We start from the raw sequence: 72089 nt of genomic DNA, 5'->3' as shown, positions 1-72089 counted from the left end.
ACCCGCATGCAATCAGACATGCTCTTCTCTGGGTCCAAAGCGGCTGACCCTGACTGCAGTGCTTAGCCTCGCATCCTGAGCGTATCATTTTAGCTTTTTATGGTATCCAACCATCCTTGGGGAGAATGTCCTGCTTCAATGGCTGTAAAGGCCTGAATGATCAAGGCTGCATCACACTGTTGTGAGACTCTAATCTTGCATATATACCACAGGCAAACCAAGGAGACCAACACCAGAAGGCCTGCTAACACTCCCATGCCCGCCCATTCCTTCAGATGATTCATGGCTGCAGCAATCCATGTTGATAATCCTGTGGCTAGTCCTGCGTCCACTCTGATAGAATTTACTGTGACAATGGCCACTCTCAGCTGCTCCATTGTAGTATCGAATTCTCCAGTCCAATTAACTAAAATATAGCTCGACAATTGTTTAGACAGATTTGCAGCACAGAAAAAATTCTCATGTTGTATGTTAGTGACACAAAGTCCAGCATACTTTCATTGACAGCCAGGTTGAGCGATTTGCCATAGGGTATCAATTTGCTCCTGCAAGAGGTCAATCCTCTGATTGAACACCATCAAGCTTCCTTTTAGTTGAGCATTAATTCCTTTATGTACAACTAAGGCATGAGCTACATTGGCTAAATGATTATTCAGGGTCTGAGCAGTCTGCCCAGTATGACTCATGGCTAATGCCCTGGTGGTAGCTCCAACAGCCGCCAATGAGATGGTAGTAACAATGGTGGCTGTAGTTCCAAGATCCCTTTTCTGTCTGAAGAGAGTCATAGCGTGAGGGGCATCAATGGGCACAGGCACCCAGTGAGGCATGCGAGTAACCAGGGCATACCTAATTTTACTAGCATTCCAGCATTGGGCAAAAAAGCAAGTATCATTACCACAATTACTTGGCTCTATCTGGCTAATAATGAATAAAAATGGGGGATATAGACAAACAGGTGTGGGCTTACAGGAAATATTATGAGAAGCCTTAACCCCTCGTTGGAACATCCTGAGTCAGTTCTAGAACTAGCAGTGGTGGTGTCCGAGGTCTGAGTAGGTTCAGTAGACCATTGCCCCCAGGGGCGAGACGTGCTCCATGCCAATTGACTAACTCCATGTTTTCCTCCAATTTTGAAAGTCATTTAAAGTTCTTAAATTATTTTTCCCTTTTTTCTTAAATTTTTCATCAATTACACTTTATTCATTCTGCATCCCCCCTTAAGCCCCTCCCTCCTCTCCTCCCAATCCCACCCTCCCTCCTCCCTCTGCTTGCATGCCACTCCCCAAGTCCACTAATAGGGGAGGTTCTCCTCTCCTTTCTGATCTTAGTCTGTCAGTTCATATCAAAAGTGACTGTATTGTCCTCTACTGTGGCCTGGTAAGGCTGCTCCCCCCCCCCCCCAGAGGGAGGTGATCAAAGAGCAGGCCAATCAGATTATGTCAGAGGCAGTCCCTCTTCACATTACTATGTAACCCAATTGGACTCTGAACTGCCCTGGGCTACATCTGTGCAGGGGTTCTAGGTTATCTCCATGAATAGTCCTTGGTTGGAGTATGAGTCTCTGGGAAGTTCCCTATGTTCAAATTTTCTTGTTCTGTTGCTCTCCTTGTGGAGACCCTGTCCTCTCCAGCTCTTACTATTTCCCAGTTCTTACCTAAAATTCCGTTCACCTGCCCAACAGTTGCCCATCCGGCTCAGCATCTGCTTTGATAGTCTGAAGGGCAGAGGCTTTCAGAGGCCCTCTGTGGTAGGTTCCTAGGTTGTTTCCTGTTTTCTTCTTCTTCGGATGTCCATCCTCTTTGCCTTTCTGGATGGGGATTGGACGTTTTAGTTAGGGTCCTCTCTCTTGCTTAGTTTCTTTAGATGCACAGGTTTTAGTGGGTTTGTCCTATGTTGTATGTCTATATGAGTGAGTATATACCATGTGTGTCTTTTTGCTTCTGAGACAACTCACTCAGGATGATCCTTTCCAGATCCCACCATATACCTGCAAATTTCATGATTTCCTTATTTTTCATTGCTGAGTAATATTCCATTGTGTAGATGTACCACAATTTCTGCATCCATTCTTCAGTTGAGGGGCATCTGGGTTGTTTCCAGCTTCTGGCTATTACAAATAAAGCTGCTACAAACATGGTTGAGCAAATGTCTTTTTTGTGTACTTGAGCCTCTTTTGGATATATGCCCAGTAGTGGTATGGCTGGGTCTTGAGGAAGCGCTATTCCTAGTTGTCTGAGAAAGCACCAGATTGATTTCCAGAGTGGTTGTACAAGTTTACATTCCCACCAGCAGTGGAGAAGGGTTCCCCTTTCTCCACAACCTCTCCAGCATGTGTTGTCACTTGAGTTTTTGATCTTGGCCATTCTGATGGGTGTAAGGTGAAATCTCAGGGTTGTTTTGATTTGCATTTCCCTAATGGCTAGTGAGGTTGAGCATTTCTTTAAGTACTTCTCTGCCATTCGGTATTCGTCTACAGAGAATTCTCTGTTTAGCTCTGTTCCCCATTTTTTAAGTGTCTTACTTGGTTTGCTGCTTTTCTGCTTCTTTAGTTCTTTATATATACTGGATATGAGTCCTCTGTCAGATAAAGGGTTGGTGAAGATTCTTTCCCAATCTGTAGGTGGTCGCTTTGTTTTGGTGACGGTGTCCTTTGCTTTACAGAAGCTTTTCAGTTTCATGAGGTCCCATTTATTGGTTGTTGCTCTTAGAGCCTGTGCTGTTGGTGTTCTGTTCAGGAAGTTTCCCCCTGTTCCAATGAGTTCTAGGGTATTTCCCACTTTTTTTTCAAGCCGATTTAATGTGTCTGGTTTTATGTTGAGGTCTTTGATCCACTTGGACTTCAGTTTTGTGCAGGGTGACAAGTATGGATCTATTTTCATTTTTCTACATGTAGACATCCAGTTAGACCAGCACCATTTGTTGAAGATGCTATCTTTTTCCCATTGTATGGTTTTGGCGTCTTTGTCAAAGATCAGGTGTCCATAAGTGTGTGGGTTTATTTCTGGGTCCTCTGTTCGGTTCCATTGATCCACCATTCTCTTTCTATGCCAGTACCATGCAGTTTTTAAAACTGTTGCTCTATAGTACAACTTAAAATCAGGGATGGAGATACCTCCAGAAGATCTTTTATTGTAGAGGATTGTTTTAGCAATTCTGGGTTTCTTGTTATTCCATATGAAGTTGAGAATTTTCCTTTCCAGGTCTGTAAAGAATTATGTTGGCAATTTGATGGGAATTGCATTGAATCTGTAGATTGCTTTTGGTAAGATGGCCATTTTTACTATGTTAATCCTACCAAGCCATGAGCATGGGAGATCTTTCCATCTTCTCATATCTTCTTCTAATTCTTTCTTCAGAGATTTGAAAATTTTTTCATACAAGTCTTTGACTTCCTTGGTTAGGGTTACTCCGAGGTACCTTATGTCATTTGTGGCTATTGTGAAGGGTGTTGTTTCCCTAATTTCTTTCTCAGCCCTTTTGTCTTTTGTATACAGGAGGGCTACTGATTTTTTTGAGTTAATTTTGTATCCTGCCACTTTGCTGAAGGTGTTTATCAGCTGTAGGAGTTCCCTGGTAGAGTTTTTGGGGTCACTCAGGTATACTATCATATCATCTGCAAATAGTGATAATTTGACTTCTTCCTTTCCAATTTGTATCCCCTTGATCTCCTTCAACTGTCTTATTGCTCTAGCAAGGACTTCCAACACTATGTTGAAGAGTTATGGAGAGAGTGGGCAGCCTTGTCTTGTCCCTGATTTCAGTGGGATTGCTTTAAGTTTCTCTCCATTCAGTTTGATGTTGGCTATAGGCTTGCTGTATATCGCCTTTACTATGTTTAGATATGTGCCTTGTATCCCTGATCTCTCCAATACTTTGAACATGAATGGATGTTGGATTTTGTCAAAGGCTTTTTCAGCATCTAGGGAGTTTATCATGTGGTTTTTTTCTTTCAATTTGTTAATATGGTGGATCACATTGATGGATTTCCGTATATTGAACCACCCCTGCATACCTGGGATGAAGCCTACTTGGTCATAGTGGATAATATCTTTGATGTGTTCTTGGATTCGGTTTGCAAGTATTTTATTAAGTATTTTTGCATCAATGTTCATAAGGGAGATTGGCCGGAAATTCTCTTTCTTTGTTGAGTCTTTGTGAGGTTTAGGTACCAAGGTGACTGTGGCTTCATAGAATGAATTTGGTAATATTCCTTCTGTTTCTATTTTGTGGAATAGTTTGAAGAGAATTGGTGTTAGCTCTTCTTTGAAGGTCTGGTAGAATTCTGCGCTGAAGCCATCTGGTCCTGGGCTTTTTTTGGACGGGAGACTTTTGATGACCGCTTCTATTTCTTTGGGGGATATAGGTCTATTTAGTTGATTTACCTGGTCCTGGTTCAGCTTTGGTAAGTCAAATCGATCAAGAAAATTGTTCATTTCATTTAGATTTTCAAATTTTGTGGCATATAGACTTTTGAAGTAAGTCCTAATGATGGTTTGGATTTCCTCAGTGTCTGTAGTTATATCCCCCTTTTCATTTCTGATTTTGTTGATTTGGGTGGTGTCTCTCTGCCTTTTAGTTAGCCTGGCTAAGGGTTTGTCAATCTTGTTGATTTTCTCAAAGAACCAGCTCTTGGTTTCATTGATTCTTTGAATTGTTTGTTTTATTTGTTTCCAATTGATTGATTTCAGCCCTGAGTTTGATTATTTCCAGCCGTCTACTCCTTCTTGGTGTGTCTGCTTCTTCTTTTTCTAGGGTTTTTAAGTGAGCCATTAGGGTGCTTGAATGAGCTGTCTCGAATTTCTTCTTGAAGGCACTTATTGCTATGAACTTTCCTCTTAGCACTGCTTTCATTGTGTCCCACAAGTTCGGGTACGTTGTGTCTTCATTTTCATTCATTTCTAGAAAGACTTTAATTTCTTTCTTTATTTCTTCCCTGACCCAGCTGTCATTTAGTAACAAGTTGTTCAGTTTCCATGTGTGTGTAGGCTTTTTGTTATTTCTGTTATTGTTGAGGTCCAGCTTTATTCCATGGTGATCAGACAAGATACATGGGATTATTTCAATCTTCTTGTATCTGTTGAGGCTTGCTTTGTGACCCACTATGTGGTCTATTTTGGAGAAGGTTCCATGAGGTGCTGAGAAGAAGGTAAATTCTTTTGTGTTTGGGTGTAAAGTTCTGTAAATGTCTGTTAGGTCCATTTGATTCATGACCTCTGTCAGAGACATTGTTTCTTTGTTTAATTTCTGTTTGGTTGACCTTTCCTTTGTTGAGAGTGGGGTGTTGAAGTCTCCCACTATTAATGTATGTGGATCTATATGTGTTTTAAATTTTATCAATGTTTCTTTCACAAATGTGGGTGCCCTTGTATTTGGGGCATATATGTTCAGGATTGTGATGTCTTCCTGGTGGAATTTTCCCTTGATGAGTATGAAGTGTCCTTCCCCATCACTTTTGATTAATTTTGGTTGAAAGTCTATTTTATCAGATATTAGAATGGCTACTCCTGCTTGCTTCTTGGGTCCGTTTGCTTGGAAAGTCGTCTTCCAACCCTTTACCCTCAGGGAATGTCTATCTTTGTGTCTTAGGTGTGTTTCTTGTATGCAACAGATTGCTGGGTTTTGTTTACGTATCCATTCTGTTAATCTGTGTCTTTTTATTGGAGAGTTGAGTCCATTGATGTTGAGAGAGATTAATGACCAGTGGCTGTTAGATCTCTTGATTTTGATATTGGCTGTGGTCATCAGGTTGTGTGCTTGGTTGCTTTTTGTTTTACTGAAGTGAGGTTATTTATTTCCTGTGTTTTCTTGAATGTAGCTAGCTTTCTTGGGTTGTATTTTCCCTTCCAGTGTCTTCTGTAATGCTGGATTTGTTTGTAGGTATTGTTGAAATTTGTTTTTGTCATTGAATATCTTGTTTTCTCCATCTATGAGGACTGAGAGTTTTGCTGGGTATAGTAGCCTGGGCTGACATCTGTGTTCTCTTAGGGTCTGCATGATATCCGTCCAGGCCCTTCTGGCTTTCATAGTCTCTGTTGAAAAGTCAGGTGTGATTCTAATGGGTTTGCCATTATATGTTACTTGGCCTTTTTCCCTTGCAGCTTTTAGTATTTTTTCTTTGTTCTGTATACTTACTGTTTTGATTATTATGTGGCGGGAGGATTTTCTTTTCTGGTCAAATTTGTTGGGTGTTCTGTAGGCCTCATGTATTCTTTTTGGCCTCTCCTTTAGCTTGGGGAAATTTTCTTCAATGATTTTGTTGAAAATATGTTCTGGGCCTTGGAGAAGGGAGTCTTCTTTTTCCTCTATACCTATTATTCTTAGGTTTTGTCTTTTCATATTGTCTTGCATTTCTTGGACGGTCTGTGTCAGGAATTTTTCGGATTTAACATTTTCTTTGACAGATACATCGATTTCTTCCATTGTATCTTCTACACCTGAGATTCTTTCTTCCATCTCTTTTAGTCTGTTGGTTATGCTTACCTCTGTAGTTCCTGTTTTCTTCCCTAGATTCTTCCTTTCCATTATTTCTTCCATTTGTGTTTTCTTTAATTTTTCCAATTCTATCTTCAGGTCTTGAGTTGTTTTGTTTACTTCCTTCACCTGTCTGATTGTACTTTCCTGTTCTTCTTTTAGTTCCTTCAACTCTGTTTCTATCATTTCATTCAGTGTTTTAAGCATTTCCTTTCTAAAGGCCATAAACTGTTTGGCTGCAGCTTCCTCTATTTCTTTACGGATGGCAATATTCTGTTTGAGTTTATCTTCCTCTATGTCTTTACGAATCTTATTTGCTTCCTCTGTTATCATCTTCATGAGCATACTTGTTAGGTCATCTTCTTGGATTTCAGTTATGGTGGGGTGTCCAGGGCTACTTGCCCCTGGGTAACTGGGTTCTGGAGATGCCATATTGCTCTGTCATTTGTTGCTTGAGCTTTTACGCTGGCCTCTACCCATTGTGTTATCTTAGGAGTTTGGGGTTATTTTCTGGTGGTTCCTGGGGATCCTGTGGTGGAGAGAATCCCCTTTGCAGAAAGCTGGATTTTCCTGAAGGATGTCTTCTCAGCTTTTTGGGTATAGTCCCTGGATGGCTGGTGTTTTTTCAGGAGTTGCTCACCTCAGGGATATAGACCTGAGTGGTAACTGTGGTCTTTGTTAGTCGAGAGGGTTCTCCTCTCACCCAGGGAAGTCCTAAGGGCAGCTGCCCTGTTTCTGGGTTTCTTGTTGCAAATTTAATGATCAGCTGCTGTGACCCAGTTGGACATCAGGCGCGCCTCAACTGTTTGTGCTTGTGTCTGGAGCACAGCTGAGTGCTGGCGCCTCGGCCCCACTAGACTGCTAGACTTTTTCTAGGGAGGATTGGGTGATTTAGATCAGTACAGTTTCCTTCCTTCCCCGTGGATTCTCTGGAGACACGGACTCCTAGTGTCTTTTTTTGCCCTGGTGCACACTGCTCAGTGTCCGCCAGCTGGCTGGCCACAGAAATTTGCCTGTGCCTGGAGCACAGCTGTGTGATGGCGGCTCAGTCTCTGCCAGCTGTCTGGTGCGCAGAAACTGCCTGTGTCTGCCTTTGCGGCTTTTGGGAGTCTGAGTGGCTCCCTGAGCTGGGTAATTTTCCGGGGACCTTTTCAGGTTGGGGGTGAGCTGAGTGCTCTGAGATCAGACCCGCCGTTTCTATCTCCGGAGGCGAATCAGGCGCGCAGGCAGGCAGGGCTCTGTGCCGGAACCTGGGTCCCCGGCTCTGGCTCTGGGCTGGCTCCTGGGGTGCCCGTGGAACCCGCCCGAGTCTTTTCCAGGGGATGTCTGGGTGACCTAAGGCCGGTCCCAATCGTTTCCTGTACCCTGGGGTTATCTCTCGACTGAAAATTCCAGTCTCTGATAGTGTGGTGCCCAAGGTTCAGTCTGGGACCGTGACCAGAGACACTGGCTTGTGGCTCTGGGCTGGGGCTGGGGCTGGCGGCTGGCAGCCAAGCGTCTGGCGGAACCGGGATCTCTCCCGCGGTTTAGCCGGGTGAGTTAAAAGCTGATTGAATCCCCCACCGTGGGGTATCCTCTCACCTGGGAAACACGATGACTGTGTTTTATGGCCGAGAGTTCTGATTGCTGTTCACTGTGCTGATCCTGCTGTGCTGCTGCTCAGAATGAGAGTCCTCCCGGCGCCGCCATCTTGCCCCTCCCCCCAGAGTATGTTTTGAAGGCATCATTTAACCTGTAATGGGTCACCAAAGTTAATGGTGGACTAATAGAGAACTAAGATTTTCAAGACTTTCCTCATTAATCTCTTGCAACAGTCAAGTGTGAATTCACAGAATAATGGAGTACTTTCTGTCAAGAGTCAGAGCTCATGGGGATTGCTGCCCCCTAAATTAGAAGGTGTTCTTGAACTAGACTTTACAATATACACCACAAGGATATTTCCACCATATTTAGGTCACCAAAACATAACCTAACTTGGAAATGGAAGATAGAACATTTTGTTACTAGCTGAAAAGTTAGAACCACTGTGGGAAGTTATGGAGTTGGTAGAGTGAAGGGAGCTAGGCAACAGCAGCTATGAGGATAGGTCATAATTTTCTCAGAATGTCTGTTTTTGTTTGTTTGTTTCATTAGCTACTTACTTTCTACTATATTTAGGTCTTCAAAACAGAACCTAACTTGGAAATGGTATACTTTTGTCAGGCCTGAGGGTGACACTAGGATGTAATGTCTACATTACCATTCAGTTTGTGCAAAAGTAGCTCCAAGAAGGGTGTCCTTGCTGATTGTTTACATTTCTCATTCCTTATGTGTAGAAGTACATACTGACATTTGTCACTGGCACCATCTGCTGGAAATTTCCCTAGCCTGACACCATGACTCTTGTGTCTTTTGGCATGTGGTAGCATGCTTTTATTGGCTTATATTGTGTTAACCTAAAAACATTATAATTTAAAAAGTCCCTGGTTCTTGGGGACCCAACATGACCCAAGATTAAGGACTTAAAAGAATTTCCAGGGGCAAAAAATGAGAATGTGTATATTGAAATATATACCATGTATTTCTAAGTTATCAGAATCTGTCCTCAATAGCCACTAATATCTGTCTAATAGCCACTACTATCTGTCTGTCTGTCTCTCTGTGTGTGTATGTGTGTCTGTATCTCTGTGTGTTTTTGTTCTATGTTTTTTTTTATCAATTAAAGAAAATAAATTATTATATGGCAGTCTCTGTCCCAGCAACATGATATTCCACTATTTTGGTACTAAAATAAACAATATTTAAAAATACTCTGGCTTTGACTTATAAGCATTGGACTAACAGGAACTAAGTGCCAATGCTGTGGTCTAGGTAGTAGTGCCCTCCATTAATGGCAACATGTTTTTCTGGTTCATACAACATATAAAAAGTGATGCTGTACTGATGCCTGCTTATTAGCAGGTGTGGGGTAGAGAGGAGTAGGTGAGAGTAATCTGCCACCTTCCATAGAGTAAATACTCCCACCATGACCATTTTTGAGCAATCAACATTTGTTACTGTAGGCAGAGCTGAAACAGTGCTAAACAGCACTCTACAGTGTAGTGTTCCTACCACAGTGACACAAGAGTTAGAAGCCACACATTGCCCCAAGACACAGTAATATGTATGCAAATAAGTAACAATCATGTATTTTGAGTATATTTTGCCTTTTCCCTTTTTTTCTTTACATTTTTTAAGTCTTTTTTTTTTTTTCAATGCAGTTTATTCAGGAACCTTGAACAATCATCTGACCCTGGGGAAAGCCAGCCCACAGCTTAAATAGCCTCTGGGTAGCCAACCCCAGCGTGCCTCCTGGGCAATGCAGATAGGTCCACATACACGGAAGCAAGCCAGATCCTCAGCCTTAGCCAAATGTGGAGTTGTTCGTGACAGAGAGTACTCACCATCAGGAAGGTGGAAGGCGGAAACCAGCTCCATCTTTAAGGCGCAGCATTACACAGCTCTCTACAGTTCCCCCTTTTTGTTTTAGACGCATCAGGCAAGAGTAGAGGTCTGATCTCTGATATTAGAAATAAATTGGGACTTTGTACTGATGTTCATTTAGGTGTCATCCACCCAAAGAGCATCAGACCCGACCGATACCTTTTTCTCAGAGGTGGGGCCTTTTCTTTTAATATAACTTATTTAATTATAAGATTATATAAAGTGAGTTTTTAATAATATGTGATTGACAATTCATATAATTCTTGAAGATTTAACAATAGTTTTCGAAGTTGATAAGAGCTGGCTTTCAGTACACTAGTGTGCATACACTTCTCAAACTGGCCCCTGAGTTTTCACTGTACACCTCATCATAGAGTTTTTCAGGGAGCTCCATTCAAAGGTCCCTCTCCTAACATAGCAGACAGGAAGCACTGAGATTCATTCCTGACCATATAGCACAAAATGGGCAAGGGTATAGACAGAGTTTTATACTCTCACATCCGCATCTTGTAAATCATTGGCTTTATATGTTTCACTCCTCCATAAATTGTGAATAGTCCTAAAATGACTGGCAATTATTTTCTATATCTTCCATGAAAATTATGTTATAAATAATATGTATACTGTAACTAAATCACCCCAGCAGGGGAAAATGATACAGAATGCAATTTTGATGGTTGAAACATGAATTGTGATTTCATGGATCAAACATCCTGTCTTTTTTTTTGGTGGAAAACAGTGTGATCCAAGTTCCAGATATTCTGTCTTCTATTATGTTGGTCAAAGCTGGTCAGGGAACATCAGAACAAAACAAGTCCTTAAAAGCAAATGCTCTACTCAGGAGGCAGTGGCAGAACCATGGAAAGTCGAAGGCCAGAGTAATTTAGAAAGACCCTGCCTCTTAATAAAATCTGAAAACAGAAATATGAATGTCATTCATTAGTGCCTAGCATTCACACAAAGCTCTAGTTTAATACCCAGAATTGGGGGAAGAAAAGCACAAGCAAAAAAAAAAAAAAAAAAAAAAAGATAAAGAAAGAAAGAAACAAGGTATCCTTGTTGTATATTTAGATGCATATAATTGCTGTGTCATGCTCTGGTGAGTTTGTGAACACAGGTTTGTGTGTTTGTGTGTGTGTGTAAAGAGTGCTGCTAAAATTTCTTTGTTCCACAAAGCAATGGTATCAAGAAATAATTAGCAGAGGAGAATTAAGGCTCACAAAGATTTTTTTCAAGTTTTCCAACATATTTAATTAAGAACAAAAATAGAAAACACCAGAAAACCATATAACAATACGAAAACCTGCAGGTGAATATCCTTTCTTGAATAAACAGCTCTTTGGCCAGTTCTTTACTTGGGGAGGGACATGCGTGAAGAAGGGGGAGGGAGGGTGGGACCATGAGGGGAGGAGAGATGGGTGTATGGGGGGATACAAAGCGAATAAAGTGTAATTAATAAAATAAAATAAAATAAAATAAAATAAAGAATATCAAAAGGGGACTTTTAGAAAGAATTGAGTGAGGTCAGGATTCTACTTTTCATGTTCACAAAGATATTTTAAATTAAATTTGTATTTTTTACACTAATTGCATTTTATTCACTTTGCATCCCAGCTGTAACTCCCACCCTCATTCCCTCCCAATACCACCCACCCTCCCTCATCTCCTCCCATGCTCCTCAGATATTTTTAATCTCAGATATGCTGGAGCTGCCTCTACCCAGAACAAAAACTGTTTAGCAAATCTTCATAGGCCCTGCAACTTACAAGTCAAGTTCACAGAGACACTTTTTCTCACTTCAGTGAGAAATAAACACTAAATGTTCCACAGTGCTGTTCTAAATTTGTCAAGGAGACAAAAGACTTAACAGGCACATTAGATGCCCAGTCATCTGAACACAACAGACAGCAAGAAACCAGTCTCCTAGAGGGGAGTCTTTTCTGAGACTGATGCTCCAAACAAGGACCATGCATGGACATAACTTAAAACAAGGACCATTCATGGAGATAACTTAGAACTCCTGCACAGAAGTAGCCCATTGCAGCTCAGTGTCCAAGAGAGTTCCCCAGTAATAGGAACAGAGACCACCTCTGACATGAACTCAGGGGCTGGCTCTTTGATCATCTCCCCCTGAGGGGGGAGCAGCCTTACCAGTCCACAGAGGAAGACAAAGAAGCCAGTCCTGATGAGACCTTATAGACTAGGGTTAGACAGAAGGGGAGGAGGACCTCCCCTAGCAGTGGACTTGGAGAGGGGCATGGAAAAAGATAAGGGAGGGAGGGTGAGATTGGGAGGGGATAGGAGAGGGGTCTACAGCTGTGATACAAAGTAAATAAACTGCAATTAGTAAAAATAAAAATAATCATTGTAAAACAAATATTGATAAGTTGTAAAAGCAAACTGAGTAAAGAGAAAATGGATAATATATTTTAGGCTGCAAGCAAGCTAGCAAAACAAGACAAGTAAGGAACTACAAAGGACTTAGAAAATAATTATAATGGCAGTGAGAAGTAACTGGAACCTAGCAAAGAACTGGACTATAGTGTACTCGGAATGTACAATAAAGAAAGTGTGCTGTAGGCTTACATCTTTCCACAAACCTACTTTATTTAGGCTTCTTAAACACTTCTACCTTCCTTCCACCCACTGACCAGAGGTAGAGGAGAAAGAAGGCTATTAGGTAAAGGGGGTTGTAGACCTAATTAGAAGTAGTTCTTTGGAATGAGCCAACTCGTCATTGTCCTGATATCAACAGTCCAGGCCAAAGGCCAACACCAAGCAGCAACATGAATCAACACAATTCAGAAGATCTGAACAAGTCAGCAAAATCTGCAGGACTCAGTTGGATTACCCCAAGAAGTTCTCTTGAATGTTTCTCTCTGCAAAGTCAAGTGTCAAAGCATGAAGATCAGCACATTGATATCCATCCAAAATGTGATGTCTTGATCTCTGTGGGATTCTATATATCTCCTCTCCTCAAAGTCCACCAACATATGTTCTCATTTGACCGAAGTCATACCCTTCACACAGGACAGCTTCTAGCAAAACATTGCATGACTCAACTCAGTCCTCAAAGAAACTGGAAACTTCCACTCCATATCCTCTTTTTGTTAAAAAAAAAAAAGAACTAGTCTTTCTTTATCATTAACAATCTACATACAATAAGAATAATTATGAGAACCATAAAGATAGAACTTTACATTATATTTTTAATGAGCTGTTTATGTACAATAATAAAATAATAGTCAAAATAACCTTAAATTTCAATCAATATACAACAGTTACACAAAACAATCTTAAATTTTTACACAAAATAAACTTAAATTTTAACAATATGAAATAAAAAATAACTTATAATTTATATCATACTCAATAATTACATAAAATAACCTTAAATTCCTATCAACATATAACACAAAATAACTTAAATTGACAAAAAATAAACTTAAATTTCCACCAATATACAATATCGAATAACTTAAATTTACCCAAAATAACTTTAAATTTCTATCAATACACAATACATAATAACTTAAATTTCTATCAATATACAATAATTACACAAAAAACTTAAATTCATATCAGTGTACATTAATCCATACTAAAGTAAAATAATATATAAACAAAAGCAAAAACATCCTTCCCACCTTTTGGGAATGGGGGAGTCATATAGACAACGATATCTTTTGGGTGACCTATAAACAACCCAGATGTCCATCAACGGATGAATGGATACAGAAATTGTGGTACTTTTACACAATGGAACACTATTCAGCAATTAAAAGCAAGGAAATCATGAATTTTGCAGGCAAATGGTGGGATCTAGAAAAGATCATCCTCAACGAGTTATCCCAGGACTAGAAAGACACACACGGTATATACTCACTTATAAGTGGGTATTAGACCTATAAGATAGGATAAACATACTAAAATCTGTACATGTAAAGAGGACCAGGGTTAAGATGATCAATCCTCACCTACAAAGACAAAGGGGATCAACATTGGAAGTAGGAGAAAACAAGTAAGAGGACAGGAGTCTACCGCAAAGGGCCTCTGAAAGACTCTACCTGGCAGTGCATCAAAGCAGATGCTGAGACTCATAACCAAACCTTCGGCAGCGTGCAGGGAATCATATGAATGAAGGGGGAGTTAGTATGACCTAGAGGGGACAGGAGCCCCACAAGGACCACATATATCAGGGGACAGGGGTCTTCTATGAGACTGTTTCTCCAACCAAGGACCGTGCATGGATATAAACTAAAACTCATGCTCAGATTTAGCCCATGGCAGCTCAGTACCCAAGTGGGTACCCTAGTAAGGGGGACAAGGATTATTTCTGACATGAACTCAATGGTTGGCTCTTTGACTCCTCCTTCTCTCCTGAGGGAGGAGCAGCCTTGCTAGGCCACAGAGGAGGACATTACAGCCAGTCCTGAAAATACCTGATATGCTAGGGTCAGATGGAAGGGGAGAAAGACCTCCCCTATCAGTGGACTTGGAAGGAGGCAAGGAGGAGAGGGAGGGAGGGTGGGATTGGAAGGGAAAGAGGGAGGGGGCTACTGCTGACATACAAGTGAATGACCTGTGATTAAAATAAATAAAAAAATAAACAAACAAATAATTTAAAGTTTTGAGATAATGAGAAAGTCAGGCATCCCTAAAAAAATTTAAAAAAAATGGAATATTGGAAAAGATTCAGGAAAGCTACCTGTATATTTTTTGTCCATTATCTGTATTGTCTGTCCAGTGTCTGTGTTGTCTGTCCTTTGGGCTAGCACTTTTGAAAATGATTTGCATGCAAATCAAATTTTTGGAAAAATAAGTAATTGAGGCAGTCTGTGGAAGTGAATCACCTGGGCTATTTGCTCTGTGAAGACATTCATGTCTCAGGTGATTAGAGGTTTTTCCTGGTCAGATCTAATCTTTGTAAATTTTGTTGGTAACCATATTTTGTCATTCCTTGTAGATACATAAGCACATCTCAAATCCCCATCTCAAAACTTTTGCAGGTTTCCATTCCAATGTCAAAACATCCTTACAGTATATTGGTTGACCTAGGTCTTCAGTTTTTTTCTATAACTCAGTGTCTCTCAACTACAATTGTTTCTTTTCACCAACATGAAGAATATTTGGGGGGGCTGGAGAGATGGCTCAGCTGTTAAAGGCTAGGCTCACAACCATAAATATAAGAATATTTGGCATTAATAAAGCATTATTTAGACTGTCCTTGGGCTTTTTGTTTAATAAGCATCTTTTTTTAAGGTACTATTGGCTCTTTCTACAAGTGCTTGTCCTATAGGATTATGCAGTATACCCATAATGTGCTTTATATTGTCTTATGCGAAGAATTGTTTCATCTTATTGGATACATATGTGGGAGCATTATCAGTCTTAGTTAGTGAATGTATCCCCATAATTGCCATTATTTCTTTTAAGTGTGTAATTACACAATCAGCCTTTTCAGAACTTAAAGCCCTGAGCATGTGTCAGTAGTACAGTGTATATACTTTTGTTTTTCAAATTCTGCAAGATGAAAAGTATCCATTTGCCAAATTTTATTTTGTTTGATACCTCTAGGGTTGCTACCAGCAGCTAATGGAATTTGGTTGTATACAGAACGTGTAGGCCATTTTTTTAATTATTTATTTGGCTTGTTGCCAAGTGATAGAAATTTTTTCTTTAAACCTTTCCCGTTAATATGATGTTTCTCATGAAATTTGGAGGCTTCTAACACATTCCCTATTAATTATTTGTCAGTTTACTCATTTCCTGTGCCAATGGACCTGGCAAACCTGAATGAGACTAAATATGAGTAATATATAATGGATAGTTTCTATTTCTCATGGCCTGTTGTAATTGCATAAATAATGGAGTTAATTCTAAGTTATCAGGAACAAATTCATCAGTCTCTGTATGTAAAACAACTCTTTCTGCATATAAAGAATCAGTAATTATATTAAGAGATTCAGGAAGATCTAATAATACCATGAGGATTGCATATATTTCTGATTTTTGAACAGAGGTATATGGACTTTTGATTACCTTGCTTATTTTGTCTGACTTATAACCTGCCATCCTCATCTTGTTTGCATCAGTATAGAATGTTGATGCCTCTGGAATTAGTTTTCTCTTTACAATATGTGGAAGAATTTAATTAGTTATTTTTATAAACTGAATAACTTTGCTTTTAGGATATTTATTATTAATTTCTCCCAAGTAGGTACTACAAGCTTTTTGCCAGTCTTCACTGATCACTCACAATGACATGATCTCAGCATTAGTAAGAGGTGCTACAATTTCAGCTGGGTCTATTCCTGACAATTGATGTAGTCTTACTCTACCTTTTATAATTAATTCAGAAATCTTTTCTATATATATCTTCAGTTTTTTTTTTTTACTTTGTTTATATGCTAAGAAAATCCATTCCATAATACTATCTTCCCTTTGCATAATAAGCCCAGTAGGAGAATGAGTTGAAGGCAAAATAGCCAAAATACAATCAGGTTTAGTATCGATTCAATTCATATATGAATATTGCTGTCTTTGTTCCATAAGAGTTGACTCTTTTTCTATTTTAGCTGTTACACATCTTGGACAGTTTAAGTTTGAATGTCCTTATAATGTTTGAAACATATTACTTAATTCATAATTACTCAATCCAATTTCAGCCAGTTAATATCTCCCATTAATTTTTGAAAATTGTTAAGAGTTTGCAATTGTTCCCCACAGATCTGTATTTTTTTTCAATGCAGTTTATTCAGGAACCTTGAACAATCCTCGGACCCTGGGGAAAGCCAGCCCACAGCTTAAATAGCCTCTGGGTAGCCAACCCCAGCGTGCCTCCTGGGCAATGCAGATAGGTCCACATACACGGAAGCAAGCCAGATCCTCGGCCTTAGCCAAATGTGGAGTTGTTTGTGACAGAGAGCACTCACCATCGGGAAGGTGGAAGGCGGAAACCAGCTCCATCTTTAAGGCGCGGCATTCCGTAGCTCTCTACAGTTCCCCCTTTTTGTTTTAGATGCATCAGGCAAGAGTAGAGGTCTGATCTCTGATATTAGAAATAAACTGGGACTTTGTACTGATGTTCATTTAGGTGTCATCCACCCAAAGAGCATCAGACCCGATACCTTTTTCTCAGAGGCAATTGTTCCCCACAGATCTGTATTTTTGTGGTCAAAATTTTTGTTGCCTGATTTTATAAATCAAAAAACTAAGTGAATCTCCTTTCTGTATTTTTTTTTTTCTGAAACAATCTGTAATCTACAATTTGGCAAACTTTTTGTTGTTGTTGTTGTTTCCTTAAAAAAATTTCTCTAAAGTATCTGCATCAGAATCAGCCAACAAAATACTGAAGAAATTGCCTATGAATTATGTCTAATGGTTTTCACAGAAAATATTGACATAAAATTGGACTATTTTAACATTCCCTGTATAAGTACCTTCTAATGGTATCTTTTTATTGTTTAGAGTAGGTACTGAGAAAGCAAACCTTTGTATATCCTGCTCATGCAAGAGTATTGTGCAAAAGGAATCTTTCAAATCAATGGAAGTCTAGGCTGTAAAGGACCCATTTGTTGGATTACTCTATTGACTGCTCTTAAATCCGTTATCATCTTCCATGCTGCTGATTTCTTGGTTGTTGTTTTTGGTTTACAACACACACAGGAGAATTCCATGAGCTGGTAGGCTCTTCTATATGCTGAGTCTCCAGTTAGTTGCTCTTGTACCTAGTTGTTCAAGCGCCTGTAATTTTTCTTTTCTTATGGGCCAGTGCTCTTGTCACACAGGTCTGTTCAGTATACCTTTTGGGGCAAGGCTTTTGGTATTTCAGCAGTGGCCACTATTATAAATTTGGAAACTCAATTCCTGTGATGTCCTGTGGTTAGACAATGGGCACAGCTTGTGCGTGTTCTCAATCACCCACATAAATACCATCTCCAGAAGCATCTACCATATCATACTCAATTTATTCATTTTATGTCCCTGGGTTTGGAGGAATATGAATTTGAGTACCCCATTGTTGTAAAAGATCCTCTCCCATAAATGTATGGGTATGTCAGCCACATAGGGTCTCAACTTCCCTGTTTGCCCTTCTGGTCCCACATTTAATCCATTGGACACTTTGTCTTATTTGTGAAAATTTACCAATTCCTATAAACTGTGTATAAACCTTCTGAAGTGGTCAATCTAGATTCCAAGATGTTTTGAAAGTATACTGACATCAGCTCCTGTAGCCACCAAACCTTCCATTTCAACACCTTTCATCTGTACCATTAATTTGGGTCTCTGATCTTAACCATTGTCTGCCAGAACATGTTTTCCAGTACTCCCAAAAGCCCGTGTTCTTTCTACTGTAGCAGCATTGTCCTTGATGTAAAGAAACAGTAACAGCTGAGCAATTCTATTGACTGCATTAATTTGCATCTCCTTTTTCACATACGACATGATTTCAATTTCTTCCTTGCAATACCCTTCTATGATACCTGGATGCACAATAAATCCTGGAGAAGTTAATTCACTTCTTCCCAGGATTATTCCTATTGTCCCTGAAGGTAAAGAACCATAAACACCAGTGGTTATCTTGTAACATTCAACATTTGCGGATAGTGTAAGAGGTATATCTATGGCCAGATCCAAAGCTCATACTCCTTCAGTAGCATGCAGTAGATCATCAATACTTAGTTTTTATTTTCCTGCCTGCTTGGTACATCCAGGCTGACCAAAGGAAAATGGCTAACATTGTTTGTTATAGGGCCTCAGGCTGACAGCCCCCTTCATTTGTTTCCCAACAGCAGAAGGCTACCTTGTATGCCTCCTTTGGACTTACAATACCTAGACCAGCGTTTTCCCTTTTCACAATGGTTACAAAACCCTGGAAGCTTTTGCATTTCATTTCACAGAATCTGCTTGTTTTCTTCTACAAATACAATTTTCTTAAAAGTCAATGCACCTACTATTTTCAACTCTGAAGCTCCCAGTCTTACAATTTCTTTGGAAATGGCCAAGTTTGCTGCAATTATAACCATGGGCATTTTGATTTCTGAGATTTCTAACTACAGCTTGTCTAATGATATTGGCATTGTGCTCCTGAAAGCCAATATCAATTATGTCTCATATCCATTCTTCTATTGGAACTCCTCATGCTTTTAATGGTCTAATTACTCTCTTAAGTCAGTATTTGAATTATCAAATGTCAAGATCTCTATTAGTGATTTTCTGGTTTCAGGATCTGGTAAGGCTCTATTGACAGCTGAAGACAATATCTATAAGAATTCAGTGAAGGCTTGTTCAGGGTCTTGTATTACCTTAGTAAAGGAGGTACCCTCTTCTGGCTCCTCAATCATGTCCCATGCTCTTAAAGCTGCAGCAAGACATTGTTCAATTATGACATTATCAGATCAAATTTGCTCTTGTAAATCAGCATAACAACCTTCACCAAGCAGTCGGTCTTTAACAACATTTATCCCTCTTGCTATATTATATTGTTCTACTTTCATGGTTTTGTCATTCCACCACAATAACCATTGTAATTGTTGGTCAGCTTCTAGAATAGCTGACACCAAACTCTTCTAATATTGGGGAATAAATCTGGTTTTCATAGCCATACTTGTTTCATGAATGGTAAATGCATTGCATACCTTAAAATAGACTATTTAAAACATTTTAAATCTAGCATGTCTATTGGATTACCACATCATCTCATCATAAGCTTCATCACCATCATTATCAGGTTATACAATTATAACTGGCATATGCTGCACAAAGACTGGGAAGGCTGATGTTGCCTGTGTAGCCCCAGGCAACTCTGCTGCTGGTGCACTTGGCTCAACAGTAACACTATTACCCTGTACAGCCTCCTGCTCTTCCTGGCCTCTTACCTTATGGAGGTACTCTGAGCACTTTGTAGTGGAAGTGTGTGGAGCAGGGCAGGACTGAAGCCTGCCTTCCAGCCTAGTTTGCTTTCCTCTTTCATTGTGTGGAAAACTCACTATGTTGGACACCAAGCCTGAACCATGTTATCCTCTTCCCACTCCCTCCTTTTGCTTTCCAAACACCTCAACCTCTATTCTCAAACTCTCTAGGTTCATAGCCAACTCTGAAATCCTTTCTAACACCAAAGAATTGAGGGAACCTTCTGAGTTTTCAGCTTTCCCCTCAATCTTTTTCAAAATGGAATATATGAAGACTACAAAGCAAAACCAGAAAATCCCCTCTGGGAGCAAGACAGGGGGTGGCCCAGCAGCAATGAACATTATTTTGCCAATCTTCTTAAGCAACATTGCCAACCCATCAAAATCTTATGATTCCTCCACTACATTAAAAGTGAAGTTCCCCAAGTGTGCCTAAGCTCCACGTTAGACACCACTTGTAGGATTTGATGTTTTTTCATCAAACCTACTTTATTTGGGGTTAAACATGTCTATCCACTGACTGGACATAGGGGGAAAAGAGGTTATTAGGTAAAGGGGGTTGTAGACTTTTTAGAAAGTAGTTCCTTTTTATTAGAGAGTTGAGTCTATTGATGTTGAGAGAGAGTAATATCCAGTGACTGTTAGTTCCTTTTAGTTTTGATGTTGGTGATGGTACTGTCTCTGTGTGCTTGTCTACTTTTAGTTTTGCTGTATTGAAGTTATTTATTTCCTGTGTTTTCCTGGATGCAGTTAGCCTTTTTGAATTGTAATTTTCCTTAGAGTATCTTCTTGAAGGCTGTATTTGGGTAGGTACTGTTTAAATGTATTTCTTGTTTCCTCTATCTATCATGATTGAGATTTTTGCTGGGTATAATAGTCTGTTTGTTTGTTTGTTTGTTTGTTTTGGGGGGTCTTCATAATATCTCTTCAAGCCCTTCTGGCTTTCATAGTTTCTATTGAGAAGTCAGGTGTGATTTTGATGGGTTTGCCATAATGTTACTTGGCCCTTTTCCCTTGCAGCTTTTAGTATTTTTCTTCATTCTGTATATTTGCTATTTTGATTATTATGTGGCAGGAGGATTTTCTTTTCTGGTCTAATCTACTAGGTGTTCTGTAGGCCTCTTGTATGTTTAAAGGCATCTATTTCTTTGAATTGGGGAAATTTTCAATGATTTTGTTAAAAATATTTTCTGGGCCTTGGAGATTGTAATCATCTTTTTCCTCTCTTCTTATTATTCTTAGGTTTTGTCTTTTTATGGTGTCCATGATTTCTTGGATGGTTTGTGTCAGGAATTTTTTAGATTGAACATTGTCTTTGAAGGATGCATCGGTTTCTTTCATTTTTTCCTCTATATCTGAGATTCTTTCTTCTGTCTCTTATAGTATGTTGAAGATGCTTACCACGGTAGTTCCTGTTTTGTTGATATCCCTCACCTTTTTGTTTGTATTTTTCTGCCTTTCATTAAATTCCTTCACCTGTTTGTTTGAAATTTCCTGTATTTCTTTCAATGATTTAGTTATTTCCTCTCTAAAGGCTACACTCTGTTTGACTGTATCTTCCTGTATTTCATTACAGATTTTATTCATTTCCTCCATTATTATTTTCATAAGTGTAGATTTAAGATCATTTTCTCAAGTTTCAATTCTGTTGGTGTATCCAGAGCTGCTTGCCCTTGGATGCCTGGGTTCTGGAGATACCGTACTGCTTTGGCTTTTGTTGATTGTGTTTTTACACTGGTCTTTACTCATCGGGCTGTCTCAAGAATTGGCTGGTGTTTCTGGTGCCTACTGTAGTCCTGGGCAATGGGAGTGGTATGGGAAATCCCCTGGGCTGGAAGCTGGTTGTTTTCAAAGAAGCCCTCCTCAGTTTGTTGGATATCGTTTCTGAATGGCCAGTGCTTCTCAGGGAATTGCCTCTGCTCTCCTCAGGTATAAGATCCTGTAGGCTAACTGTGCTTCTTGGGAGCCCAGGGGCTCTCTTCTCACCAGGGGAAGTCCCAGGGGAGTTAGTATGATGGGGAAAGGATAGGATTTCCACAAGGACCAAATATATCTGGGCACAGGGTCTTTTCTGAGACTGACATTCAAACAAGGACCATGTATGGATATAACCTAGAACCTCTGCTCAGATGTAGCCTGTGGTAGCTCAGTAACCAATTGGTTTCCCATAGTGAGGGGATCAAGGGCTATTTCTAACAGGAACTCAATGGCTGGCTCTTTGACCTCCCCAACCCCCAAGGGAGGAACAGTCCTGTTAGGCCACAGAGGAGGGCTTTGCAGCCAGTCCTGAAGATACCTGATAAAACAGGATCAGATGAATGGGGAGGAGGTCCCCCCCGCATCAGTGGACTTGGAAAAGGGCATGGTGGAGATGAGGGAGGAAGGGTGGGATTGGGAGGAAATGAGGGAGCGGGATACAGCTGGGATACAGAGTTAATAAAATGTAACTGATAAGAAAAAAATAAAATTAAAAAAGAAACTTTAACTAAAATAAATAAATAAATACTAATAAAAAAACATTTTAATAGAAAAAAAATGAATCAGAGACCCTTGAGGTTTAGTCGGTCTCACTATGGAGACAGGTTGAGCTTTGGAGTAGTATCTGGTACTGTTCCAGTGGCTCCCAGGTGTCTGTAGGTCTGAGATTGGATCTCTGTGCCCCAGTACCCAGAAGTTACTCAGTGGCTGGGGACCAGGGGAAGCTGCCCTGCCACTGGTTTTCTTGCTCTAAATTTAATAAGCTGACACTGCTCAGACACTCTGATGCTGGGCACAGCCTTCATACTAACTCCCCTTCTTTCATATGATTCCCTGTACTCTGACGAAGATTTGGTCATGAGTCTTTGTATCTGCTTTGAAAACACTGCTAGTTAGAGTCTTTCAGATGCCCTCAGTAGACTCCTGTCATACGTTCAGTGGCTGGTGAGCACAGCACACAGGCCTGTGGCTGGAGGCTAGAGACCATGAGTCTGGGGGAACCTAGGCGATTTTCCAGAGATTAGATGGGTGTACTGAGGTCACATCAGATGTTTCCCTCTCTGTGGGGTTTTCTCATGCCTGGGAGACACAGTCTATGATGTCTTGGGGCCCACAGTTCAATCTGCAATGGTAGGAAGAGTGTGCAGGCATGTGGCTCTGCCCTGGTGACCAAAAACCTGGAAAACTTTTCTGGAGGTTAGCTGTGTGACCTGAGGTCAGACCCAATTATTTCTTTTACATTAGGGTTTTCTTTCTACTGGAAGACCCAGTCTCTGGTGTTTGTGGGTTCAATGGAAGAATGGGTACAGAAATTGTGGCATATTATACCACGAGCTCAGGCTCTAAGATCAACAATCAATAAATAGGATTTCATGGAACTGAAAAGCTTCTGTAAGTAAAGGATACTGTCATCAGAACAGAATGATAGCCTACAGACTGGGAAAGATTTTCACCAACCCTACATTTGACAGAGGGATAATATCCAGGATATCTGAAGAACTCAATACATTAAACAATAACAAACCAAATCATCTAATTAAAAAAAATGGGGTACAGAGCTAAACAGAGAATTCTCAACAGAGGATTATTGAATGACAGAGACAATTAAGGAAATGTTCAACATCCTTGGTCATAAGGAAAATGCAAATCAAAATGACCCTGAAATTCCATCTTATACCCATCAGAATGGATAAGATCAAAAACTCAAGTGACAATACGTGCAGGCATGCAGGAGAGGTTGTGGAGAAATGGGAATCCTCCTCCATAATTGGTGGGAATGTAAACTTGTACAACCACTTTGGAAATCAATCTAAACCTTTTTCATAAAATTAGGAATAGTGCTACTTCAAGATCCAGCTCTTGGTCACATACCCTAAAGATGCTCTACCATTCAAAAAGAACATTTGCTCAACTATGTTCATAGCAGCTTTATTTGTAATAGCCAAAATCTGGAAACAACCTAGATGTCCCTCGACCAAAGAATGAAAACAGAAATTGTGGTGCATTTGCACAATGGGATAGTAGTACCCAGCTATTGAAAACAAGGACATCATTAAATTTGCAGGCAAATGGATGGAACCAGAAAAGATCTTCTTGAGTGAGGTAACCCAGAAGCAGAAACATACACATGAAACATACTTTCATTGACATGGATATTAGTCATATAATATAGGATAAAAATACTTAAATCTACAGACCTAAAGAAGCTAAACAACAAGTAGAACCCTTGGGAAAATGCTTAATTATCATTCATAAGGTCAAACAAGATAGATCTCGGAACTAGGAGAAGATAAGAAAGAGAACAGGAGCCTACCACAGAGGTCCTCTACACAGCAGGTATTGAAGCAGATGCTGAGACTCATAGCCAAATTTTGGGCATAGTGCAGGGAATCTTATGGAAGAATGAGGAGATAGAAAGACCTGTGGGGGACTAGAGTGCCACAAGGAGACCAAGAAAACCAGAAATTCTGGGTCCAGTGAGGCCTGCAGAGACTGATTCATTAACCAAGAACCATGACCCCCCCATGAGAGGACCTAGACCCCTGCTCAGATGTAGCCCCTAAGCAACTTAGTCTCCATGTGAGTTCCCTAGTAAAAGGAGCAGGGGCAGTCTCTGCATGAGCTTGGTTGCCTGCTCTTTGATCACCTCCTCCTGGTGAGGTAGCCTTACTGGTCCTCAGAGATAGAGGATCTAGACAGTCTTGATGAAACCTGATAAGCTAGGGTCAGATAGGGAAGAAGAACCTCCTCTATCAGTGAACTAGGAGAGGAGTATAGGGGGAGAAGAGTTAGAGAAGGTGGGACTAGGAGGAGATGAGGGAGGGGGCTACAGCCAAAACACAAAATTAATAAATTATAATAAATAATAACAATAAAACAAGGAAATTATTAAATTTGCAGGTAAATGGATAGAACTAGAAAAATTATCCTGAGCAAGGTAACAAAAAAACAGAAATACATACATGGTATATACTCGAGTATAAGCAGATATTAATCATATAATATTCTAAATCATATAGCCATACTAAACCTACAGACCTAAGAAGCTAATCAAGCAGGATAGCCCTAGGAGGGATGCTTAAATGTTATTCAGAATGGCAAACAAGATAGTGACCAGAAGCAGTGGAAGAGAGGGAACAGGATGGGAGCCTACCATAGGTGTCCTCTGAAAGGTTCTACTCAACAGGGTTCAAAGTAGATACAGAGACTCATAGCCAAACTTTGGGCAGAGCACATTGAGTTTAATGGAAGAAGGGGGGCATAGAAGGATATTGAGGGGTCAGGAGCTACACATGGAGACCAACAAAGCTTAAAAAAAAATCTGAGCACAGGGAGTCCTGCAGAGAATGATGCACCAACCAAGGACCATGCAAGGAGAGGACCTAGATTCCCTGCTCAGGTGTAGCCAATAGGCAGCTCAGTCTCCATGTGAGTCCCCCAGGAAGGGGAGCAGGGGCTGCCTCTGCCATGAAATAGTTGCCTGCACTTTGATCATTTTTCCCTGGCCATGCAGCCTTTCCAGGCCACAGAGGAAGAGGATCCAGGCAGTATCAATGAGACTTGATAAACTAGGGTCAGGTGGCAAATGAGAAGAACTCCTTCTTTCAGTGGACTAGAGGAAGGGGATGGGGGGCGGGAATCTGGAGGGAGAGTGGGACTGGGAGGACATGAGGTATGGGGCTTCAATCGAGATTTATAATGAATGAATTGTAAGAAATTTAAAAAAAAATTTTAAAGGAGTTCCTTGGGATGAGTTCACTCTTCATTTTCCTGATACCAGCAGTCCAGGCCAAAGGCCAATACCAACCAGCAACACAAATCAGCATGATTCAGAAAATCTGGACATGTCAGTGAAAGCCACAAAACTCAGTAGTATTGCCTCACGAAATTCTCTGGAATTTTTCCCCTAGCAAAGTCAAATGTTGAGGCACGAAGATCATCACATCAATATCAATCTAAAATGCAGTGTCTCACTGCCTATAGGATTCTATATATCTCCTCTCTTCAGAGTCCACCAACATAGATCCTTAGCTGACCAAAATCATACTCCTTGCATGAGGGAACTCACAGCAAAACAGCATGTGCCCTCTCACAAGTCAGCCTCTCACAAGACAGCTTCTAGAAAAACATTACATGATTTAACTGAGTCTTCAAAGGAACCAGAAATTTCCACTTTAACGTGCAATAAAAAAAGAAAAAGTTAATATTTCTCAGAATTTGAAAACTCATTTGTTCTTTTGCTCTTATTAAATCTCAATTGTAAATGAAATTCTCTACAATGAATAGATGTATAGATTTTATCCTTTGCCCAAAGGGCTAAATCAGGTTGAGATTCTCTCTGAACTTCAACCCCATGTTCTTCCAAATGTTACATTTCATCATGCAGAGGAGTCCTTGAAGACACCTCACCAAAATGAAGGACATGAAACATGATAATTGTTCAAGCGATCACTGGCCCAGTTATTAATTACAGCCAAGAGCTCCAGGAATTCTCTATTACCAACTACAAAATGTGACTTTACTTTGGATCCTTGAAGTTTTCCTGACTCAGGTAATTATATGGTATGAACAATTGGAGGTGTGTGGAAGATACCAGTGTTCAGGAGCAAATGAGTGTATGAACTAAGGTTTCTTGCCCAGAACCTACATTTTTGTTCTTTTGAAGGAATTACTCAATGTCTGGAGACATTTTAATTGACATAGCAGGATATAGTATTGTTGACACCTAGTAGGTAAAGGTCAGAGAGATACTCATTAAATACCTTCCACTGCACAGGAAAACCCAGACACAGTTAGGTACCCAACCACTGAAGTCACTAATACCACCATAAGGAACCAATGGCATAGATATAAAATAAAACAGTTTGGAAGGGTTAGAAGACAAAAGCTTGTGACAAAGTGATGATGTAAAAACTAAGCTGTGAAGAAAGAAATGTGTCTCTATTGTTGTGAGTAGGTGTGCAACATGAAAAACAGACAAATCCACAGAAACAAAACAAGTCAGAAGCCTTGTTCCCTCCTGTACACAATACTCATTATATGCACCAGGCTTTACAAACATTTTGTACATATAAGTGTTGAGTGAAGAAGTTGGCCCCATATGTGTGTAATTGATTAAGGGTATGCAAAGAGAAGAGTGTACCTCCAGAAGTCATAAGTAAAACAAGGAAATCTAGAGGACCTGGGAAATCATAGCATAGTTCTTTTACAGACATAAAAATATACTTTGAGATCTAACTGATTAAAGGTATATCTCCAGTATATAGAGAGTTGCTTAAAGTACAATAGAAGTTCCAAATAATATTCAATATGTATACAAAATAGGTACATTTGAAAGATATCATTTTAAGTTAATAAGGGTATTGTGCTGCAAGAAGTCTCAAAGAGAAAAGAAAAGTAAAGCCTACTGTTTTACTGTAAACAGATGAATGAATGTAATTCATACTTTCTAGGCAAGGATTCTACCACTATAGCCCTACTCCACTACAGAAGGTAAAATATTTAACTACTAAACACTAAGGTACTATTAAAAAAAAAACAAGAAAAAGAGAGTCCAAGATGGTGGCACCCAGCATGTGCCTTATCTGAAGGGCACAAGATCCAACACTTTGAAATTGGTGAGTGGAGGGGCAACTGAAGCCAGAACATCAACATTAAGGTTTCCCAGGCGAGAGGGGACAACCAGTGAGCTGGGATGGTTTGGATCCAGGTCACCTGTGGATGTCTCCTGGGACTGAGAGTGGTGAATATATAACCACCCCTGCACTTTCCCTTGCCCCAAACACGGGCCTTCCTGTTCAGCAGAGATGGCAATGGTCGTCCCAAGAACAAGCCTCATGCTTTGTAACTGAGATGGCAGAGGTGTGCCTCCCAGGTCTGTGGCTGCAGGGGCAGCTACACTGGCCTCCCAGGTCTGCTGCTGAGGAGACGCTGAGCTTAGCCCAAGCAGGAGCCTCCATGCTCAGTGACTGAGACAGCTGAGGCCTCTGCCTCAGGTATGGGCTTCGCAGCGAAACAGTGGACACCACTGAGCTAATGGATCTCCTACACTCTCATTTGTCCCTGTGGGCCCAAATCTGAGAGTAGAGAACACGAGGAAACCCTGTGTTTTCCCATTAGGCCTGCAAGAGACTGAGTGCACCTTCAAGTGAGTATGTGCAGGCCCCAGATCCAAGGTCCCTCTACATTAGCAGCCAGACATCTGATCCCTCCCACCTATACCCCACTGTGGGCAACATAGGGATCCTTGGCACAGTGTTCTCAACATTGAAGCCCCTGTTCTGTGGGTCTCCCAGTGGAGTCCAGACAAATAATTCCTGGAGCCCAAACATATCTGAATACCAGGAGGACAGTATGACAACCCTGTAGGTCACTGAGGCATTCAGGTCACATGCACATACTCATTGTGCCCATGAACAGCTCCAGCACCCACAGTCCTTCTTGTGCTTAAGCTCTACCCTTCCAAGCATCTACACTATCTAACACCCTGTCCTTCAACACACACTTCCAAGAAGACACCCGCAGTTGTGCACATGTGCCTGCGACCTTCCTTCCATAGCTAGACCTGGAATACCAACATCCACTCTCAATCCTGTGGAACCCTCTAATCTTTCTGAAGAATACTCCAGAAACCAGAGACAGATCGTTTCAACTATATCCAAGAAAACACAGGATATAGATAACTTCACACCAAAAAAAATAATTAAAGAAAACAAACATTGAAACACAGCAACACCACCAACTCCACAATAAAAGGAAATAACATCCTTTGGTCACCACTAACTATCAATATCAACGGACCCAAATCTCCAATAAAAAGACACAGATTAACAGAATGGTTGGGGAAACAGGATCTAACATTCTGCTGCATCCAAGAAGCATACCTCTGCAACCTAAGAGTAAAGGGCTGGAGAAATGTTTTTCAAGCAAATAGATCCAGAAAACAAGCTGGGGTAGCTGTCCTAATATCTAGTGAAATAGACTTTCAACCAAAAATAGTCAAAACAGATGAGGAGGGGCACTTCATTATCATCAAGCAAAAATCCACCAAGAAGACATCACAATCCTGAATATCTATGCCCCAAATAAAAGAGCACTTATGTTTGAAAAGAAACATTATTAAAGATTAAATTACACATTGATCCCAACACCTTAACAGTGGGAGACTTCAGCATTCCACTCTGACCAAAGGACAGATTATCTAGCCAGAAGCTAAATAGGGAAATAATTACACTTACAGAGGTCCTAAATCAAATGGACCTAATAGATGTCTTTTCACACAGAACTTTTCACCCAAACTCAAAAGAATTTACCTTTCAGAAACCATCATGGAACTGTCTCAAAAAATGACCACATAGTCAGGCACAAAGCAAGCCTCAAAAGATACAAGATCTTGTATCTTATCTGACCAGCATGGCATAAATCTAGACATCAACAACAACAGAAATAACAAAAAGCCTACATATACATGGAAACTAAATAAATCTCTACTTAATGACAGCTTGGTTAGGGAAGAAATAAAAAAAAATTGGAGGCTTCCTAAAATTCAATGAAAATGAAAGCACAACTTACCCAAACTTATGGGACACAATGAAAGCAGTGCTAACACTAATTGCCTAATGAGACATCTCATACAAGCAAGTTAATGGCACACCAACAAGTTCTAGAAAAAAGGAAGCAGACAACCTAAGAGGAATAGATGATTGGAAATAATGAAACTCAGAGCTGAAATCAATGAATTAGAAACAAAGAAAACAATTCAAAAAAATCAATGAGAACAAGAGCAGGTTCTTTGAGAAAATCAACAATATAGACAAAGCCTTGTCCAAACTAACTAAAAGGCAGAGAGACACTATTCAATTCAACAAAATCAGAAATGAAAAGGGGGACATAATAACAGACACTGAGGAAATCTAAACAATCATTAGTCTTACTTCAAAAGCCTAAATGCAACAAAATTTGAAAATTTCAATGAAATGGACAATTTTCTTGATAGGTTCCATTTACCAAAAGTGAATCAAGATCAGGTAAATAGAGTAAATAGTTGTATAACCCCCAAGCAAAAAGAAGCAGTCATCAAAAGTCTCCCTTCCTAAATAATCCCAGGGCCAGATGGTTTCAGCATCGAATTCTACTAGACCTTCAAAGAAGAGCTACCTCCTATTCTCTTCGAACTATTCCACAAATTAGAAACAGAAGGGACATACCCAAACTCATTCTATGAAGCCACAGTCACCTTGATACCTGAACCACACAAAGACCCAACAAAAAAGAGAAATATAGACCTATCTCTCTTAGGAACATTGATGCAAAAATACTCAATAAAATACTTGCAAACAAAATCTAAGAACACATAGAAGACATCATCCACCATGGCCAAGTAGGCTTCATCCCAGTCATGCAGCAGTGGTTCAATATATGGAAACCCATCAATGTGATCCACCATATAAACAAACTAAAGGAGAAAAACCACATGATCACATCCTAGACGCCTAAAGAGCATTTGACAAAATCAAACACCCATTCGTGTTTAAAGTCTTGGTGAGATCAGGGATGCAAGACACATATCTAAACATAGTAAAAGCAATATACAACAAGCCTAAAGCCAACAGCAAACAAAATGGAGGGGAAATTAAATCAATCATACTGAAATCAGGGACAAAGCAAGGCTGCCCACTATCTTCATATATCTTCAACATAATACTTGAAGTCCTAGCTAGAGAAATAAGACAACTAGCAGAGATCAAGGGGATCCAAATGGGAAAGAAAGAAGTCAAAGTATCACTATTTGCAGATGATATGATAGTATACATGAGTGACCCTAAATATTCAAACACAGAACTCCTTCAGCTGATAAACACCTTCAGCAAAGTGGCTGGATACAAAATTAACTCAAAAAAATTAGTAGCCCTCCTGTGTACAAGAGACAAAAGGTCTGAGAAAGAAATTACAGAAACAACACCTTTCACAATAGCCACAAATTACATAAAATACCTTGGTATGACTCTAACCGAGGAAGTGAAAGACCTGTTTAAAAAAACTTCAAGTCTCTGAAGAAAGAAATTAAAGAAGATATCAGTCTCTCCATGCTCATGCATCGGGAGGATAAACATAATGAAAATGGCTATCCTGCCAAAAGCAATCTACAGATTCAATGTAATTCCCATCAAAATACCAACAAAATTCTTTACAGACCTTGAAAGAACAATTTTAACTTCATATGGAAAAACAAAATATCCAGGCTTGCCAAAATTATCCTGAACAACAGATCATCTGGAGGTATCTCCACCCTTGATCTAAAGCTGCAGTACAGAGCAATAGTAATAAAAACTTCATGGTATTCGCATAGAAACAGAATGGTGGATCAATGGAACTTATTAGAAGACCCAGAAATAAACCCCCACACCTACGGATACTTGATTTTTGACAAAGAAGCCAAAACCATACAATGGAAAAAAAGACAGCATCTTCAACAAATGGTGCTGGTCTAAATGGATGTAGAAAAATGAAAATAGATACATATTTATCACCCTATACAAAACTAAAGTCCAAATGGATCTATATAACTATGAAACCAGACACACTAAATCTGTTAGATGAAAAAGTAGGGAACAGCCTAGAACTCATTGGCACAAGAGACAACTTCCTGAACAGAACACCATAGCACAGGCTCTAAGATCAACACTCCATAAATGGGGCCTCATGAAACTGAAAAGCTTCTGTAAAGGAAAGAACATTGCCATCAGAACAAAAAAACAGCCTATAGACTGAGAAAGGTTCTTCACCAACTCTATATCTGACAGAAGGTATTATCCAGAATAAATAAAGAACTCAAGAAGTTAAAAAGCAAATAATCAAGTAATCCAATTCAAAAATGAGGTACAGAGATAAAGAGAGAATTCTCAATATAGGAATATCAAGTGGCAGAGAAACATTTAAAGAAATTTTCTACATCTTTAGTCATCAGGGAAATGCAAATCAAAACGAGCCTGAGATTTCACCTTACATCCATCCAAATAGCAAAGATCAAAAACTGACGTGACACTGCATGCAAGAGAAGATGTGGAGAAAGGGGAACCCTCCTCCATTCCTGGTGGGAATGCAAATTTGTAAAACCACTTTGTAAATCAATCTAGTGCTTTCTCAGACAATTAGGAATAGTGCTTACTCAAGGTCAAGCTATACGACTCCTAGGCATATAATGAAAATATGCTGAACTATACAAGGACATTTGCTCAACCATGTTTGTAGCAGCTTTATCATAACAGACAAAATCTGGAAACAACCCAGATGCACCTCAACAGAGGAATGGATACAGAAATTGTGGTACATTTACACAATGGATTTCTACTCAACAATTAAAAACAAGGAAATTATGAAATTTGCAGGCAAATGGTGGGAAGTAGAAAAGATCATCATAAGTGAGGTATTCCAGAAGCAGAAAGACACACAGGATACATACCCATTTATAAGTGGATATTAGACATATAATATGGGATTAACATACTAAAATCTGTACACCAAAAGAAACTAATCAAGAAGGAGGACCCTGGGTAAGATGATCAATCCTTACTCAGAAAGGCAAACAGGATGGATGTGGGAATAAGGAGAAAACAGGGAACAGGGCAGGAGCCTATCAAAGAGGGCCTCTGAAAGACTCTAGCCAGCAAGGTATCAAAGCAGAGGCTGAGACTCACAGCTAAACTTTGGGCAGAGTGCAGGAAATTTTATGAAAGAAGTGAGAGACGGAAAGACCTGGAGAGGACAGAAGCTCCACAAGGAGAGCAACAGAACCAAAAATTCTGGGTCCAGGAGTCCTTCCTAAGACTGATATTCCAACCAAGATCGATGCATGGAGATGACCTAGAACCCCTGCACAGATGTAGCCCATGGCAACCCAGTGTCCAAGTGGATTCCCTAGTAAGGGGTGCAGGAGCTGTCTCTGACATGACCTCAGTGGCTGGCTCTTTGATCACCTCCCCCTGGTGGGGGGATAGCCTTACCAGGCCACACAGGAAGACCTGCAGCCAGTCCTAGTGAGACCTAATAGGCTAGGGTCAGAGGGTAAGAGAGAAGGACCTCCCTTATCTGTGGACTTGGGGAGGAGCATGGGAGGAGATATGGGAGGGAGCATTGTATTTGGAGGGGCTGAGGGAGGGGGCTACAGCTGAGATACAAAGTGAATAAATTAAAATTTTTAAAATATAAATAATTTTTTACAAAGAAAAAAATATAAAATAAATAAGAGGAAAAAAGCAAGAAAGGAAAAAAAAGGAAGTTAAATTTTGGCATCACTACCATTTGAGTATAATTGCAAAGGCTTCATTCCAAATTTTTAATTTAAATATTGTACTTGTTGGCATTTATCATGGCTACTGAGGACCCTGTGACAATTTATAAAAACTCCATACTGAGTCAGCTGACTTTCTCAAATCCAGATGTTCCTAGAGCTTTGGTCTCATTGTTCATAACAATGACTTGTTTTGATAGAGCCAAAGCCAACATCAAATTTAATAAATACCTTGGATTTTGGTACTTACCACAGATATAATGAATTTTACCAGAAGATATTGTTTTCATTGTGACTCTGGACAGCTTCTCAAACTCTCTTAATATCTGTAGTTTATAACAAATTTGTCTTCAGTGATCCATGGATTTTTAATGCTTTAAAAATCTATACAATAGCAAGTATTCTTAGGAAGATTTATTTTTGGCTGTTCCTTTTAGCCTCATTCATATTACTGTGAACCTAAACACAAATTTTAAAGTTATGTCTTAAAGTGACTGCAATGGTAAAATGTCAACGCCTTTATACCCTATGCTGAGAAATGTTTCTGTAAACTGCTTTCTTTATCAACAAAGCATGCATGTCTAGCTACTCTGAGTCCATATTCCTGCGTTGCTGACTTCAAGATGCAAAGACATATCTTGGGAGTTGGCTCAGGTGGTAAAATGTTTTCCCTGTAATCATGAAAACCTCAGTTTAATCTCAGAAACATTATATTTCTGGTGTTTCTCAGCACAAGCAAAGAAAGAGCAAACATTAGAACTCTTCCCAATAAATCATCCATGGCTGGGGATGAAGCTCAGGGGTAGAACCCTTGCCTGATTTACAGGAGGATTTGGGTTCTATACCAAACACTGGAAAAAATGAGCCACCCCTTCTTGGTCCTTTTCTGCCATGAGAGTATATTTTTGGAGAGCATGAAATCCATATGACCACCACAACAAACAACTGTCTGTCCACTTTATTTTGGCAATCTCACCAGAAATTAGAAAGAATAACTGAATTAGTCACATATAACACCAAGGGAAAGAAAGAAAAACTTCAGAAAAGTTATTTAAAATGTGTGACTAAAATGACATTTAAATCTATGGTGGCCACAATCTGCAACCAGCTTGAAGTTACAAAAAGCTTAAGAATGTGAAAATGTACAGCTTCAGACGCCTGTCTGATGAAGGTGTTCAAGCATGGCTTGGATAAGAGGTGAGACCTCATCAAGCAAGCTGATCTCACCCTAAACACACACTAATTCATGAGGTGTTAACAGTGTAGGAATTAGCTCAGGAAATAGCTGCTCATTTTATTAGGTAGATAGGTACTCTCATTATGACAAAAATATGAACTATATCATGCCAGAAGACAACCAAATATTGATGGAATTAGGTTTTATAAGGACAATGTGCCTTCCAAGTGGTCTAGTCTATCAAATTCTGAGACACAGAATAAGGAGCCAAACTTTGAAGCTAGTTTCTTCAGCCATGGGTGTTTCTCTGTTTCAATTCCCTCAGCTATTCACTAAGAAAAATTCATTTCACTTCTTCTCAAGGGGTATCTTTTATAGTTTCTCAGTTCTTCTAAATGTTAAATATGTTTTTTTTTTCAAATCTGTGTTTATAGACCTCAAAACAATCTCTTGAAAATGTTAAGGTATGGAAAAAAATGTATGCATCCTCATTTTACTTATTGGAAATCTCCAAGAAGCTCATTAGAGTACAGAGGTCATTCTTTTATTTTTATTTTTAATTTACTTTACATCCTTGTGGCCCCATCTATCCCTCCTTCCCTACTCCTCCCTTTTCCTCAAAAAAGGAGAGCTTCCTTTCCCATTCACTCCAGTTCATCACGTTACATCAGGCCTGAGCCTGTCTTCTTCCCCTGTGGTCTGGCAAGGCAGTCTTGCCAAGGGATAGTGATCAAAAAGCTCACAAGTAAGTTCCTGTCTGATGTAGAACCCACTTCCCTTACTAGAGGACTCACAAAAATCCTAAACTGCCCATCTGCTACATCTTTGTAGGGAGCCTAGGTTATAAATATTATTTTTTGAGGTCTTGGATTCATCATGAAATTTTCAATTGAACTTGTATAAATAAAGAAAAAAAGAAAACCAAGCCTGAGCATTTAATTATATCTCATTACCATCACAAGGCTTTTTCCAATCAGCTTCATATAAGAAATGTTCCCCCCTTTGAAATCTCCCAGTAACTATGACATGCATTTTCCCTTGTCAACTTATTTTATGCTGCCCTCTAACTCTTTGCATATTTTTAATATTTTGTAATTACATATCTTTATATTAGGATCTATTCAGATTTATTCATTTTATATAATATTTAAATTTTTCCTCATTTATTTATTTTAATCACTTTACATACTGTAGACCCTTCCCTCCTCCCCTCCCAGTCATACTGTCTCACCCTCCCTTCTTCTCTCCCCGTTTCCTCAGAAAAGGTTAAACTCTCTTTCCAAGCCATGCCGGCTCATCAAGTTGCATCAGGACTAAAATTATCCTCTTCCCCTGTGACCTATCAAGGCAATCCCGCCAAGGGAAAGTGATATAAAAGCTAGCAAGTGAGTCCATGTCCAACACAGTCCCAACTTCCCTTACTAAGAACCAACTTGAAGGCTAAGCTTCCCATCTGATACATCTTTGTAGGGGCTCCAGGTTCAGTTCATGCATGGTCCTTGATGCTTCAGTTTAAGCAAACCCCTCTGGGCCCTGATTAGTTGGCTTTGCTGTTTTTCTTGTGGAGATTCTGCCACTTCCAAGTCCTTTTCTCTTCCCTCCCACTATTCCCCAAGACTACCTACACATCTACCAATGTTTGCATGTGAAACTCAAGATCTTTTCTGAGAGGAATCCAAGATGGCAGTGCTGAGAGGACACTGTGTCTGAGGAGCAGGACAGCAGTGTCTGAACAGTGACTATCAGACCGAACTCTGGGCCCTAACAAAACAGTGATTGTGTTTCCGAGATGAGAGGAAACTCCATGGTGTGGGAAGCAATCGGTCAATTCTCAGGCCACCTACCTAAACCCTGGAAGAGTTCCTGGTCCCCGCTCAGTCACCAGCCCAGCGCCACATACCTACATACTCTAATCACCATACCAGACTGAACTGTGCACCCCACAACACCAGAGACTGGGATTTCCAGTTGAGAGAAAACCCCACAGTGAAGGAAGCAATCTGGACCAACCTCAGTTCACCCAGACAATCTCTGGAAAAGGTCCCAGGCTCCAGAAAGTGCTCAGCCACCAACCCAGAGATCCTCTTGCACAACTAACTCACTATCTCAGACAGAACTGTGGGCCCCAAAGCACCAGAGACTGGGTTTCTCCTTTGGGAGGACACCTCCCTGGTGAAGCAAGCAACCTGTCTGACCTCAGGGCATCCAGCTGAATCCCATCCCGAATCCCCTGAAAAGCTCTCAGGAAAAGTTTCAGGGTTCCTGCAGGCACCCAGTTGCAAGCGCAGAGCCATTCACTTGTGCCTGCTTGCTCTATTCACCATCCCAGACTGAAATGTGGACCTCAAACTGGATCCACAGACTGGATTTCCCTGTTGGAAGGAGACAGCACAGTGGGAGAAACATCAGGTTTGAACTCAGGACACCCAGCTCCAGAAAAGTTCCCTCAGCCACCAGACTTTAGCCAACTGTTGCATGCATGAGTGCTGCACTCAACTGCCAATGATTGCTACTTGAAATACCGGGACACAGAGCTCCAACCTCAGACCTATAGAAGCCTGAGAAACACGGAATCAGCCCTAGACACTACTCCAAGGTAAACCTGTCTCCCAAGACAAACTGAGCAAACGACAGGGCTCCCAGATTCTTCAAGAGGGCTGCAACCAACAAACACAGTGTAAGAGCAGCAGCAGCAGCAGCTCACTAAATTGAGAGCAAGAAATACAGGAGCAGGGGAGCTGTCCTCAGGACTTCTCTTAGTGAAAGCAGAGTCCCCCTGACTACCAATGACCACACAGGTTACCACACAGGTCCATAAGCCTGAGGTGAGCTGTGGCAATTCCTGAGAAGCACTGGCTAGTTTGTGACCATACCCAAAAAGCTGAAAGGCCTCCTTCAGGAACAACCATCTTCCTGTCAAAGGGATTCTCCCCACTCCAGGCTTCCAGCAAGTACCAGAGAGTAACAGCCAACACCTAAGATAGGCAGATGGATAGAGACCAGCATAAAATCACAACCAAAAAAAGGCACAGCAATATGATATCTCGAGAACTCAGTTATCCAGAGGCAAGCAGCCCTGAACATCCTATCATAAGTGAAATTCAAGGAGATGACCTTACATCTTTGACTATGAAGAGGATAATTGAGGAAACAAGTAAAATGCATAAAGAAATAGCGAAAGATAAAGTCGAAAAGAGTATGGCCATCCATAAAGAAATACAGGAAGATGCAGCCAAACAGTTTGTGGCCTTCAGAGAGGAAATAATAAAATCACTGAAAAAAATAAAAGAAACAGAGGAATGTTCAAACAAACAAGTGAAGGAATTGAAAGAAAATCGGGAAAATACAGACAGGTGAAGGAAATCAACAAAACAGTTCAAGGTTTAAAGATAAACTTAGAAAAATTAAAGAAAAATGATAGAAATCATGGAGAGGAAGAACTTAGGGAAAGAAACAGGAACTACAGAGATAAGCATAACCAACAGACTACAAGAGATGGGAAAAATAATCTCAGATGTGGAAGATACAATGGAAGAAATTGATGTATCCATCATGAAAATATTACATCAAACCATTCAAGAAATCAAAGACAGCATGAAAAGACAAAACATAATTATAGGAATAGAGGATAAAGAAGAGTCTTGTCTCCAAGGTCCAGAAAATATTTTCAACAAAATCATAGAAGAAAATTTTGCCAATTTAAAGGAGAGGCCTGTAAGCATACAAGAGGGCTACAGAACACTTAACAAATTAGACCAGAAAAGAAAATCCACCTGCCACATAATAATCAAAACAGTAAGTATATAGAACAAAGAAAAAATACTAAAAGCTGCAAAGGATAAAGGCTAAGTAACATATAATGGCAAACCCATCTGAATCATACCTGAATTCTCAACAGACTATGAAAGCCAGAAGGGCCTGGATATATATCATACAGACCTTATGTAAACACAGATGTCAGCCCAGGCTACTGTGCCCAGAAAAACTCTCAATCATGATAGATGGAAAAAACAAGATATCCAATGACAAAAACAAATTTAAACAATACCGTCCCACAAATCCAGTGATACAGAATACAATAGAAGGAAAAATACAGCCCAGGAAAGCTAACTACATTCAGGAAAACACAGGAAATAAATGACCTCACTACAACAAAAATAAAAGTAGCCAAGCACACAACACAGTACCACAACCAACATCAAAATCAAAGGATCCAACATCCACTGATCATTAATTTCTCTCAATATCAGTTGAATCAATTCTCCAATAAAAAGACACAGACTAACAGAATGGATGAATAAACAAGATCCAACAATCTATTGCATGCAAGAAACAAACCTAAGTCACAAAGATAGACATTACCTGAGAGGAAAGGGCTGGAAGACGAATTTCCAACCTAATGGACCCATGAAGAAAGCAGAAACACCAATTCAAATATCTGATAAAATAGACTTTCAACCAAAATTAATCAAAAGTAATGGGGAAAGTCACTTCATGCTCATCAAAGGAAAATTCTACGAAGAAGACATCACAATCCTGAATATCTATGAAGAAAATACAAGGGCACCAATATTTGTAAAAGAAACATTAATAAAACTTAAACCACACATAGATCCCCACATATTAATAGTGGGAGCTTTCAACACCACAGTCTCAACAAAGGGCAGGTCAACAAAACAGAAATTAAACAAAGAAACAACAACTCTAATAGAAGTCATCAATAAAAATGGACCTAACAGATATCTAAAGAACATTTCACCCAAATACAAAATAATTTACCTTCTCAGCACCTCTTGGAACCTTCTCCAAAATAGACCATAGAGTTGGTCACAAAAAAAAAAAAACCTCAAAAGATACAGGAAGATTGAAATAATACTATGTATCCTATCTGACCAAGATGGACTAAAGCCGGACCTCAATAACAACAAAAATCATACAAAGCTTGCAAACACATGGAAACCACTCCCTACTCAATGACAGCTTGGTCAGGGAAGAAATAAAGAAATTAAAGACTTCCTAGAAGTCAATGAAAATGAAGGCATAACATACCAAAACTACAGTACACAATGAAAGCAGTGCTAACAGCACTAAGTACCTTCAAGAAGAAATTCAAAATATCTCATTCAAGTAACTTAATGCCTCACCTGAAAGCCCTAGTGAAAAAAGAAAAAGAAGAAGAAACACCCAAGAGAAGTAGATGGCTGGAAATAATCAAACTGAGGGCAGAAATCAATAAAATAGAAACAAATTCAACAATTCAAAAAAAAATCAATGAGACCAAGAGCTGGTTATTTGAGAAAATCAGCAAGATAGACAAAGCCTTAGCCAATGTAACAAAAAGGCAGAGAGACACTATCCAAATCAACAAAATCAGAAATGAAAAAGGGGGACATAGCAACAGACACTGAGGAAATACAAACAATAATTAGGTCTTACTTCAAAAGCCTATATGCCACAAAATTTGAAAGTCTAAATGAAATGAGCAATTTTCTTGATCGATTCCACCTACCAAAGCTGAATCAAGATGAAGTAAATAAATTAAATAGTCCTATATTCCCTAAGTAATAGATACAGTCATCAAAAGTCTCCCATTCAAAAAATGTCCAGGGCCAGACAGTTTCAGCACAGAATTCTACCTTCAAAGAAGAGCTAACACAATACTCTTCAAACTATTCCACAAAATAGAAACTGAAGGACATTCCCAAACTCATTATATAAAGCCATAGTCACCTTCATACCTAAACCACACAAATAACCAACAAAAAAGAAAACTTGAGACCTATCTCTGTTATAAACATAGATGCAAAAAACTCAATTAAGAACAAACTGGGATTGAGCCAAGATGGCAGCACCGGGAGAGCACTGTGTATGAGAAGCAGGACAGCACTCTCCTTGCAGGGACCAGGAGACTGAACTCTGGGCCCTAAAACTGCAGTGATCGTGCTTCCCAGGTGAGGGGAGGCTCCCATGGCGAGGGAATTGGTCGGGTCCACTCTCGGCTGCCCAGCCAGAACCCGGAAGAAATCCCTGGTAACACGGGCTTTGGGTCTCTGGGCTGGAGCCACAAGCCTGCTTGTCCTGATCACTTTCCCAGGCTGTTCAGTGGGCACAAGGGTGCCTGAGACTGGGAGTCCCAGTCGCAAGAAAACCCCACGGGGAAGCAAAGTTGCAAGTCTGATCACTGATCACCCAGTCTTTCCCTGGAAGGTCTCACGGAACCTCGGGTACCCACCGAGGTCACAACTGAGCTCCCGCCACGCCAAGAGCTGCACGCTGAGCTCACCAGTACAGAAGAGCTGAGCACTCCAGTGCAACAGGGACTGGGAACCCCTGCCCGGAGAGGGCCCCACAGGGAAGGAAGAAACGAAGCAAAGGGGACAGACTTAGGCAACCCAGTATATCCCCGGAAAAGGTCCCACAAACTGGCCCAACCCAGGGAACTGCTGTGCCCCAGATAGCCTCCTGTTACCAGGACAGCAGTACTCACCCGCCACAGATTACCTCTTGGGTCCTGGAGCACAGAGCCCCAACCTCAGACCTACAAAAGACCGGGAACCCCGGGATCAACCCCAGATACTGCTCCAAGGGGCAACTAGTTATCCCTAACAAAACCGACCAAACCATGGGATACACAGGTTACAACAGCTGATCACTAAATTTACAGCAAAAATCCCAGAAGGAGGGCAGCTATCTCCAGGACTTCTCCTGGTGAGAGGAGAGCCCACTTGACTAATCAGGACCACAGTTACCACCCAGATCTCTAAGCCTGAGGTGAGCTGTAGCAACTCCTGAAAACCACTAGCTATCTAGTGACTATACCCAAAAAGCTGAGAAGGCTTCCTTCAGGAAAAACCATCTTCCTGCCAAAGGGATTCTCTCCACTACAAGAGTCCAGGAACAACCAGAAACTAACTTCAAACAACTAAGATAGCCCAATGGGTAGAGGAAAGCATAAAAGTTCAACCAACAAAAGCCAGAGCAATATGGCATCTCCAGAACCCAGTTATCCAGGGGCAAATAGCCGTAGACACCCCAGCATAATTGAAATTCAAGGAGATGACCTAACATCTATGCTCATGAAGAAGATAACAGAGGAAACAAATAAAATACGAAAAGAAATAGAGAAAGCTGCAGCCAAACAGTCTGTGGCCTTTAGAGAGGAAATGCTTAAATCACTGAATGAAATAAAAGAAACAGTGGATTGTTCAAACAAACAGCTGAAGGAATTGACAGAAAAACATGAAAATACAGTCAGACAGGTGAAGGAAACCAACAAAATAGCTCAAGACCTGAAGATAGAATTGGAAAAATTAAAAAAAACACAAATGGAAGAAATTGTGGAGAGAAAGAACTTAGGGAAGAAAGCAGGAACTACAGAGGTTAGCATAACCAATAGGCTACAAGAAATGGAAGAAAGAATCTCAGGTGTGGAAGATACATTGGAAGAAATAGATGTATCTGTCAAAGAAAATGTTAAATCTAATCTAAAAAATTCCTGTCACAGACCGTCCAAGAAATTCAAGACAACATAAAAAGACAAAACCTAAGAATAATAGGAATAGAGGACAAAGAAGATTCCCTGCACCAAGGCCCAGAAAATATTTTCAACAAAATCATTGAAGAAAATTTCTCCAACTTAAAGGAGAGGAAAATAAGAATACAAGAGGCCTATAGAAAACCCAATAAATTAGACCAGAACAGAAAATCCTCCCAACATAACAATCAAAACTGTAAGTATACAAAACAAAGAAAAAATACTAAAAGCTGCAAGGGAAAAAGGCCAAGTAACATATATTGGCAAACCCATTAGAATCACACCTGACTTTTCAACAGAGACTATGAAAGCCAGAAGGGCCTGGACAGATATCATGCAGACCCTAAGAGAACACAGATGTCAGCCCAGGCTACTATACCCAGCAAAACTCTCAGTCCTCATAGACAGAGAAAACAAGAAATTCAATGACAAAAACAAATTTCAACAATACCTACAAACAAATCCAGCATTACAGAAGACACTAGAAGGGAAACTACAACCCAAGAAAACTAGCTACATTCAAGAAAACACAGGAAATAAATAACCTCACTACAGTAAAACAAAAAGCAACCAAGCACACAACTTTATGACCACAGCCAACATCAAAGTCAATGGATTTAACAGCCACTGGTCATTAATCTCTCTCAATATCAATGGACTTAATTATACAATAAAAAGACACAAACTAACAGAATGGATGCGTAAACAAAACCCAGCAATCTGTTGTATACAAGAAACACACCTAAGTCACAAAGATAGACATTACCTGAGGGTAAAGGAATGGAAGACAGCTTTCCAAGCAAATGGACCCAAGAAGCAAACAGGAGTAGCCATTCTAATATCTGATAAAATAGACTTTCAACCAAAATTAATCAAAGGAGATGGGGAAGGGCACTTCATACTCATCAAGGGAAAATTCCAACAAGAAGACATCACAATCCTAAACATCTATGCCCCAAATACAAGGGCACCCACATTTGTGAAAGAAACATTGATAAAACTTAAACCACACATTGATCCCCACACACTAATAGTGGGAGACTTCAACACCCCACTCTCAACAAAGGACAGGTCAACTAAACAGAAATTAAACAAAGAAACAATGTCTCTAACAGAGGTCATGAATCAAATGGACCTAACAGACATTTACAGAACCTTACACCCAAACACAAAAGAATTTACCTTCTTCTCAGCACCTCATGGAACCTTCTCCAAAATAGACCACATAGTTGGTCACAAAGCAAGCCTCAACAGATTCAAGAAGATGGAAATAATCCCTTGTATCCTGTCTGATCACCATGGAATAAAGCTGACCTAAATAACAACAGAAATAGCAAAAAGCCTACACATACATGGAAACTGAACAACTTGCTACTAAAAGACAGCTGGGTCAGGGAAGAAATAAAGAAAGAAATTAAAATCTTCCTAGAGCTCAATGAAAATGAAGACACAACATACCCAAACTTGTGGGACACAATGAAGGCAGTGCTAAGAGGAAAGTTCATAGCACTCAAGAAGAAATTTGAGACAGCGCATTCAAGCAACTTAATGGCTCACTTAAAAACCCTAGAAAAAGAAGAAGCAGACACACCAAAAAGGAGTAGACAGCTGGAAATAATCAAACTCTGGCTTGAAATCAATCAATTAGAAACAAATAAAACTATCCAAAGAATCAATGAGACCAAGAGCTGGTTCTTTGAGAAAATCAACAAGATAGACAAACCCTTAGCCACGCTAACTAAAAGGCAGAGAGACACCATCCAAATAAACAAAATCAGAAATGAAAAGGGGGACATAACTACAGACACTGAGGAAATTCAAACAATGATTAGGATTTACTTCAAAAGTCTATACACAACAAAATTTGAAAATTTAAATGAAATGGACAATTTTCTTGATTGATTCCACTTACCAAAGCTAAATCAGGAACAGGTAAATCAATTAAATAGTCCTCTATCCCCCAAGGAAATAGAAGCAGTCATTAAAAGTCTCCCATCCAAAAACAAGCCCAGGACCTGATGGTTTCAGGGCAGAATTCTACCAGACATTGAAAAAAGAGCTAACTCCAGTTCTCTTCAAACTATTGCACAAAATCGAAACAGAAGGAACATTACCAAACTCATTCTATAAAGCGACAGTCACCTTGGTACCTAAACCTCACAAAGACCCAACAAAAAAAGAAAACTTCAGGCCAATCTCCCTTATGAACATTGATGCAAAAATACTCAACAAAATACTCGCAAACTGAATGCAAGAACACATCAAAGATATCATCCAACATGACCAAGTAGGCTTCATCCCATGTATGCAGGGGTGGTTCAATATATGGAAATCATCAATGTGATCCTCCATATTAACAAACTGAAAGAAAAAAACCACATGATAATCTCCCTAGATGCTGAAAAAGCATTTGACAAAATCCAACATCCATTCATGTTCAAAGTCTTGGAGAGATCAGGGATACAAGGCACATATCTAAACATAGTAAAGGCAATATACAGCAAACCTATAGCCAACATCAACCTGAATGGAGAGAAACTTAAAGCAATCCCACTGAAATCAGGGACAAGACAAGGCTGCCCACTCTCTCCATATCTCTTCAACATAGTTCTGGAAGTCCTTGCTAGAGCAATAAGACAGTTGAAGGAGATCAAGGGGATACAAATTGGAAAGGAAGAAATGAAATTATCACTATTTGCAGATGATATGATAGTATATATGAGTGACCCCAAAAACTCTACCAGGGAACTCCTTCAGCAAAGTGGCGGATACAAAATTAACTCAAAAAAAAAAAAAAAATCAGTAGCCCTCCTGCATATAAAAGACAAAAGGGCTGAGAAAGAAATTAGGGAAACAACACCCTTCACAATAGCCACAAATGACATAAGGTATCTCAGAGTAACCCTAACCAAGGAAGTCAAAGACCTATATGAAAAAAAATTTCAAGTCTCTGAAGAAAGAATTAGAAGAAGATATCAGAATAGGGAAAGATCTCCCATGCTCATGGCTTGGCAGAATTAACATAGTAAAAATGGCAGTCTTACCAAAAGCTATCTACAGATTCAATGCAATTCCCATCAAATTACCAACACAAGTCTTTACAGACCTGGAAAGAAAAATTCTCAACTTCATATGGAATATCAAGAAACCCAGAATTACTAAAACAATCCTCTACAATAAAAGATTTTCTGGAGGTATCTTCATCCCTGATCTTAAGTTGTACTATAGAGCAACAGTTTTAAAAAACTGCATGGTACTGGCATAGAAACAGAATGGTGGATCAATGGAACCGAACAGAGGACCCAGAAATAAACCCACACACTTATGGACACCTGATCTTTGACAAAGACACCGAAACCATACAATGGAAAAAAAGATAGCATCTTCAACAAATGGTGCTGGTCCAACTGGATGTCTACATGTAGAAAAATGAAAATAGATCCATACTTATCACCCTGCACAAAACTGAAGTCCAAGTGGATCAAAGACCTCAACATAAAACGAGACACATTAAATCGGCTAGAAAAAAAGTGGGGAATACCTTAGAACTCAATGGTATAGGAGAAAACTTCCTGAACAGAACACCAACAGCACAGGCTCTAAGAGCAACAATCAATAAATAGGACCTCATGAAACTGAAAAGCTTCTGCAAAGCAAAGGACACCATCATCAAAACAAAACAACTGCCTACAGATTGGGAAAGAATCTTCACCAACCCTTTATCTGATAGAGGACTCATATCCAGTATATATAAAGAACTAAAGAAGCAGAAAAGCAGCAAGCCAAAGTCTTTTATTAAAAAAAAAAACAACTTTCAGCCTCTGAAGAAAGAAATAAAAGTAGATATCAGAATATGGAAAGATCTCCCCTGCTCTTGGCTTGGCAGGAATAACAGAAAAATGGCTATCTTACCAAAAGCAATCTACAGATTCAATGCAATTCCCATCAAATTACCAACAAAAATCTTTGTAGACCTTGAAAGAAAAATTCTCAACTTTATAAGGAATAACAAGAATCCTAGAATCGCTAAAACAATCCTTTACAAGAAAAGATCTTCTGGAGGTATCTCCATCCCTAATTTCAAAGTGTACTATAGAGCAACAGTATTAAAAACTGCATGGTACTGGCATAGAAACAGGATTGTGAATCAATGAAATCGAATAGAAGATCCAGAAACAACCCCAGAGACTATGGACTTGTGATTTTTGACAAAGATATCAAAACCATACAATGGAAAAAAGATAGCATTTTCAACAAATGGTGCTGGTCTAATTGGATATCTACATATAGAAAAGTGCAAATATATCCATACATATCACCCTGTACAAAACTAAGTCCAGATGGCTAAAAGACCTCAACATAAAGCCAGACACACTAAACCTGTTAGAAGAAAAAGTAGGGAAGACCCTTGAACTCATTGGCACAGGAGGCAACTTCCTGAACAGAACACCAACAGCACAGGTGATCAACAATCAATAAATGGAAACTCATTAAACTGAAAAGCTTTTGAAAAGCAAAGGACACTGTCATCGGAACAAATTGACAGCATACAGACTTGGAAAGGATCTTTACCAAATCTATATCTGACAGAGGGCTAATATCCAGAATATATAAAGAACTCAATAAGTTAAAAAGCAACAAATCAAGTAGTCCAAATAAAAAAAAAATGGGTTAAGGAACTAAACAGAATTCTCAATATAGGAATATTGAATGGCAGATAAACACTCAAAGAAATGTTCAAAATCCTTAGTCATCAGGGAAATGCAAGTCAAAACGACCCTGATATTTCACCTCACACCCATCAGAATGCCTAAGATCAAAACCTCAAGTGACAATACATGCTGGAGAGGATGTGGAGAAAGGGGAACCCTTTTTCATTGTTGGTGGGAATGTAAAGTTGTACAAACACTTTGGAAATCAATTTGGCTCTTTCTCAGACAATTAGGACTAATGCTACCTAATATCCAATTATACTCCTAGGCATGTATCTAAAATATGCTAAAGTACACAAGAACATTTGCTCAATCATGCTTGCAGCAACTTTATTCATAATAGCCAGAAGCTGGAAACAACCCAGATGCCCCTCAACTAAGGAATGGATATAGAAATTGTGGCACATTTACTCAGTGGAATACTACTTAGCTATTAAAAACAAGCAAATCATGACCTTTGCAGGCAAATGGTGGAATCTAGAAAAGATCATCCTGAGTGACGTATTGCAGAAGCAGAAAGTAAACGGTATATATTCACTTATAAGTGGATATTATACATAATAAATCTGTACACATCAAAAAGCAAAGAAAAAAGGAGGACCCTGGGTAAGATGCTCAATCCTCCTTCAGAAAGGCAAGCAAGATGGACATTGGAAGAGGGAGAAAATAAGGAACAAGATAGGAGCCTACCATAGAGTGCCTCTGAAAGATTACCTAGCAGGGTATTAAAGCAGATCCTGAGACTGATAGCCAAACTTTGGGCAGAGTGCAAGGAATCTTATGAAAGAAGGGGGAGATAGTAAGACCTGGAGGGGACAGGAGCTCCACAAGGAGAGCAACAGAACCACAAAATCTGGGCACAGGGGTCTTTTCTAAGACTGATACTCAAACCAAGAATCATTCATGGAGATAATGTAGAACCCATGCACTGATGTAGCCCACAACAGCTCAGTCTCCAAATGGACTTCCTAGGAAGGGGAACTCAGTGGCTGGCTCTTGATCACCTCCCCTGGAGGGGTGGGGGGCAGACTTACCAGGCCACAGTGGAAGACAATACAGAAATTCCTGATGATATCTGATAGGCTAAGGTCAGATGGAAGGCGAGGAGGACCTCCCCTATCAGTGGACTCCAGGGCAGGGTCTTGGGAAGAATAGAGGAAAGGAGGGTAAGATGGGAGGGATAAGGGAGGAAGCTACAGCTGGGATACAAAAAGAATAAATTGTAATAAATAAAAAAAATTAAATATCTGTTTTGAGGCACTGCTGGGTAAAGTCTCTCAGAGGATAACTCTGTCATGCTCCTGTCTGCAAGCTTAGCAGAGTATCATTAATAGTGTCAGGGGCTGGCACTCTCTAATAGGGTGGGTATTTGGTTGGGTCAGGCATCAGTTGGGGATTCTCTTCTGTATCTGCTCTATATTTATCCTTACATCTTGTAGGCAAGGTAAATTTTGAGTTGAAGTTTTGTGGATGGGATGTTGTTTCCCAGCCTTTACTAGATTAGTCTAGTTAGAGGATACCATTTTCAGACTCTCTGGTCTCTGCTACTAGGACTTGCTCCCTCATATCCTCCCAGGAGCCTACCCTGACTTAGGACTCAAGCTTGTCATTGAGATATCCTCACTCTCAGTTTCTCTTTTCTCTACAGGCCTCTCTCCTCTCACCTTTGCTCTCCTCAGGTCTGATCACCACCCTCTTAACTCTCTGTGCCAATCTCCTCATTTGTTCTTTCTCTTCAGCTATTACCTCTGTCTATTCTATCTCCTCTTCTGAGTAAGAGTTATGCATTCTCACTCAGGACCTCTTTATTACTTATCTTTTTTGGGTCTGTGCTTCATAGTATGCTTCTCTTATATTATATGGCTAAAATCCACTTATAAGTGAGTACATACCATATCCATCTTTCTTTGTCTGGGTTACCCCAATTAGGATTATCTTCTCTAGTTTCACCCATTGCCTGCAAATTTCATGATTTCTTTGTTTTTAATAGCTGAGTAATATTTTGTTGTATGAATGTGTCACAGTTTTCATCCATTGTTTGGTTGAGGGCCACCTAGATTCTGGCTAGATTCCAGATTCTGGCTATTACAAATAAAGCTGCTACGAACATAGCTGAGCAGGTGTCTTTGTTGTATGGAGGAGTGTCTTTGGAGTATATAACCAGGAGAGGTAAAGCTGGGTCTTGAGGTAAAGTTATTTCCAATAGTCTAAGGAAGCACCAGATTGAATTCCAAAGTGGTTATACGAGTTTACACCCCCACTAGCAATGGAGGAATATTCCCCTTTCTCCACACCCTTGCCAGCATGTACTATCACTTGAGATTTTTATCTTACCCATTCTGATGGGTATAAGATAGAATTTCAGAATCCACTTTCTTTTTTTTTTATGATTTTCAAAAGTTTAATTGATTCTAAGCCACAGTACTCAAAAAGTTATGAAGAGTATCAGTTATTTCGATGTTTTAGCATTAAAATGGATTTATAATTAGCGCACATCTAATAAGTGCTCATCTGTTTATTACACAACACCATCTCCTGTCTTATTATTGGCGCATATATACATATGAGACAATTTAGAACATATTTGCTTCACAACGTCCATTGTAGTTCTAATATGAGAACAATGGAATTGTCATAGTCTCCTGTAATAAGATGACCTCTTACTGTTAAATTTATGGCCAGCATCTTAGTGTTACTTGGCTCATGTTAAATAAAACTTACTAACATAGAGAACTATTAAGGAAGTCTGAAAATTCATCTCAAGTTCTGAATCAGAAGCCTGATCTGTGTCTGCTGCCCAGGGACAATGGTCCAGTCAGTATTAACCAGGGAGTAATGTCATCAACAGTCAGGTGAGTCAGTTAACAATGGACTCATCTCTTCTTGCACCCCTTTTCCATCATCCAATCCCAACAGTTTCCCTTAAATCTTTTTTTTTTCAATGCAGCCATGATCATTCAGGCCTTTACAGCCATTGAAGCAGGACATTCTCCCCAAGCATGGTTGGATACCATAAAAAGCTAAAATGATACGCTCAGGATGCGAGGCTAAGCACTGCAGTCAGGGTCAGCCGCTTTGGACCCAGAGAAGAGCATGTCTGATTGCATGCGGGTTGATGCCCCAGGTCCCGCCTCTGAGAAAAAGGTATCGGACGGGTCTGATGCTCTTTGGGTGGATGACACCTAAATGAACATCTGTACAAAGTCCCAATTTATTTCTAATATCAGAGATCAGACCTCTACTCTTGCCTGATGCGTCTAAAACAAAAAGGGGGAACTGTAGAGAGCTGCGGAATGCTATGCCTTAAAGATGGAGTTGGTTTCCGCCTTCCACCTTCCCGATGGTGAGTGCTCTCTGTCACGAACAACATCACATTTGGCTAAGGCCGAGGATCTGGCTTGCTTCCATGTATGTGAACCTATCTGCATTGCCCCCGTGGCACGCCTGGGTTGGCTACCCAGAGGCTATTTAAGCTGGGGGCTGGCTTTCCCCGGGGTCCGAGGGTTGTTCAATGTTCCAGAATCCACTTTCTTAGAGTTGTCATCCTTAATATTTATTTATTTTAATTAAGTTTTATTAATTACAGTTTATTCACTTTGTATCCCAACTATAGCCCCCTCCCTCATGCCCTCCCAATACCACCTTTCCTCCCTCTTCTCCGCCTATACCCCTCCCCCAGTCCACTGATAGGAGAGGTCCTTTTCCGCTTCCATCTGATCCTAGTCTATCAGGTCTCATCAGGAGTGGCTTCATTGTCTTCCTCTGTGGCCTGGTAAGACTGCACACCCCTCAAGGAGAGGTGATCAAAGAGCAGGCCACTGAGTTCATGTCAGAGAAAGTCCCTGTTCCTGAGTCCTTTTTATTAAATTGTTCTCTTTGTTTCTAATTTATTGATTCCAGTCCTGAGTTTTATTATTTCCTGCCTTCTACTCCTATTGCGTGTGCCTGCTTCTTTTGTTTCTAGCACTTTCACGTATACCTTTAAGTTGCTTGTATGAGAAGTTTCAGATTTCTTTATGCAGGCACTTAGTGCTATGAACTTCCCTCTTAGCACTGCTTTAATTGTGTCCCATAAGTTTGGGTAAGTTGAGCCTTCATTTTCATTGAATTCTAGGAAGTCTTTAATTTCTTTATTTCTTCCCTGACCCAGCTGTCATTGAGTAGAAAATTGTTCAGTTTCCACACGTGTGTAAGCTTTTTTCCTATTTCTGCTTTTATTGAGGTCTAGTTTTAGACCATGCTGTTCTGATATGATACAAGGAAGTATTTCAATCTTCTTTTATCTCTTGAGGCTTGCTTTGTACCTGAATACTTGATCAATTTTGTAGAGGGCTCTGCGAGGTGCTGAGAAGAATGTATATTCTTTTGAATTTGGGTGAAAAGTTCTGTAGGCATCTATTAAGTCCATTTGATTTAAGAGCTCTGTAAATGTCATTATCTCTCTACTTAGCTTCTGTCTCAATGATCTGTCCCTTGGCAAGAGTCGGTTTTGAAGTCTCCCATTATTAAGGTGCTGGGATCAATGTGCGATTTGTGCTTTAATAACATTTCTTCTATAAATGCAGGAGTCCTTCTGTTTGGGGCAGAAATTTTAAGGATTGTGATGTCCTCCTGGTAGATTTTTCTTTATGAGAATGAAGTGTCCTTCCCTGTCTTTTTTGATTAATTTTGGTTAAAAGTCTATTTTATTGAATATTACGATGGCTACTCCAGCTTTACTCTTGGTTCCATTTGCTTGGAAAACCTTTTTCCAACCTTTTACTCTAAGGTAGTGTCTGTCTTTGTTGCAGAGGTGTGTTTTTTGAATGGAGCAGTGTGGCAGATCCTGTTTCTGCAACCAATCTGTTAATCTGTTAATATTTTTATTGGAGAGTTGAGACCATTGATGTTGATAGATACTGGTGACCAATAATTTTGAGTTCCTTTTATTGTGGTGATTGTGTGTTTGTGTGCTTGTTTTCTTTTCCCTTTTTTGTTGTGATGGTGTCTTTATCCTGTAGTTTTTTTGTTTGTTTGTTTGTTTTTGTTGTTGTTTTTGGTTTTTTTTTGGTGTAGCTGATCTTGTTGGGTTGGAGTTTTCCTTATAGTATCTTCTTCAGTGCTTGTTTGCTGTGTGTATTCTGTTTAAATTTAGTTATGTCATGGAATATTTTGTTTTCTCCATCTATGTTGATTGAAACTTTTTCTGGGTTTAGTACTCTGTGTTGGCATCTGTGGCCTCAGTGTCTGCATGATATCTGTCCAGGCCCTCTGGCTTTCAAAATGATAGATATTTTTAATCAGAAGTTTTGGAATTCTTATTAGGTACTCATTAAAGTTCCACACCTTAGGATAACCTTGAGATATTGACATTAACAAGAATAACTATTATTAATGATAATGAAATTTATATGCAAGCAGCAAAGATAGTACATACAGCTGTAAAAGAATGAGAGAGAGAGAGAGAGAAATACACAATTAAAACAGCATATTTCACTACCAAGGTAAAAGACACAAGTTTTGATTTGTTAAAATGAAATTGTGCTCAGTAATGTCACCTATAGAATGACAAGTATTTGAAAAAAAAAAGCTTTTAGACATTTAAAAATATGTGCATGTTTGACAACAATGAATTTTGACAATTAAAAGGCAAATAAATATCTGTATCTTAGAAGAATAATTATGGCAATTATTTAGCAATAAATGCACATTACTGAATATATTTTGTTAGTAAAAAACAGTTGATGAATTAATAAAACACTAGTTTAGCCATGCTAAAAATAATGCTTGGTCATGGAGATGAACATTATAAATATCAAATAAAATCAGTAATCATAAAACCATGCTTATTTACTTCCTCTTGTCCTGAGCATAAGTTATTAATTTTTAAAATAAATGATTGTCTAAAGCATGTTTCTATTTAATGTCCAATTGAAATTTCCCAAGGCTTCTAGTAGACCTAGTAATGAATATTGTTATCTTTTGTATATTTCTTTGTCCTTGTCACCTGGACTGTCCTGATGTACTCCATGTTCATTTCTTTCTGAGTCTTGCTAGAGAATGAAGCAAAAAACGTCACCATCTAAGAAGAAATTTGATGAGATGAGACTACCTACCAAATAGTCATTTTCTTCTTACTCACTTCAAGCACTGAGAATCTTTGAAATGTAAAAGGTAGATGTTCTGATTGTCAAGACATTCTTACTTATTCATGGCTGAAATACTCTGGGTAATTTTTGTCTAAAAAGTCTATCTCTGAAAGCTAAATGGAATGAGGTCAGTTCTTATCATGCAGAGAGACCTTAAATGCTGGATGACTTGCTTTTGTGCTGATGTTCTCCTGCCCCTACTACGCTTTCAACACCACTCATGCATGGACAGGTGTCAGAGAGGTGGTGTAGTTCATCCTCAATAAGTACCTGGAATTAATTGAAGTGTTCTACTCTGACTTTCACAATGCTGGGTATCAGGAACATATATTTCCCTTGGGAATTGATAGCACTGTTTTCTCTATTAACACAACTTAAGATTGTATTAGCTCTTTTGTTCATACCATCACCTTAGATACCCCAACATATCATAGATATATTACCAGGAGAAAAATGAAAGAACATTTCAACAGACTAATCTGACCCAAATCCTTTGATCAAATGGTCCTTTTATACATGGATGTTTGTAAAATTATATAAATGGCTCATTAAAAACTCTCCTAGTAAGAAGTGGGAAATAGTAAGAGCTGGAGAGGACAGGAACTCCACAAGGAGAGCAACAGGACAAGAAAATTTGAACACAGGGAACTTCCCAGAGACTCATACTCCAACCAAGGACTATTCATGGAGATAACCTAGTACCCTGACAATGTAGCCACTTCTGATGAGAACTGATAGACTAAGATCAGAAAGAAGGAGAGGAGGACCTCCCTTATCAGTGGACTTGGGGAGGGGCATGCATGAAGAAAGGGGGGTAAGGGGGGGACTAGAAGGGGAGGAGGGAGGGGCTTATGGGGGATACAAAATGAATAAAGTGTAATTAATAAAAGTTAAATAAAAAATTAAAAAAACCTCTCCTAGTTTTTTGAAAAACTAAAAATAAAAAAGAGAAAAATCAGCTTCTCTTGATTAATTCATTACTTGCGAATTCTGTATCTACTAGTGAGATACAATCATGTGCATTGCCAGAGAAATTAATATATCCCCACTCTCACCCTTAAATTCAGTAGCCAGGTGTCTAAGATAATCAAATAAGCACTGTATGCCTTAACAGTGGTTCTGGCGTGTGAAAGTGACCTAAGAACAAAGAGAAGGGCCAATGAAACCGGTCTACCTCAGATAAGAGGCCAATGCAGCTCTACAGAAAATCTCATTCTGCGTTAGATCTCAAAAGACAAGAAAGTATCCTCCCATCTCATACTGTTCTGTACTTTGAGCAGTATTTTGTGCTGGAGAAGTATATGTGGAAGAAAGGAGTGAAGAGGAAGAGTGACTGAACAAGAAGAGTCATCTAGGGTTTCTATTAAGTCTTACAATGAGAGAGAGTGGAAAGAAAGTTGAAAGTGTAAGAAGTCTACAGAGGTGTCAGATGGGGGTATAGATCATAAACTTTCCCTTTTTTGATTCAAGTGGGAGGTTATACTTCATATTAGATGGGAAGCAGAGATTATGAAAGCAGGTCAGTGATATGTTGAGGAAGATTTAAACTTAGTGTGAGATGGAGCAGTGTAAGGGATGTCCATGAAAAGGAGGGAGAGAGGGGAGGAGGGGAGGAGACAGGAGGGGAGTGGGGAGAAAGGGAGGAGAGAGAATCTCACGTTTTTATTATTCTGAAGAGAAAGACTATTTGATATATTGCTTGCTCCCCACTTTAAGCAACCAATCTGGTCCCTCCACCCTTTAACAATTTTACTCGTTCCTACCATCACATCTCTTTAAACATAAACCCAACATCCATCCCCCACCATATTAAGTATCATGACCAGTCTGGGATATGTTCCCTTTATGACATGGCTGGAAATTAGGTTTGGATTCTGTTCTCTGTTTTTGAATATCATGTCTTGTCTCATTGATTCCAATTAGATTTCTATTTCTTCATAAACAAACCAAGTCAAAATGCCCCTAAAAGCCTATATTGAAAATCCAATGGTCAATTGTCCACATCATAATAGTTTTTCTTCAGCCATTTAGATTGCCAGTCTAGTCCTTTCTTTTAGAAACCCTTTCTTCCCTTGGTTTCTATGACAATGCTCAAAAGTTACACAGTTGCTGATGACCCTTTCTCAGCTTCTCTTTTTTCATTCTTATGCTCTATTAACCTTCACTTTGATATGTGGTAAGAATTTAATGCTCAAAATTGCAAACTAAAACAGCATTTACACTCCATATGCTCATTTAGTACTGCCTACTTCAGTCATTGGCACTCTATCCATCCACAAAGTCACTTGAACCAAAATCTCAGGAACCTTCTTTTCTGCTTCTTGCCCTTCTCATCACTCCCTGCATACAATCCAACAAATTCTGTCCAACCCAATTCTGAAATAGGGTTTAATCCATCACATTTTCCATTTGTTGCTCCTACCCTGGCCCAAAAGCTCTGATCGAGCTTGCCCGGATACTCTAAGATATCCAACAGACTTTGTTACCTCAATATTCCATTATCTACAATCCAGTGTAATTATCTAATCTCTTTCAAATTATTTTATTCTTCAAAATAAAAGTTCACACAGAAAAGGAAAAACTATCAGAGTTCTGCATAGGTGACCATCCTCTTCATAATCAGGGTTTTCCCTGTTCTAAGATCTCACCAATGTCTGTGCTTACCAGATGTGTCTTTTGTTCCTTGCAGTCACAAAGACCACTGGGAACCTAAGGGTTTTTGTACTGACTATCTACATGGAACACTCTTTCCCATCTTCACAGGTATGTTTCAGTTCTTCTTTCAGATTTCTGCCATGAGGGTAACCACAGTTATCACCTTTCCTTAGTTTTCATCCATAAAACAGAATTTCTCACACACTAAAATTAAATATCTCATTTTGGTTCATTTTAGCTGACTTTGATGCAGGGTTTTATGTAACCCAGGGTAGCCTTGAACTCTTCATGTGACCAAGGATGATATTGAACTTTTGATCCTCTTGCCACTTCCTTGCCAAGTGCTGAGATTACAAGCATTCATGATTTATCTGGTTGTGTGTAGTGCTTGACTTCAAACCCTGGACTTCATGTATGTTAAGGAAGTACTCTATCAAAAGAGTTATCCCTGGCCCTAGAGTTGTCTCTTTAACAAAATATTTACTTTCCTCATATGACTATACAAAAGCCAAATTTACTATTTGTTACTTTTTATTTTTATTTGCCTCCTTTCATTAAAATAAAACCAGGTGCCTTATCTGTTTGAATAAATCTGTCTGGTCTCCAGAGTCTGTTGTCATGAAAGGCTTAATAAGTAATAAATTAATGTTAAACTATGTCGTCCTGATAAATTTACAAATTTTGAAAAGATAACTTCTGTAACTCTTGTCAGCTCTTGAGACCCTTTTCCTCCTAGGTTACTTTGTGCAGCCAGAGTAGGACTTTTTCCCCCTTATCTTACTGTACTTTGTTTTGTCCTGTTTATTTGTCTTCTCTTAGAGGCCTTCTCTTTTCTGAAGAGAAAACAGAGGAGGGGTGGATCTAGGGCAGAAAAAAAGATGGAGGAAGAAGTGGAGGGAGCAGGAACTGTGGTTGGGATGTATTTTATGAGAGAAGAATCTATTTTCAATCAAAAGAAAAAAGAAAAGAAAACTGCTTTCTTTCTCAAGTACTGATGCACTCAATCTGTCTTTTAGAACTTCTAATTTAGGATATAACCTAGATAACCTAGAACCCCTTCTCATATGTAGCCCATGGCAGCTCAATATCCAAGTGGGTTCCCTAGTATGGGGAACAGGGGCTGTCTCTGACATGAAATCAATGGCTGGCTCTTTGATCACCTCCCTTTAAGGAGGAAGCAGCCTTGCCAGGCCACAGAGGAGGACAATGCAGCCAGTCCTGATGAGACCTGATAAACTAGAGTCAGATGGAAGGGTAGGAGGACCTCCCCTATCAGTGGACTTGGAGAGGTGCATGGGAGGAGATGAGGAAGGGAGGGTGGGATTGGGAGGGAATGAAGGAAAGGGCGACAGATGGGCTACAAAGTGAATAAACTGTAATCAATATAAAATAAAAATGTAATTAAAAATTATAAAGTTGGAGCTCTGGATATAGCTCAATGGTAAAGTACTTTTGCTTAGCATGTATAAGGCCCTGGATTTAATGTCAGCACATGTGAGTGAGTGAATGAATGATAAATCAATCAATCAATCAATAAATGAATTAATTAATGTTAAACATAGAGTTAAACATAGTGCCTGGAGAAATTTTTTGTAAATATGCAATTTTTGTATGATGTGTGGAGACATTTATTCATGACTACTGCTAGTGAAATTAAATAATTCTTGGAAACTTTAAATACTATTGACAATTGTCATGTAACAAAAGATTCATAAAAAAATTAAATCAGAGTGTGCTGGAGGAGAGCCTAAAAGCACCCAAACTTTAACTCATGGCTCCTTTAAGATATACCTGTTTTTCTTTTTTTTTTTCTCTATCTCTCTCTTATTCTTTTCCTCTGAGTGACATTTTCTAGCCCATAGTCTCTTCTCTTTCTTGTGCTTGGCTTGTTAAATCTCTACCTCCATCTTATTTTCATTTTCTTTTCAACCTGGATATACATGGAATCAAAGCATATTTTTATTAAATCCATATTCTTAAATGTCTTTTATTTAGTTTAAAGTTGGATATCATGAACATAGTAGAAGATAGGCATAGAGAAAAACTTTACTTGATGATACAGTTGCCTAGAGTTCAGCCTCTGCTACTGAGTGTACAGACAGTAAATTAAATCTATTAGCCCAAATTCTCTGACAATTACAGAGCAATGACAGGAGCTCACAGCACTCTGTCAATATTAAACTATGTAAAAGACATGCACACATGTTATATTATATTAAAAAACTAAACATAAATATAAAGTGTATAAAACTGACAGCATTTTGAATACCTAAAATGAAGTACAAACTGAATTCTTATTTAAAAGACATTTTAAAAAATCTCAATTTCATTTTTCTTTTTTTATTATTTTTTTATTTATTTATCTGTTACATTTTATTAACTCTGTATCCCAGCTGTGTCCCTATCCCTCATTCCCTCCCAGTCTCTCCCTCCCTCCCTCATCTCCACCATGCCCCTTTCCAAGTCCACTGATGGGGGGGACCTCCTCCCTATTCATCTGATCCTGTTTTATCAGGTATCTTCAGGACTGGCTGCAAAGCCCTCCTCTGTGGCCTAACAGAACTGCTCCTCCCTTCGGGGGTGGGGAGACCAAAGAGCCAGTCATTGAGTTCCTGTTAGAAATAGTCCTTGTTCCCCTCACTTTGGGAAACCAATTGGTTGCTGAGCTACCACAGGCTACATCTGAGCGGAGGTTCTAGGTTATATCCATACATGGTTCTTGGTTGAATGTCAGTCTCAGAAAAGACCCTGTGCCCAGATATATTTGGTCCTTGTGGAGCTCCTATCCTTTCCCCATCAGACTAACTCCCCTTCTTTCTTATGATGCCCTGTACTCTGCCAAAGGTTTGGTCATGAGTCTTTGCTTTGAAAACACTGCTAGTTAGAGTCTTTCAGATGCGCTCAGTAGACTCCTGTCATAAATTCAATGCACATCCCATCTGTCTTTCTAAACAAGGATTGATCATCTTACCCCATGTCCGCTCAATTGATTATCTTTTTTAGGTGTATAGATTTCATTATGTTTATCATATCTTATAGGTCTATATAAGTAAGTATATCCCATGTTTGTCTTTCTCCTTCTGGGATATTTCACTCAGAATGATCTTTTCTAGATCCCACCATTTGCCTGCAAATTTCATGATTTCCTCCTTTTTGATTGCTGAGTAGTATTCCATTGTGTAAAAATACCACAATTTCTGTACCCATTCCTCCGTTGATGGACATCTGGGTTGTTTCCAGGTTCTGGCTATTACAAATAAAGCTGCTATAAACATGGTTGAGCAAGTATCCCTTTTGTGTACTTGAACGAACTTTGGGTATATACCTAGCAGTGGTATAGCTGGGTCTTGAGGAAGCACTATTCCTAATTGTCTTCGAAAGCGCCAGATAGCTTTCCAGAGTGGTTGTACCAGTTTACATTCCCACCAGCAGTGGAGGAGGGTTCCCCTTTCTCCACAACCTCTCCAGCATGTGTTGTCACTTGAGTTTTTCATCTTGGCCATTCTGATGGGTGTAAGGTGATATCTCAGGGTTGTTTTGATTTGCATTTCCCTGATGGCCAATGAGGATGAGCATTTCTTTAAGTGTTTCTCTGCCATTCGATATTCCTCTGGCGAGAATTCTCTGTTTAGCTCTGTTCCCCATTTTTTAATTGGATTACTTGGTTTGCTTCTTTTCAGCTTCTTTAGTTCTTTGTATATACTGGATATTAGTCCTCTGTCAGATAAAGGGTTAGTGAAGATTCTTTCCCAATCTGTAGGCAGTTGTTTTGTTTTGATGACAGTGTCCTTTGCTTTACAGAAACTTTTCAGTTTCATGAGGTCCCATTTATTGATTGTTGCTCTTAGAGCCTGTGCTGTTGGTGTTTTGTTCAGGAAGTTGTCTCCTGTGCCAATGAGTTCTAGGCTGTTCCCCACTTTTTTTTCCAATTGACTTAGAGTATCTGGTTTTATGTTGAGGTCCTTGATCCACTTTGACTTTAGTTTTGTGCAGGGTGATAAATATGGATCTATTTTCATTTTTCTGCATGTAGACATCCAGTTGGTCCAGCACCATTTGTTGAAGATGCTATCTTTATTCCATTGAATGGATTTGGCTTCTTTGACAAATATCGAGTATTCATAGGTGTGTGTGTTTATTTCTGGGTCTTCTATGCGGTTCCATTGATCCTCCTTTCTGTTTCTATGCCAATACCATGCAGTTTTTATTACTGTTGCCCTGTAGTACAGCTTGAGATCAGGGATGGAGATACCTCCAGATGATCTGTTGTTGTACAGGATCGTTTTGGAGATTCTGGGTTTTTTGTTTCTCCATATGAAGCTGAGAATCTTTTTTTCAAGGTCTGTAAAGAATTGAGTTGGTATTTTGATGGGAATTGCATTGAATCTGTAGATTGCTTTTGGCAGGATGGCCATTTTCACAATGTTAATCCTACCAATCCATGAGCACGGGAGATCTTTCCATCTTCTGATATCTTCTTCGATTTCTTTCTTCAGAGACTTGAAGTTTTTCTCAAACAGGTCTTTCACTTGCTTGGTTAGAGTCACACCAAGGTACTTTATGTTATTAGTGGCTATTGTGAAGTGTGTTGTTTCCATAATTTCTTTCTTAGCCTTTTTGTCTTTGGTATATAGGAGGGCTTCTGATTCTTTTGAGTTGATTTTGTATGCTGCCACTTTGCTGAAGGTGTTTATCAGCTGAAGGAGTTCTCTGGTTGAATTTTTGGGGTCGCTCATGTATACTATCATATCATCTGCAAATAGTGACACTTTGACCTCTTCCTTTCTGATTTGTATCCCCTTGATCTCCTTTAGTTGTCTTATTGCTCTGGCTAGGACTTCAAGTACTATGTTGAAGAGATATGGGGAGAATGGACAGCCTTGTCTTGTCCCTGATTTCAGTGGGATTGATTTAAGTTTCTCTCCATTGAGTTTGATGTTAGCTATAGGCTTGCTGTATATTGCCTTTACTATCTTTAGGTATGTGCCTTGTATCCCTGATCTCTCCAAGACTTTAAACATGAATGTGTGTTGGACTTTGTCAAATGCTTTTTCAGCATCTAAGGAGATGATCATGTGGTTTTTCTCCTTCAGTTTGTTTATGTAGTGGATTACATTGATGGATTTCCGTATGTTGAACCACCCTTGCATGCCTGGGATGAAGCCTACTTGGTCATGGTGGATGATATCTCTGATATGTTCTTGGATTCGGTTTGCAAGTATTTTATTGAGTATTTTTGCATCAATGTTCATAAGAGAAATAGGCCTGAAGTTCTCTTTTTTTGTTGGGTCTTTGTGTGGTTTAGGTATCAAGGTGACTGTGGCTTCATAGAATGAGTTTGGTAGTGTTCCTCCTGTTTCTATTTTGTGGAATAGCTTGAGGAGAATTGGAGTTAGCACTTCTTTGAAGGTCTTGTAGAATTCTGCGCTGAAGCCATCTGGTCCAGGGCTTTTTTTTTGGAGGGGAGACTGTTAATGACTGCCTCGATTTCCTTGGGAGATATAGGGCTATTCAGTCTTTCTACCTGATCTTGACTTAGTTTTGGTAGATGGAATCTTTCAAGAAAATTATCCATTTCATTTAGATTTTCAAATTTTGTGGCATATAGGCTTTTGTAGTATGACCTAATAATTGTTTGGATTTCCTCAGTGTCTGTGGTTATGTCCCCATTTTCATTTCTGATTTTGCTGATCTGGATAGTTTCTCTCTGCTTTTTAGTTAGTTTGGCTAAGGGTTTGTCTATCTTGTTGATTTTCTCAAAGAACCAGCTTTTTGTTTCATTGATTCTTTGGATAGTTTTATTTGTTTCTAATTGATTGATTTCAGCCCTTAGTTTGATTATTTCCAGCCATCTGCTCCTCTTGGGTGTATCTGCTTCTTTTTTTTTCTAGGGTTTTCAGTTGGGCCATTAAGTTGTTTGTATGTGATGTTACGAATTTCTTCTTGCAGGCACTTAGTGCTATAAATTTTCCTCTGAGCACTGCTTTCAATGTGTCCCATAAATTTGGGTATGTTGTGCCTTCCTTTTCATTGAATTCTAGGAAGTCTTTAATTTCTTTCTTTATTTCTTCCTTAACCCAGCTGTCATTGAGTAGTAAGTTGTTCAGTTTCCATGTGCGTGTCGGCTTTTTGTTGTTTCTGTTGTTGTTGATGTCTAGCTTTAGTCCATGGTGGTCAGATAGTATACAAGGGATTATTTCAATCCTTTTGTATCTGTTGAGGCTTGCTTTGTGACCCACTATATGGTCTATTTTGGAAAAGGTTCCATGCGGTGCTGAAAAGGTGTACTCTTTTGAGTTCGGGTGAAACGATCTGTAGACGTCTATTAGGTCCATTTGATTTAGGGTTTCTGTGAGTGCTTTTATTTCCCTATTTGGTGTCTGTCTAGTTGATCTGTCCCTTGGTGAGAGTGGAGTGTTGAAGTCTCCCACTATTAAGGTATTAGGATCAATGTATGATTTAAGCTTTAATAATGTTTCATTTACGAATGTCGGTGCTCTTGTATTTGGGGCATAGATATTCAAGATTGTGATGTCCTCTTGGTGGATTTTTCCTTTGATGAGAATATAGTGGCCCTCCTTATCTTTTTTGATTAACTTGGGTTGAAAGTCTATTTTATTAGATATTAGGATGGCTACTCCAGCTTGTTTTCTGGTACCATTTGCTTGAAAAACCGTTTTCCAGCCCTTTACTCTGAGGCAGTGTTTATCTTTGTTGCATAGGTGTGTTTCTTGGATGCAACAGAATGTTGGATCCTGTTTCCTTAACCATTCTGTTAGCCTGTGTCTTTTTATTGGTGACTTGAGTCCATTGATATTGATAGATAATAGTGACCAATGCATGTTAGTTCCTTTTGTAATGGAGTCGGTGATGTAACCCTGTTTCATTGCTTGTTTTCTTTTCATTTTTGTTGGGATCTTATCTGTATGCCCTGTTTTCTTGGGTGAATTGGTTTTCATTGGATTGGAGTTTTCCTTCTAGTATCTTCTGTAGGGTTGGTTTATTGTGTAGATATTGTGTAAATTTAGTTTTGTCATGGAATATTTTGTTTTCTCCATCTTTGTTGATTGAAAGCTTTGCAGGGTATAGTAGTCTGGGTTGACATCTGTGATCTCTTAGAGTCTCCATGACACTTGCCCAGGCCCTTCTGGCTTTCATAGTTTCTGATGAGAAGTCCGGTGTGATTCTGATAGGTCTACCTTCATATGTTACTTGGCCTTTTTCCCTTGCTGCTTTTAATATCTTTTCTTTGTTCTGTAGATTTAGTGTTTTGAGTATGATGTGACGTGATGTGTTTCTTTTCTGGTCTAGTCTATTTGGAGTTCTGTAGGCCTCTTGTATATTTATGGACATCTCTTTCTTTAAGTTGGGAAAATTTTCTTCTATGATTTTCTTGAAAATATTTTCTGGCCCTTGGAGCCTGGAGTCTTCTTTTTCATGAATTCCTATTATTCTTAGATTTTGTCTTTTCATAGCATCCTTGATTTCTTGGATATTTTGTGTTTGGGACTTTTCTGATTTTACTTTTTCTTTGAGAGAAGTATCAATTTCTGCAAGTGTGTCTTCAGCTCCAGAGATTCTCTCTTCCATCTCTTGTATTCTGTTGGTGATGCTTACTTTTGTGGTTCCTGATCTTTTCTCCAATTCTCCAGTTCAAGGGTTTTCTCATTTTGTGTTTTCTTTATTGATTCTAATTCTGTTTTCATGCCTTGCACCATTTCTTTCATGTGTTTGAATTTGGATTCCTGTCTCTCTACGATGGCCTCTATTTCTTTCTTCATTTCCTTTCTATATGCCACTAATTTTTCCTCTACTTGTGTATCTATTTGTTTGGCTATGTTTGCCTGTGTTTCTTTAAGGATATTGTCTATTTCTTCTTTCTTTGCCTCCAATTGACTGGCCATCTCTTTGAAAGACTTGTTCATTTCCTCCTTATGAGCCTCAAATAATTGGGCAAGCATGGCTTTAAAATCATTTTCCTGTGCTTCTGCTGAATTGGAGTATCCATCGATTTTGGGGTTTGCTGGTGAAGTCATGATGTCCTGATTTATGTTGGAAGTGTTCTTTCGCCTACCCCTGGGCATTGGCTTATCTGAAACCTTCCCTGTTTGTTTTTGGATTCTGCAGATCAGACTGGTGCTGTCTCTCTCTGATGTCTGGAGAGTTCTTCAAGAAGCTGAGAACTCTCAGCGTGTGCTGAGGACTAGCTGTACCTGTGGGAGGAAAGTACGCAGGCGCAAAAGGGGCAAATGCAAGCGTGTGTGTGTGCGTGAGCGCGTGTGTGTCTGTGTGTGTGTGTGTGTGTGTGTGTGTGTGTGTAAGTGTGCGTGGACGTATGTCTTGAGGTACAGAGTGATGGCTAATGTTGAACCCTTGAGTGTGTGGGAGGGGCTCTGCACTGTATATGTCACAGGCGCTAATGATGATCGCAGTGCAATTTCTGGCATTAACTGCCTAACTCCTCAATCAGGCCCACAGGGCAGGAACTTCAATGTCCCTAGTGCTCCTCTGTTTCCCAAAGTGGGTATGTAGGTGGGAGGGTGTTCGATGCCTGGCTTCTGATTTAGAAGGACCCAGGATCTGGGGAACTGCAGATTCTCAAGGGTGCACTCACTTACTGGCAGGTCACTTGGCAGAGATCGTGGTATCTGGGGCTCTCTGCTCTCTGGTTTGGCCCTGCTTCTTTGATGTGCCCTGCCAGTTCTGTGCTGCTGTCACTGCCAGGTTCTGAGGTCTTGCTGCAGCTGGAGATTTCAGGGTGGTCACATCAGCAGGGATGGGGTAACCAGGCTCTCTGTTCTCTGGTTTGGCCCTGGTTAGTCTTAAACTGGAGAGCTGTTGTGCCCCGCCAGCTCAGTGCTGCTCAGCCACCAAGTCCAGCTATAACTGGAGACTGGGTTGCTACTCCAGATGCTTTCTGGGAAGTCTGGGGTCTCTTCACTGTGCTCTCCAAACTTGGGAGGCCCAGCGCCTGGTGTGTCCAGGTTGTATGACGTTTCTGCCTGGTTTTGGTGAGTATACAGCATATTCTCTGTCACTGTGGGATTGGGCGGGCCGTACCGTCAGTGATGGCGATCCTGTAGAGCTAGTATGGCGTCTAGCAGATTCACGCCCTGGGAGGATGGTGCAGCCGCTGCACGAATCTGGGACTCCAGGACACTACTGCTGGCTTTTTCCTGCCGCTAAAGGGCTGGGGCTCCGCCTCAGCGGCTGTATACCCCAGGCAGTTAGGTCTGCACTGAGAAAGATGAGTCCGCTCTGCTGCTGTGCCGAGGAGGAAGGAGGTTGTGGTTTTCCTGGGTTAGAGGTCCTTCCATTCACCAACTCAGAAATTCAGGTATCCCACTGCTCAGAAACTGTGTGTGCTAGTCGCCATCTTGGCTCCGCCCCCAAATAATCTCAATTTCATTTTTCAAATTGGAAAAATAAACTTGATAGAAGTATCCTATCTTACTATTCAATGGGAAGCCCTTGTGCCATAAACTACAAGAAGGTAGTAGTAGTCACCACATATTTTAGTATTCAGTAGACGCTGAATGAGCTTTTTTAATTTTAATTTTTATATTAATTAAAGTGTATTCACTTTGTATCCCAGCTGTAGCCCCCTCCCAATTTTACCCACCCTCACTCATTGCCTCCCATGCCTCTCCCCAAGTCCTCTGATTGGGGAGGTTCTCCTCTTGTTCCCTTTGACCCTAGCCTATCAGGCCTCATCAGGACTGGATGCATTGTCTTCCTCTGTGGCCTGGTAAGGCTGCTCCCCCATTAGGGGAAGGTGATCAAAGAGCCAGCTACTGAATCCATGTCAGAGACAGTCCCTGTTCCCCATACTAGGGAACCCATTTGGATATTGAGCTGCCATGGGCTACATCTGTGCAGGGGTTCTTGGTTATTTCCACGCATGGTCCTTGGTTGGAGCATAAGCCTCAGAAAAGACCCCTGTGTCCAGATTTTTGGTTCTGTTGCTCTCCTTGTGGAGCTCCTGTCCCCTCCAGGTCTTTCTATCTCCCTGCACTCTGCCCAAATAAGATTCCCTGCACTCTGCCCAAAGTTTGGCTATGAGTCTCAGCCTCTGCTTTGATACCTTCCTGAGTAGAGTTTTTCAGAGTAGTATTCCATTGTGCAAGTGTACCACAATTTCTGTAGCCTTTCTCAGTTGAGGAACATCTGGGTTGTTTCCCGTTCTGGCTATTATGAATATGCTGCTATGAACAAGGTTGAGCAAATGTCCTTCTTGTCTACTTGAGCATATTTTGAATATATGCCTTGGAGTGCTATAGATGGATCTTGAGGTAGCACTATTCTTAATTGTCTGAGAAAGCACAAGATTGATTTACAAAGTGGCTGTACAAGTTTACATTCCCACCAGCAATGGAAGAGGGTTCCCATTTCTCCACATTCTCTCCAGCTTGTGTTGTCCCTGGAGATTTTGATCTTAGCCATTCTGATGGGTGTAAGGTGAAATCTCTGGGTCGTTTTGATTTGCACTTCCTTGATGACTAAGGACATTGAGCATTCCTTTAAGTGTTTCTCTGCCATTCGATATTCCTCTACAGAGAATTCTCTGTTTAGCTCTGTACCCCGTTTATTGATTTAATTACTTGATTTGTTGCTCTTTAACTTCTTGTGTTCTCTATATATTCTGGCTATTAGCCCTTTGTCAGATATAGGGTTGGTGAATATCCTTTTCCCGTCTGCAGACTGCTGTTTTGTTAGGATGACAGTATTGTTTGCTTTACAGAAGCTTTTTAGTTTCATGAGGTTCCATTTATTGATTGTTGGTCTTAAAGCCCGTGCTGTTGGTGTTCTGTTCAGGAAGATATCTCCTGTGCTAATGAGTTCAAGTCTCTTCCTCACTTTTTCTTCTACGAGATTTAGTGTGTCACTCAGTATTTGGTTTTTGAAGATCTAATAATGACTTCTGTGCTTGTGGTGAGAGATAAGTTTACAAAACTTGGATTCCTTTATGATAAATGTACTAAGCATGAAAATTTAAATAACTTTAGCAGATGTCATCACCTCCAGTAAAACAAACAACCAATAAAAAACATTGTTTAGTTAATTTTTTCAGCTTTGTCATGTCTTAAGTGATCCAAAACTGAAAATATCTATGCTGTGCATTATGTTTTTTGATTTGCATTCTGAATTTCCATATATAAGGTAATTTGCACATCCATCATTTCATGTGTGTATGTGTGTGTGTGAGTGTGTGTGTGAGTGTGTGTGTGTGTGTGTATTTGTGTGTGTGTCTGCTGAGGATATTGAAGATAAACTCATTCAGATATTTAGGTGTAGACAATACAGTATTTTTTTACTGAAAAAAAAAACAATTTTTCAATATAAATATATTTTGATCATTTCCTTTCATTCCCTGAGTCATTTCAGGTCATCTTTTTCTTCCTTCTCACCCAGCTTTAAATTCTCTCTCAAAAGAAGCACACAAAAGCCCAATACAAAGATAAATGCTATCCCAAAACTAAGAAAAGATAAAACCATGCCCCCTCTAAAAATCAAGCAAACAAACAAAAATCCCATCAAACTGTAACCAAATAAAAGCACATGCACACAAAACTGTGAAGTCCATTATATGTTGGTCAGCTCCTCCTGAACACTAGGACTGTCCTGGAATGCTTGATATACCTAGGTCACTCTATTGGAGAAATCTGACTTTTCCTCCCCCAGCAAGTATATAACAATTGAGTTGTTTAACTTTACCCTAATGACTATGTTTTCATTCATTCATTCATTCATTCATTCATTCATCCATTCATTCATTATTAAACTATAACACAATAAAATGTAATAAGATAAAACAAAAACTATCACATCAAAGTTGGACAAGACAAACAGAAGGAAAAGATCCCAAAAGAAGGCCCAATAATCAGAAAACCACTCATTTTCTTTTTTTTTTCATTGGTTAGATCTGTTTTATTAGTACATACCAAATACAATGAATAAATTAATAAAATATATGTACCAGAAAATATCTTATAAATATGTATGGTAAAAGCAGAGCATTCCTTTTCGTAGAACATAAAGGGGAAAAACAAAGCAGTCCAACTACAAAGGGAGCATGGAGAGGATTTTGTGTGGTATTTGTGTATTTGTAATTCCTTCCAAACATCATACAAATTGTTTACAATAATACTCAATATTGTACTACATATTTCCTCTAAACAAAAAATTCTGAAATAGCCGTTAGTTGAGAATTTAAAGCAATGATATAAAACCATATTTTCAAACCTGAATAATCTAGTGATGATCCATATAGTTCGAAGAACCTAAACTGTATGAGAGCTTTTCATGCAAATTGCTTCCTTGTGTTATTAGAGCTTTGAATGATCCTGAAGGCAGAACATTTTCCCATTTCTTCTCTGATTTTTCAAAGCTCCTTTATTGAGATAGAACTGTTTTAGCTCTTAATGTGTTTGATTCAACAGGTTTTAGTATATTCACTCTCCTTTTTTTTAATCTTTTTCCTTCTGTTCATTTATGAGTCTAAAACCACTCATTTTCATCCTCAGGAATCCCCCAAAACACTAAAATAGAAGCTACCAGAGGGCCTGGTGGAGACCTGTGCAGGTCCTAAGTGTGCTGTTTCAGTCTGTGTAATTTCATTTATGCTTTGATCATGTTGATTCATAGGAGAATCTTGTTTTCTTGGTGTTCTCCATTCCCTCTGGCCCTGATACTTTTTCTGCCTCCTCTTCTAAGGGGTGCCCTGAGCTCTAAGGGGAGGGATTTGATGGAGACATCTCATTTAGGGCTGAATGTTCTAAGGTTTAGCTGAACAAAACACTAAACTATGAGTATTGAAGGATAGCATTAGGAATCATTTTACCACTACATTCTTTCCTATTTATTTATTTATTTATTTATTATTTGTTATAATTTATTCACTTTGTACCCCAGCTGTAGCCCCCCCGCCTTTATTCTCTCTGTACACCATCCCTAGTCCACTGATAGAGGAGGACCTTCTCCCCTTCTCTCTGACCCTAGCCTATCAGGTCTCAGGGCTGGCTGCATCATCTTCCTCTGTGGCCTGGCAAGGCTACACCCCCCCAGGAAGAAATGTTCAAAGAGCCAGTCACTGAGTTCATGTCAGAGACAGCCCCTGTACCCCTTGCTAGGGAACCCACTTGGAAACTCAGCAGCCTATGGGCTGCCTCTGTGCTGGTGATCTATGCCCTCTCCATGCATGGTCCTTGGTTGGAGTATCAGCCTCTACAGGGCCTTTTGATACCCTGATTTCTTTTGATAACCTGATGGGTAGAGGCTAGAAAAGATCATCTTGAGTGAGGTAACCCAAAACAGAAAGACACATACGGTATATATAAGTGGATATTAGCCATATAATATAGGATAAACATACTAAAATCTATAGTACTAAAGAAGCTTAACAAGGAGGACCTGAGGGAAGAAGCTGAAACCCCATTCAGAAGGGCAAACAGAATAGATATTGGAAGTAGGAGAAGACAGGGAACAATACAAGAGCCTTCCACAGTGGGCCTCTGAAAGACATTCTCTTCTTTTAACCAGTATTATCTGGTGCCAGGTCAGCACCTGGCAGGTAGAGCTGAGAGGAGGGTGGCCAGTCCAGCTGGACGCCCTCCATGGCTGAGCAGGATGGTGAGTGTCAATGGCCCGAACTTTCCGGGATGCCCCAGGGAGTAAAACACAGAGCCAGGAGATCTGTCGAAGCAGGAACTTGGTTTATTAAATTAAGCAGTCCTTTTTATAGGTTTGAGTCAAGGGGCAGGATTAAGGAAGTGAGGTAAGATAACATACTGGGTGAGGTTAAGTGGTGCAAGGAGAGGTGGGCCAGGGACAAAACTCCAGTTACCAGGCAGGGTTAATTTAATGGCAGATATGCTGAGTCACTTTTGCCCAGAAGTGGCGTGGTGCCTCTTAAATCAGAAGCTAAAGACAGGTCTCCAAACTTGAGCCAGGCTCAGGTAGTTGTAGCAGGCCATATCAAGCCCAACAATCTGGTTTTACCTTAGGTCCCCAAGCTATTTAGTCTCAAGTTGTTGGTCACTCAAGCAATGTCAGGTATGGGCTCCATTTTGTGGAGTGGGACGTAAGTCAAATCAGACCCTGGTTAGATACTCCTAAAAGCTTTGCTCTGGCATATCTTTCTGGCAGGACACCATTGTAGATAAAAGATTGTGACTTGCTTGGTGTTATCATTTATCTTTGAGTCTATGCGGAGTACATTTCTGTGCAAAAGATGCTGGAACATGGAGATCGATTTATTTTATAACTTCATCTGACTAGCATTTCTCTATTTAAGTTTTGTCTGCCACTATAAGTTTGTCTCCCACCATAAGATATTTCTTAAATAATATTTGGTTTTATTATGTAATATCTTATTTTCTTCATCTATAGTGATTGAAAGTTTGGCTGGAATGTATTTGTTTCCACTCCAAGAACCTCTAGCATATGCATAAAGGTTGTTTTAAGGTAATTTACTAGTGCTTAAACTATGTTAAAATGTTCACAGAGGGATGTGGTAGAGTTGCTGAGCTCTAGAGGAGACATACTGCCTGAGCAGTTAGTGATTCTGTTTTTATGATGGCATCTAGGCATCTGGTATTGGGAAGACTGTAATTTTAGGTGCTGATATGTGGTTTTTTCTTTGTTGTATTCTTGGGTTTCTGTTTCCTTTCTGGTTCTTAGGAGAGTCTGGTGGCTGTATATTGCCTGTATATATTCTGGGATCCTGATAGGTATGGTCACTGGGTACCATATGTTTTCTGGGTACCATATGTTTCCAGATATTTCAACCTCAGACTTAGGAATGGGATGGACTCAGGGCAGTTTAGGGGCTTCACACAAGGAATGTAATTAGGGTTTTCTGCCAGAATCTGCTTAGTTAAGCCCATGAAAATGGGATAGAGCATGAAGAAAGGCAACAACAAAAGACTACTACAGAGCTGGGGGTGAGAATGGGGGAACTGAACTTGGAGGAATAGAGGGGAAATGAAGATTGGTGGTTAACCTACTTCCTTCCCTTGTCATGGCATTTGGAGTCTCAGGGAGTGCCTGCTGGATTTTGAGGTTGGGACGTAAGTCAGGGGAAGGAAGTTTGAAAGGGAATATTTGTGTGATCCACTGAAGATGGGTGCAGAAGTGGAAGAGAAGCTGCAGAACACTAAAGATCTAAAGACTGGAGATTAATTTGGAGGAGCAAAATTAGAGGTGAAGATTTTCAATTAACCTACCTGCTTTTCTGCCCAGTGTGGCCTATGGGTTCCCAGGGAATGACTGCTAGAGTTGAGAGGTAGGACTAAGAAAGAAGTGGGGGAAGGGAAGTTAGAAGGGAAAGAGCTCTTGAATCCACCAAAGATGATACAGGGGGTATCTGGCAGAGTTATTCTGTTGCAGAGCTGGAGTTAGATTGGGAGTTTGATTTAGAAAAACAGAGGGAGAGATACAGATCTGTGATCAGCCTAGCAGCCCCTCTGGCAGGCCTGGCCTGTGGGCTTTTAAGGAGCTGACAACACTTTATTAATAATAATACTTAGCCTGCTAGACATTTGACCTCTAGAACTGATTCAAAATATTCTGAATAAGAATTTTAAAATAACATAAAAGCTAAAAACCCTTCTCAAATGCATGGGTGAGGACCCCTTTAAGTTTGTTTCCAATTTCCTGTTCCTGTCTGACCCAGAGAGGGAGAGGTTGTCTCTTTGCACTAAGGTGAGCTGGCTGAGGAACCTTGTCTCATGACTGACATGCTTAGATTTTCTTCTCTCCCAACAAAAACCAATAAAGTCTACTAAGGATCACTTCTCTGGCCAAATGACTAGCTCTGTCACTCTCATCCCAGCTTATCTTCCAGTGTTTTTTATTTTGTCAACTCTGTCTGTTCCCTTGACCTCCAAATAAGCAGTTCATCTCTGCAAACAACTCAGGGTTTCTCATATTAATTTTGGTAAATGGAATCTATCAAGAAAATTGTCTATTTCATTTAAATTTACAAAATTTGTGACATAAAGGCTTTTGAAGTAAGACCTAATGATTTTTTTGGATTCCCTCAGTATCTGTCATTATATCTCCCTTTTTGTTTTTGATTTTGCTGATTTGGATAGTTTCTCTCTGCTTTTTAGTTAGTTTGTCTAAGGGTTTGTCTATATTGTTGATTTTCTCAAAGAACCAGCTCTAGGTCTCATTGATTCCTTGAATTGTTTTCTTTGTTTCTAATTCATTGATTTCAGCTCTGAGTGGATTATTTCCAATCATCTACTCCTCTTGGGTGTGTCTGCTTTTTTTTTTTTTTTTTTTTTTTTTTTTGTCTAGGGCTTTTAGGTATGCCATGAAGTTGCTGTTTGAGATTTCTCAAACTTCTTTCTGGAGACACTTAGTGTTATGAACTTTCCTCTTAATACTATTTTCAATATGTCCCATAAGTTTGGGTAAGTGGTGCCTTCATTTTCATTGATTTTCAGGAATTCGCTAATTTCTTTTTTCATTTCTTCCCTGAGCAAACTGTCATTGAGTAGAGTTGTTTAGTTTCCATGTAAATGTAGGCTTTTTGTTATTTCTGTTGTTGTTAAGGTCTAGTTTTAGGACATGATGATCTTAAAGGATACAAGGGATTATTTCAATCTTCTTGTATCTGTTGAGGCTTGCTTTGTGCTTGAATATATGATTGATTTTTGAGAAAGTTCTGGGAAGTTCCGGGAGGTGTACTCTTTTGAGTTTGGGTGAAAAGTTTTGTAAACATCTATTAGATCCCTTTGAATTAGTACCTCTGTAAGTGTCAT

This window comes from Meriones unguiculatus, chromosome 4 (genome assembly GCF_030254825.1).
Source record: "Meriones unguiculatus strain TT.TT164.6M chromosome 4, Bangor_MerUng_6.1, whole genome shotgun sequence".
In the NCBI taxonomy this organism is placed as follows: domain Eukaryota; kingdom Metazoa; phylum Chordata; class Mammalia; order Rodentia; family Muridae; genus Meriones; species Meriones unguiculatus.
This window is presented reverse-complemented; position numbering follows the sequence as displayed.